The sequence below is a fragment of the Lontra canadensis genome, unplaced genomic scaffold (assembly GCF_010015895.1).
Source record: "Lontra canadensis isolate GAN:19392208 unplaced genomic scaffold, GSC_riverotter_1.0 scaffold10, whole genome shotgun sequence".
Taxonomy (NCBI): domain Eukaryota; kingdom Metazoa; phylum Chordata; class Mammalia; order Carnivora; family Mustelidae; genus Lontra; species Lontra canadensis.
This window is the reverse complement of record NW_022631004.1, coordinates 10161717-10233805: the sequence shown is the minus strand read 5'-3', so window position 1 is coordinate 10233805 and position 72089 is coordinate 10161717. Positions and strand designations below refer to the sequence as shown.

The 72089-nt window shown below is 39.7% G+C and overlaps 1 protein-coding gene and 1 pseudogene across 1 annotated transcript; both read left to right on the top strand.

Annotated features, from left to right (window-relative positions):
• The first annotated feature begins 2172 nt into the window (after positions 1-2172).
• POU4F2 (POU class 4 homeobox 2) lies at positions 2173-4810 on the top strand. Its single transcript, XM_032855911.1, has 2 exons — positions 2173-3273; positions 3715-4810. Exons 1-2 carry the CDS (start codon positions 2989-2991, stop codon positions 4654-4656), a joined length of 1227 nt encoding a protein of 408 aa, XP_032711802.1. The 5' UTR covers positions 2173-2988; the 3' UTR covers positions 4657-4810.
• Positions 4811-19533: 14723 nt separating this feature from the next.
• LOC116866504 lies at positions 19534-56844 on the top strand (annotated as a pseudogene).
• The last annotated feature ends 15245 nt before the right edge of the window (positions 56845-72089 follow it).

Genomic DNA, 72089 nt, shown 5'->3' with positions numbered 1-72089 from the left:
TATGGCCCTTACACAGTACTGACAGAAAACACACCCCAAATATTTAACTTTATTTAATATTTTTATTAGGCTTTAGAGATGCTCAACAGTTTACACTAATTAGACCATCCAAAGCCTTTTGAAGATTAAGCAAATTGGACAACCCTTGTTAATTAGAACATAATTTGAAGTTTGAAATTATATCATTGATGAAGTAGTCTAATTAGTATGACGATGTGTTAATGGACCAGGGAGACACAGCAACAGTGGAGTTTGGCGTGAACCTCTCCAAGGCTTGCACAAAAACCTTCCCTCCTATACCGACATTAATAAAAGATTTCTATAGACTTCAGCCTTTCCACGATGACATACAATTTATAGTACACACAATGCATTAGCCCATCGTGCTGCTCAATTTTTTCACTATTATGAAAACTAATAAATTCGTCAAGCTGAATTAAGCATACAAATCAGATGAGGCATAGCAGATTACACAGTGAAGCGCGGTGTCTCCCGAGCCTAAATGAAATTTCAATCTAATAATTCCTTCCTGGCCCAGTCATAATTTGTTTAGAGATGTTGTTCTACTTCTTTCAAAGCGCTATTCGCACTATAATTAAATGATACTCAAGCTTTTAACTTTGATTTATTTCATTTCTCGAAGCTTGAGACAGTGAGAGCTGTATAATGTCATTTTTTTTATTTCTTTGAAAATTACCGTAGCTGTTGTCGAGGTAGAAATTAAACACCTAAGCATTTACTTGAATCGTCCAGCGCTAGCCACATTCATTCATGTCAACACCCCCTGTCCAGTCTCATGTCTAGACTTCTCCGGTCTCATGCTCGGGAGCAGTACTGGTAGGAATCTCCATCTGCTACTATTTATTTTACTCCACATAGAGGAGGAAAAAGGCAAGTCTGGGGATAGCGCAGGAAAGCGCAGAGGGGTTAAGGACCGTGGACAGAGCTCGCCGTGCGCCCTTTGCCGCCGCCTTCCCAGTATTCTTTGGCGACTCCGGGCACTGTGCTCCCAACTTGAACCAGCCATGCCACTCGGTTGAGGTCATGGGTGAACCACGGCCCCTGCTCTCTGCAACCGCGGGGCTTCCGGGCGCAGACCACTCGAGGGCCCCTCTTCGCCACGCTCCTTTCCACTCTGTTTTGTCCCAGCGCGCGCCAGCGCCTCTCAGGCCTGCCGCCTGCTCTCGCACCTGCTCGCTTTCCCCAGGCACCGTGTGCCTGCACCTGCTCCCAGTCACCCCAGTCCGGGTCAGGCCACCCGCAGACTCCAGTGTCCGGGTCCCAGGGCCTTCTAACCCTCGCCTATACTCTGCTCCTTCCGCGCTCTGGGGAGATGACAGCAGCCCCTAACATCAAGGGAAGTAGAAGATTGGAGCGGGAAGGAGAAGAGGGTGTGTGTGTGTGTGTGTGTGTGTGTGTGTGTGTGTGTAGGAAAGGTTGTCTCCTGCTTTTACAATCGGAACTAAGAGTGTGTCCACGTCTAAGAAGAGTGGTCCACACTGGGACAAAAGTGCGAGCAAGGTGTTGGCTAAAAATAGGCTCTCTGCACTGAGCGGCTGTGGAAATGAAGATAAGTGGGGTTTGTGCCAACCCCCGAGGGCGTGTGTGTGCGTGTGTGTATGTTGGGGGGGGGTGTGTTCAGCAGCACATGCGCTCTGTGATCTCTGGCCCTGCCTCTCCCTCCATCAGTTGCCCCTTCCTCTTTTGATTGTGGCTAATGAAGAATAATAAAATGAGTGGCAGGATTTGCCAATGCAGCCGCCCAAGACCCAATTCACGCTGAACTTGGATACTGGGAAGAGGAGGAGGAATATCCGGAGGAAGAGAAAAGAGGGTGGAGAGGAGTGCGTGTCGGCTGGCGGGGGGGTAAAGTGGGGGGAAGTAGACAGGGTTGGGGAGGGGGGGAGTCGCATGCGCATAGGCGACCCGAGCTGGCTCCGTGGCCGTCCAATCCGCTGAGAGCTGAGAGAAACCGAGTGAGAGAAAGCCCTGCAGCCCTGTCGTTCGACCCCATGTCTCTTCGGCACCAGGCACCCGCTGGGCCGAGGGGGCGCCGCGCTGAGCGCCAACTGAGGCTTGCACCTGGCGGAAGCGCAGAGCAGCGCGGAGGAGCTGGGTCGGTGGCGGTTTCCGCGAACTCTCCTTCCGCGGGGAGTCGGAGATCGGGGTCACCTGCGCTGCGGGGAGGGGCGGGCCAAGTGGGGGTGGAGGCCTGGAACTTAGCGGTAAGCAGGAGGGGGGAAGCAGCCAGGTAAGACGTTCCTACTAGTCTAGGGAAAAATCAACCCACCCAACGCTGGCTTGCCCTCAACTTTATTTAAGAGTTTCTTTCCCGGAGTGGCGGAGACTAGGCGGAAGAAGCAGGAGGGGCTGGAGGCCGGCTTTTAGGGACTGCCCGGCGACTGGAGCGCAGACCTAGACAGTGGGGTGGGGTTGATCGGGGACACTAAAGAAAGTGAGAGCTGCGGGGCGCCGGGAAGGGGCGGAGGCCTCAACAAGCGGGAGGGGGCCGGAAGGGAGGTGGAGGGCGCAGCGGGGAGAGGGAGGCGGGTATCTGGAGAGCTGAACGGACCCGACTCGGGAGGGAGCAAAGAGAGAAGGGGCGACGCCAGAATCCAAGCAGGAGAAACCGGCACTTACTGGCAAGGAGGGCGGAGGCGCGCGGGAGGGAGGGAGAGAGGGCGGGGGTAGGGGCAGGCTCGGGGAGAGGGGAGTATAACTCAGCGGCCGCGAGGCGCAGGGGCAGTTTCGGGCGGCCAGGTCTGCAGCCAGCTCCTAGAGGAGCCCAGCAAACCCTTAATCTGACGGCGGAGCCAGAGGAGGAGCGCATAGTCCTGGCAAGGAGCACAGAGCTGGGAGTGGTGGCGGGAGAGCGCAACTTTGCACTGCCCTTCCCTGCTCCTGCTCTCACCCAGCACTTCTTAAGAGGGTCCTGGCAGACGGGACCTGTGAGTGCGCTACGGAAGAGCTCCCGGGCGGACCGGGAAGATGATGATGATGTCCCTGAACAGCAAGCAGGCGTTCAGCATGCCGCACAGCGGCAGCCTGCACGTGGAACCCAAGTACTCGGCACTGCACAGCGCCTCGCCCGGCTCCTCCGCGCCCGCGGCCCCCTCAGCTAGCTCCCCTAGCAGCTCGAGCAATGCTGGCGGCGGTGGTGGCAGTGGCGGGGGCGGTGGAGGCCGTAGCAGCAGCTCCAGCAGCAGTGGCAGCAGCGGCAGCAGCGGCGGGGGCTCCGAGGCGATGCGGAGAGCGTGTCTTCCAACCCCACCGGTGCGTATTTCTGCATAATCACCGCTTAAAGGCACATTTTGACAGCCCCCTTTATCTGCTTGATGTTTTTTTCATGTCTGCACAGCAAATCACCCCACACCTCCAACCAATTTCCCCCCTCTCTCTCTTATGTATTCAGCGGGTCTTTTCTTTCATATTAATTTTTATGACCTGGGATGTTGCCTGTGCGCGTGTTGTGTTGTGTTGTTTGCAGGCTCACTTTCCTCCTCCTCGTGCACGCTCGGTTTTTCTGTGACTTCCCTCCTCTCCGCCTCACCTGCTACTTTCAGGATTATTATTATTATTGTTATTATTATTATTTCAACGTTTTGGGAATGTTGTAGACGCGGCGGTGTTGTCGAGCGCTGTGCCGGGGCTTCCGGAGAGAGTACGCACAATTCCCTGCTGAGCGTAATGTGTGCCTTTTACTTGCAATTGCAGAGCAATATATTCGGCGGGCTGGATGAGAGTCTGCTGGCCCGAGCCGAGGCTCTGGCGGCCGTGGACATCGTCTCCCAGAGCAAGAGCCACCACCACCACCCGCCCCACCACAGCCCCTTCAAGCCGGACGCCACCTACCACACCATGAACACCATTCCGTGCACGTCGGCTGCCTCTTCTTCGTCGGTGCCCATCTCGCACCCATCTGCGCTGGCGGGCACGCACCATCACCACCATCACCACCACCACCACCACCATCAGCCACATCAGGCGCTTGAGGGCGAGTTGCTGGAGCACCTGAGTCCCGGGCTGGCCCTGGGTGCCATGGCTGGCCCCGACGGCGCCGTAGTGTCCACGCCAACTCACGCGCCGCACATGGCTACCATGAACCCCATGCACCAAGCAGCGCTCAGTATGGCCCACGCGCATGGGCTGCCCTCACACATGGGCTGCATGAGCGACGTGGACGCCGACCCCCGGGACCTGGAAGCATTCGCAGAGCGCTTCAAGCAGCGACGCATCAAGCTGGGGGTGACCCAGGCCGATGTGGGCTCCGCGCTGGCCAACCTCAAGATCCCTGGCGTGGGCTCCCTTAGCCAGAGCACCATCTGCAGGTTCGAGTCCCTCACGTTGTCGCACAACAACATGATCGCGCTCAAACCCATCCTGCAAGCGTGGCTCGAGGAAGCCGAGAAGTCCCACCGCGAGAAGCTCACCAAGCCCGAGCTCTTCAACGGCGCAGAGAAGAAGCGCAAGCGCACCTCTATCGCCGCGCCAGAGAAGCGTTCGCTGGAAGCCTACTTCGCCATCCAGCCGAGGCCCTCCTCGGAGAAGATCGCCGCCATCGCGGAGAAGCTGGACCTTAAGAAAAATGTGGTGCGTGTCTGGTTCTGCAACCAGAGGCAGAAACAGAAAAGAATGAAATATTCTGCGGGCATTTAGGAGACCCTCGGCCTCTCCAGGGACAGCCCCTCCTCATCCCCTCTTTTCCCTCCCTCTCTCTTTCCTGCCTCTGTTCTTTCCACCTTTGGCTACCAGAAACAATTCCAGTAAATGTGAATAAGGAGAAAGCGAGAATTGGAGAGCGAGCGAACGAGCGAACGAGCTAGCAAATGAGCCCAAGCCCGGTGAGAATGTGAAACCATTTCTCAAAGGAGAGAAAAACAAAAGAAGGGATTAGTCAAGTTGTAGCAAAGTTGTCCCTTTTAACCCCACCCCGTCCGGAAAAGGCACCTCGGCTTCTTCCCAAGAAGTCTGGAGCTGGCTGTTTGCAGAAAGGCAGACGAGACAGCCTTTTAAAAGGCCCCCAAAATGATCAAGTAAGATTTGTTTTTATTTCTAAAGACATCACCCTTGTTCAAGTTTAAAAGTACACTTTGCAGCTATTTTTCAGAAATAGAAATCGATTCAGGACTGAAATTTTAAACTAGAGTTGATGCTTAATGTGATAGAGACATCTCTAAAGTATTTTGAATTAAAAAAAGATGGCAGATTTTCTGCATTTACACTGTATATTATATATATATTTTTATTGTGGTTCTTACCCCCTTCTTCCTTCTCTGAAGTGTTAATGCTTAAGAAAGGAGTCGCGCCTGCTGTGTTCACTGATCTTGAAAGCTATTATTAGATTATTGCCGAACAACCCTCTGTAAATTATTAATTTATCTCTCTAGCAACTTAATTTGTGCACATTCTAATTAATTAAACTTCTTTAGTCTAACAAAGGGGGGAAATGTATGGCTAGTGGAGTTAAACAATTTTATGTTTCATGAGTTCACTGAATTTTTATGGCTTTCCTCTTATACTGTGTTCCTTTGGCCCATTTGTATATTCTCACTTTGAATGATGATTGTTTTTTCTTTGTTTTTACTGGTAGTGTTCTGATTTGTGAGTCAACACTCAGTAATGGATGTCTTAATTGTGTAGACCTGATTCACTGTCTAAAGTATTGTTTACTTTGTTACATATTTAATGGGGATTCCCACATTGTCCCCACTACACATGCTCTCTCACTCACCCTTACACACACACACACACACACACACACACACACGCCTCTAATGGAAGAGAAGAAGTGAAGCAGTTGGAAGCATGACTATGATGCATCATTTTCTAGCTTTAGGTGCATTTGCCACTTGGTGTTTGCCCTTCCAGATGCTAAGATTTCACCAAGGTATTTCAATCATCTTGTTTTGAACTGCTTTATTGACTACATTTTAACATTTACAAGAATCCTTCAGTTTTTCCTTTTGGAGGTTTGTTTGTAGAAAAACTAATCTGAACTATAAGAAAGACAGTGCACTGCTTGTAAATTCACATTGTTTGGTAGAATTCTTTTGGAACAAAAAAAAATAGGTACATGGTGACTGGTACCTTATCTATTGTAAATATTCCATTCAAATGATGCACATATAGATATATTCTTACAAATTTTGCTGTATTGCTGTTCTATTTGAGACTCTTTGAAGTCTTGAGTTCTGTATATGAGCTGGTTTCTTGTTTTTTTTGTTAATAGATGGTTTATTTACTATGGTAATGTATTAAGTTATTTTTGGTGTTGTTTGATTGTCTTTCATTGAAAAGATGATTTTAATGTTTTATTGGCAAAGTATGCTGCTTTTTTCATTAAAATATACTATTAAAATTAAATGGCTTTTAAAATGTGATGCTGTTTTCAGTCATTTACATGGAATTATTTTGATAGGGGATTTTTTAAAAGCAGAAACATTTTGATGGCTTATTATAGAGTTGTTATCATAGTGTGATTTGGAATTTTGTAGGGGGTGTTTCTCCAGGAAGGTGTAAAAGAACAGGGTTTATAATAGTCTTCTAATAGCTAGAGCTCATCTCATGGTGTGCTTTGCTTTTCTGTCCAAGATGAGATTGTGATATTTGGCTCTAAATACATCTCTTGGAATCTCTATTCCAGATCTGCAATAATTCTGCAAAGAGAATCTTTGTGAGCAGAGACATTACTTGAGAAAAGGAGGAAAGAAATTCAGTTTAGTCTTCAGCAACACTGGGAGACTGGGTGTGGCAAGAGGCCTATTTCTGGGAGTAGGACACCCTGGTTTAGGCCTAGGGGCTGGCCCACCATAATTCTCAGTTCAGTCACCAGCCCTGGAGAGCAGTGGCCCAACCAGAGCAGGAAGCACCTCAATTACTGGGTTATGAAATAAAGTACATCTCTGTCTCTCTCTCATTCTCTCCCTCCATTTCCATAACTTTTACACAAACTTGTATTTGCAATAGGCAGTGTGGGTTAAGGAAGAAATTCTGGATGGTTAGAAGGAGTAGACTTTTTGCGCCCTTCCTATCACTCAATCAGACACCAAAGTTGGTGGAATCTAATGGTGGTCTGGCACAAAGAAATTTTGTCCTTTGATATACAGACTTTAAAAATTTTAATCCTGGTTTAAAGATATCTTCTCACGCATTTTAATTTTGATCCTGGTTTAAAGGTATCTTCTCACCCATTTTAAGAAACATATTAGGTTTTCAAAGTTTTCTTTCTTTTTTTCCAGGAAAGCTCTGGTTTAGATATTTACATTGTTAACAACAAGAACATCTTACTAATCTATAGATCCAACAAGAGGAAGGAACCAGGGGATCCTCCAGGGGGAAATTCTGCTACTCTGAGCTGTGACCTAATATGGAACTGTTTGGCGACCTTTCTTATTTTGAAGATAAGGTTAGGAAATGTCCCATGAGTCAATGAGAATTGTTAGAGTGGCTCAAGTTAGGATTAAATGTTGTTAGAGAACATTGTGATGTTCAGATGTAACAAAAATAACTGTGAGAGTTAGTGGATAATAAGTGGAGGGACTTCTTTTTCTACAACTTAATTAAAGAAGACACCAGAAGAGACAGAATCTATGTGTCCATGTAGAAATGATGAGATATATTGTATAGATGCTTAAGGAAATATTGAAAGTTGTAGGGATTTGAAAGAATTGTGAATCCAGATATAGTGATATTGGTGGTTTAATTTTATTCTTATATTTTGGAGGTTGGAAGTCCCTTCTTCTACGTTATTATCTATTCTTAGGTTCAGTTTTCTTGAAGAGTCTTTTCAAATAGCCAGCATTTATCTCACTACACTAGGTCCTGGTTTCAGCACCACGGATAGTAACCACATTACTTTGTCCTATTCCAGCACACATTTGACCAAGCAGTGTCAGCCAGCTGGAGAACTTTCTGCTTTCTTACTTTTTCCAGAGTAAATGAATTAAGTGGCTTGAGTGTGTAGCAAGCCAGGTTTTCTGATTTAGGATTAAACTTATCTTCAATAAATAACACCTTTTCCTATGTAACTGTTATCTAAGTCTAGGATATGTGCCTTAATAGAAAGGGGAGTCATAGAAGAAAGACAGGTGTGCTAGTGTTTTTTTCTACAAATACGACATCTTTAAGTGAAGAAAGAAATCCTGTGAAAGAAGTCAAAATTAAGAAATATATTGAACAAAAATAAAATAGGTATACTTTTAGTGTATTTGAAGTACATGGTAACTTTTGTGTATGCATGTTTGTCCAAGATTTACATGAAAAAAAAAGACATAATAACAGCAACTATCCATTCACATCAACAGTTGAGAGTGAAGACCTGTATTTCCCCTCTCACTCACCAAGTATTTTTTGTCTCCCATGTTCCTGCACTTTTAAAACTGTATAAGTTTTAAGTACATCTTCTCTACATTGTTACAAAGGTAAAAAAAGAAGCTCTCTTGCCTACAAGATGGAAATTATATCCATTATTTAAGCCTACTTAAATGTGTTTGTTTTATGGGAAAATCAGAATTTTAAAAAAGAAATATTCTAAAAGTTTTTATTAATGAGAGTCACAGGGACATATCAAAACAAACCAAAGGAATTTGGAGAGAAGAGGATTGATCTTAAAGAAGAAGTTAAAGGTAAGAACAAAATGAATCTGGTATAAATTATTGAGAAATATTTATTTAGTACTGACTTTCAAAATACTGAAATGGATAGATAGCAAATTACTGCTGAAGAGCCTTGTCATATCAATCAAATCCATTGGCATTAATAACTCATTTCCAAACTTTTCTCTTCAAGGTCCACAATAATTACTACTTAATTAGAAAGAGATATTTTATGAATTGACTTAGCAGCACACATGGTCATCCACAATTTGACATTTCAGAACTATACAATTTATTTCTTAAAACTTCTCCAAAGGCAATTGATCCAATCTTTTTGTGCATTGTGATCATTTAAGTCTAAACAAGAATGAATAAATGTCCAACAACAAAGATCATGTAAGGCCTGGTTGATATCTGAGTACTCTCTACATCAATTGTATTCTGATATTATCCAGAAAGAGTGCAGGTTTCTTTGGATATTTGACATTAAATCAATTGGTCAATTCTTCATCAGATTATGTCTCATTGACACATAGCTTGGGGAAAAATAATGGAAATAAGAAAAAGCAAGTGAAATAATTAGGATTTATGTTCAACATAATGTTCTTCAATTTTCTATAAAACATACTTTAAAATAAATAACAAACATAACTAAGTCTTTTCTCTGTCAAGGACAGATTCTGAGGCCTCTCTTTGCCAAGGGACTTGGAATTTGGGTTGTAAAAATGCTTTATTTCAAATTTTAAATGAATTCATTTTGGTCTATCAGGGACACTCTTGAAGACATGGTAGAAAGGACATTAAAAAATTCACTTGATTTTAAAAGGCATATTGTTCAGAAGATGAAGCTCAAAATTTTCCAAGCAAGCCATGACTGCAAGTTTAGAAATAAACATTTTAAATTATTTGGTGAAAACAATTTATACTCCAGGTAAAAGGTGCACATTAAAACTCAAAACTGTACTTCACTGTTCATTTGGTCTTGGAGGGAGGGGCTGCAACACAAGGCTAAGGAAAAAAAAGTTAGATTGGTGTTCTGATAGGACAAAAAAGAAGACAAAGGTTCCCAGATAGTTATGATGATAGAAATGTTCCTGAAGTCTACATTTGTCAGAAGACAGATTTATGGCAATGAGAAAAAAAAAATCACTAAATTTTTCCTGCTTTGCCCCTTTAAAGGAGCCTTTCACAGTACTGAAAGGCTATTATGAGTGAATTAATAAATTACACAGCAAATTATTAAATCCAGATAATTACAAGGAATAAGTAAGTAATCATTAGTTATCTCAGCTAATTACTGTGGGTCAGAGCCAGCCGGAATGTGAAATCCTCCTCGGGAATTGAAATTAACTTTGCACAGTGAGTCTCTCTGCTTGACATCCCCAGTCTGTAGGCACATGGCAGCTCCCTTGTGAGCTAGTCTTTCTATTTAACTTGGAGAGAATAGAAATAAAATTAAGTGGCAATGTGATAATAGGAAGCTGCTCAGAAAGCAAACTGTGGGTTTTATTCTGTACTTTCCAGGCCTGGAGATGAAAAGCTTTATTTACCTCAGTTTCAAAAAAAATTTAAAGCACCCTTGTTGAGATAGACTCCCTGAACACACACACACACACACACACACACACCACACAATCTATAGTCATCTGGTATGACAATCAGATTAACAACACATATAGAAGGCTCAAGAAGAAAAAATGTTTTGAGTTGTGTGTGTGAGAGAGTGAAAGAGATAGAGAGAGGGAGGGAGGGAGAGAGAGGTGGGGGGGTAGCAGTGAGAAATAAAGAAATAAAATGAAAATATTGCTCTTTGCTTTCATCTCACAGAGTAGAAAGGCTGTCGAAAAGTGCAGCCCAGTTTAATAATCTGTTTGTTTTGTTTGGGTAACAATATGCTTTCATCTTGCCACAGGAAGAACCAGCTTAGTGCAAATGTTGTCTCTCGTTGATCTTTCCACCAGATGCTTCAAGAACTGATGTCACCTTTTTTTCTTTTTTCATATAGCATCACTTTCCAAAGCCAGCCTCCACTACTCTCTCCCTCCACTCCCACTAACCCCCCAAGGCCTTCTCGAAGGGCAGAGAAGACAGCCAAGCCTGGTGCCTGTTGGAAGTGGAAAATGTATCTGTGTGATAAAGTGATTGTGTGTATCACAGGGTTGGGAAAGACTGGACACATGAAGAAAACTGCTGTTAATATATTAAAATGAGGGGGGAAATCTAAGAGCTTTTTTTTTTTTTATCAATTGCAATTAGATGGACAGTCTTTCTGCTCATTCCCTGCTCTAGTCTGGGATGATAATAAAAATTTAATGAAGCCTGGGACGAGCAGAAAGATCTGTCTAGGGACCGTGGAATAGAATATTTTAACTGTACATTTATACCAACTGTCTGGCTTCAAAGACGTGACTGCTTTTAATCTCGAATTAGAAAACCACAGATTTGAAATTAAATATTAGATACCCTCGGATCCCCTTCCTTTCTGAAATATTGTCACGACTCTGTTTTCCTCCATTGGCCCATAACACACATATCTTAGGTCTCCAATTACATTTCCGTGAATAATAGATGGCTTTGATAGGGTGCAGTATTCTGGTGCTTTTGTTTTTTTTTTTAATAGAGTTAATGCAATATTAATTGGCCGTAGATGTTATAAGAATGCACAGCCCCCTTTTCAGGAACAAATCGATGAGATAGGGATATGAGAGTCAGCGAAGGCGAAGGCTTTTCCCAGCCTAGGTCATTTATTTGTGGAGGGGACCTTCTTAGAGATTTGGGTAAGTGGAGGCTGCTTTGAGTTCCGAGGCCTTGGCTGCATAGGCTCCGCAACCTGGAGAGAGGACCGCGGGTGAAAGCGGAGGTACAGAAAGGGAACTGTGTGTGAGAGAAGCAGGGGTGGGGAGAGCGATTACCGAGACGCTTTAGTAGCTTTTCAAGGCTAAGGCTTCGCGTGCGCCTGGCCGGCTCTGGCCAGGATCCTCGCACCCACAGCTCTGGCTTACCACCCCTTTGCACCTGCTGGCTTTGGGTTGCATGCCAGCCCCAACTCCCCTCTCCTCCAGTTCCGGGTGCACCTTGGTGAGAAGCTGGTCGCGAATGGGTGAGGGTTAGAGTCCATAGGAGTCGGGGTGGGGGGCAGAGCCGTCCACCCGCGCTGGACACGTTGCTCTGGCCCCCAGTGGCCCCCAGAGCCTGGGGGAGACGGCGGCTTGCCAGGCGCGCAGCCAGGAACCCGCGAGAAAGAGAGGCCCGGCCGCCTCGCCCCCTTGCATTTTACTAATCACGTCTATTTAAATTCTAGCGCGGTCCGCCGCGCTCTCACCGGGAAAGCTCTGGAGAACTGGACCCATCAATTATTCTGAAAAAAATCCCAGACTACGTGAGGCTTCCAGCCTGCGGGAGGGAGGCGGCGGGAGGAGGTGGAGAACTTAGCCCCTGCTCTTCTACCGTTCTCTCCACCTTTCCCAGCGCGGATGACTTGCTGTACGCTTAACTTCAGGGTTCTGGGGCCCAAAGGAGCTAGTGCACCTTCTGAAGGTTTGCGCTTTTGTGGACCGGGAGGGGAGGTGGTTGGCGTAGACTGGGACCTGGCCTAGCTTTCCCTTCGACCAGTGTGTTGAGTCCTCTGCAGCCAGGTCTGATAGATCACCGTTTCCTGGCCTGCTACCCACTCTGCATCACTACTTCCCTCCTCCCTCACTTTTGGCCGGGTCCCTAATGCGGGCCGCCCGGCTGGGGGCTGCTGGGCGTAGAGCCGTCCCGGTTCAGCCTTCCTTTACTCCACAGACCTGCGAGGATGGGACCTTAGGGACATACTAGTTTAGAAACCTTTTAGGAACCTCGATTTAAAGTCCTCTAGCACTCACCCCACCCCCTATTCAGGCTCCAGGATGCCCCGAGGCGGAGCAGCAAGCCGAGCGCGCAGCTGGACGCGCAAGAAGAACGCGTTTGCTCTAAAGTAGGGAGGCGGGTGAGGCTGGCTAGTAATTACTGCCCCCCCCCCCCGACGCCCAGCCTCACCCGCCCCCACCTCCGCACCGGTCTGCAGCCATTACTCCAGCTGTCACTCGGCGGAAAGCGAGCACCCTCCCCCCTTCCCCCGGACTTTGCTGTAGCTAACGGAAACCTGAGCCCCTTCGCACTCCTATGTGTCCGGGTCGTGGTTCCTAAATTTTTGTTTCAATTTTTCATAAATACAATACTTCCTCCTTCCTCTGTCCCCTAACCTTCTCATTTTCTGGATCCTGGGAGCAGATTCAAAGTCTTATTTGTGTATATTGGCGAATGTTTGTTTTTCTTTGATATGGGATAGGGGGTTCCCTTATAGCTTCTGGGTTTCCCTGAACAATCCGAGGCCACAAGAAAATTAGAAGTATGTATCAAATATTTTTGAAAGAAGCCAACTGGCTTCTGGAATTCTTTAAGATGCCAACGTCATCCTGTTAAATCAATGCAGTTTGATTTAAAAACAAAAACAAAAACAAAAAAACAAGTTCCTGATGGGCTTGAAAGTGATTGAGAGGCTTAAACCCACACCCTCTGCAGGAGTGGCTCAGGCCGAAAGGCCTGGGGGCCTCTGAGTTGGTGGGCTCACCAGAGGATAGATGGTTAATACACACAGAGTCAGATAGTCCTATTTCCCCAAAGGGACACCAGGGTTTTGCTAAATGGCAGTCTATCTCTGTGCAATTTGGTTAAATGGGGGTGTAGACTCCCTGACTTTGAGAAAGAGCAGGTCTTGGTTTGGGAAATCATTGGCCTGGTGTATGAGGTGAGGGAGGTGTGTATATAGTAGGGAGCTTGAGGTTAATCCCTTAGGAAAAAACAGTCACCTCGTGCTCCCGATTCAGGAGCAGTCCAGGATCCAGATATGAAAGGGTAAGATTTCCTGGGGAATCCCCCGGCCCTTGCCTAGACTAGCTACCCCTGCTCCAATCCTGGTCTGTCAATTTCCTTGTTTTAAACCCATGGACTTCTATTCATTGCACTGGGGATGGGGTAGGTGGGAGTGAAGTGTCTCTCCCTTTGGTGTACACAGTCCCTCTGAGGCCCAGAGGGCCCAGTGGCTCAGCAAAGGCAAGGTCTACTTTAAAGGTGAGCCAAGACCTGGCCAGAACCAAATCACTTTACAGCATTCAGGATTCATACCCGCACATGCGTACATACATACATACATACATACATACTTCCTAGCCTCTTCAGGCTTGGCCTAAAGCCACAGACCCCAAGAGTGGTAGACATCCTTTACTTCAACTCTGTGTTTTTCATGGAAACTTGTCATCCAGGAAACACACACAGGTAGATGGGTGTTCACAACATCACAACACAGGGATAGACACAGGGACGTTCCCTGGGGACCAGCATGCCTTGATGAAACTTTACAAACTCACTCAAAATCTCTCCCTCTTACGTCTCGCACAGATAAGTGATTAGACTGGAATGTGCTTTAGACTGACCTTCCTCGTTTTTTGTCTTTGTTTTTTTTTGTTTGTTTGTTTTTGTTTTTTGTTTTTTTTAAGTACACCTAACTGGCTTTGACGTTTGTTTGCCACAGGTGTCCTTCCTGCCAGTCCTGCCTACACATAGAGCCCAAATCCGGTGTCTTCTGGCTGTAGCACTTCTGGCTCCAAACCTGAAGCTGTCCGTGACTGCCAGGAAGGACATGGGGACCCGCCTGCCTGCAGCTAGGCTCCGTAGGGGCGAGGGGCCAGAATTAGACGGAGTGCTCCATCTGGAATCAGGTTTCAGTGCTTCAGGTTCTGGGCTCTCCTGGATTTCGTGGTGGCTTCCAGAGAAAGCATCCAGGTTCACCGTTTTGAAGTCCCATTTTGGTACCAATTTGGAGGATCTAGCTAACAACGCGGGATCTGGCTAACTTTCCATCTCAGTACCCGGATGTGACCGCCTCTTTGCCTGAAACCAGAATGAAAACCACTGCTTTCTCCTCTGTCTCCGGAGTCTTCTCCGGTCTTTGGCGTGGAGGTTGAGTGGGGGAAGAGAACGCAGTCCCTGGCTGCTGAACTAGGAGTTCTGATTCCCTCCGAGAGAAAAGTCATTTTTGAGGGCTGTGGCGTTCATATCCTTAAATGGTGTCTCTGGCTTCATGAAAGGGTCCTAAATTTGTTAAGTAAGAATCGGTTGGCAACTTGCACTTTTTTTCATCAACTTTTCACTTTGCAGCCCTGAGAGCTTTTAATTACAGTATTGTCAGAGAGGCCCATTCTTCTATTTCCTAAATCATTTCATTGATTTTTTTTCCCCCTCATGCTGCCTTCCTTTTCAGCAAGACTTATCCCCCCTTCCCCCCGGGGATTCACTCAGAGCTTGAGAAGTGAGCAAGAAAAAAGAAGGAGTGTGAAGGGAGATGGTTAACAGGAAGGAAGGTGGTTAACAGGAGAGTAATCTCTATCCTTCCCCAGGGAGAGGGAGATATGCAAAGAATAACCACATCTGCCCTCTCCCTAGCGGAGACAGGGTAGACACACAAAAGAGCAACGGAAGTTATGATAAAATAGTAAGGCTATAGTGAGGGGGACCAGACCAGTCCCATTTCATCAGGTGTTCTTAATTAGATCCTGGAGAACCCCAAGTACCCAGGTAATTGGTAATTAGTCTTGGTAACACGCGTTTGTTCACTGTAAATAAAATTGCAAAATTTTCCTGAAGGTGACTCAAACTATATACGCTGGGCAGGAGGGAAAAGTGGAAGAATAAGTAAGTCTAGCTCTCTGAGTTGAAATGTGGCAAACCCCACTTCCCATTCTGAAAAGCTCAGCTACTTTTCCTCCTAAAACTGGGTGAAATCAAAATTCTTTGGTTTTGTCACTAATCTTGTTATTTATATAACTCTAAGTTTTATTTTTAAAAAATAGTTTTTATCATCCAGTTTGAGCATCATCACGGAGCATTAATCAGCCAGTGGAAAACAGAGAGAAGCAGGATTTTGCTGTCAGACAAAATGAGAGGTGAGGCTGCTCTTTCTACTTACTCCCACTGTTTCAGAATCCTACACTAGTGGGTAGAAGAAATGTCTAGATGTTTCCTGAATGTCCCTTTAGTACCAGAAGTATGTGTGATTGGGAAAGAGGGTTGGAGAAAGGAGTGGACAGATTTACTGGACGATAGGAATAATCGTATTTATTGTGCCCCAATTTGAAACTACTTCATAACTCAGTAATGATAGTAAGAAGCATCCTTATTCTCCACCATTTAACTCCTGGCCATTGGGCATCAGTTACTCCCAGATAAAATGATTTAATCAGTCTAGGAGAAATCTCTTTAATGCTCAGTCCCTCACCCTTCCATTTCTCCCCTCTCCCTGCCCTCTTCTCATTACACTCATCTTTCAAATGGCTTGGATGAAGAAATCTTAGAAGCTACTCTCACTAGTAGAAACTGCTCTCTTATTGAAGCAGGATTTCTGTATCAACTCTAACGCTGCCCAAGAGCAGCTTATAAAAACGATCCCCCAAATCCATATTTATTTTGAATGGGGAGGGCAGAGAAAACTGTCCTGAGCTGCAGTAATGCTTGACTTTCTTGCAGCAGAAAGGTTGAGCTTTTGTTTGTAACTTATAATAAGCCATTGACAAGCTAGAGTTGTCTCTTTTTCAGGTTTTGCAAACTCACTCTTACACAAACTCTTTCTACTTGTTTAGGAAAGGATGCTAACCCTGAAACTGCAGCCAGATGCAGCTCTACGCAACTGCAGAGTTTCAGATGGCATTTGCCCCAATGGATGCCAAGTAGACGTGATAAAGCAGAAAGTGGATACAGGTAACACCATATTAGAGTAACTCCTCTTCCAGGTTTCCCGTTTAACTGTCACGGCAGGAACAGGTCAGAAGGAATCAGTTTTAAGAATCAATCCCCAAACCCTTTCATACACTCTGATATCTTGACTTAGCACTTATCCCCAATCCCTCTTCCTCCCCAGCACTTTCTTACAGAAGCTGAATTGTGTGCAAAGCTAAAAAGGAGATCTCAAGTGGTTTCACTATGAGAAGCTTCTAAAACTGTGATCAGTAGAGCTTAGATCCTGGAAAGTGTTCTGTGTCTTTGTGGAGGTATGGAGGTGTGTGGTTTGGGAGCATACAAACAGCCCTGGGTCTTACTGAAGCAAAGAGTTGTGTCTGTTCTGGGTGTCTTGGTGGGTGTGGGGTACATACAGGTCTGAGGGAGTTGAGTCTGGACGCCCTTTTATGAACCTCTTTAACCATGTGGAGGAGATGCCAAGGACATTTTTACTCTTTGGTTGAAGAAGCACACAGGACTCTAGAAGGTATCATATTTACTACCTAAACACACTGACTTTTAGATGGAAATGCCATCAGTTGTCTCTGCCCAGTTCTGTTGCAGATCTATTAATCATATCCACAAGGATTGCCAAAATGGCAAGGCTCTCTTCGCTTTTCAGTTTATACAGAACAGAATCATTTACATAAAGTCCTTAAGGCAAATAACTGTTGGGGCTCTAATTTATATCTGATCGAAAATTAGCCGTCATTATGCGCTCCATTAGCAGCATCTTTAATGTGCTTCTAAGCACCATTTGTCAAGCGGCTTGTTAATATCCTTCAAGTCTTTAAAGTTGAGAGCTCATTAAAGAGTGCGCTCTGTTATTGATGTAATTTAGATGAGTTTGGAAGAGCAAGTATACCATGCCTTGAATGGGCAACCTCCAGAAGCCAGGGCAAGGGGCCATGTGGTGACCCACGTTCCCTACGAATGACCTCCCAGAAGCCTTCATGTTTCTCTGAGAGCAGGTCTCATGGACCTGCAGAGGTGTTTTTGAAGGCCCACTCCCTGACCTAGGTGTAAGTCATCCCTTCCTTTGGGAAGGCCTATGTTTATCTTCAGTGTTTCCTTTTTTTCTCATCAATTCATATTTACTGTGGCTCACTGAGCCTTGTGAGAAGGAGCAGGGAGAGTAGAAAAATGGGCCCTAATATAAGGTACTTGATGAGAGAATTTGCCAGTTTACTTTTCTTTTCTGTTTTTTTTCTTCACACCTCCATCCCTTATTTAATGCCTCGTTGTTTACTTCCTGAGGTCTTCCCTTTATTCCACTGAGTGGGGGAAGTAAATATCCATTGAGAAAACCATAGACTGAAAGACAGAGATACTGCCCTTGAACCTATTTTGACTGAGGTACAGTAAACCCGCTTAATTATGTACATATTATTACATTATCTATCAACCACCCCATCAGAAGAGCATAAAGGCCAATAAATTACCTCAGTTATTTATCTAAAAATCCATATATTTTGTCATTTTCTTTCTGGAGGAGATTATGTTAGTGTAACACAATAAAGAAAACCATTAGCACAGCCAGAAAATTGCAACTGAGTGCAACAATAATTCCACTAGCAGGAATAAATAACAGTTTAGAGAGCTGCATTTTGTCCTGGATTTTCTGGTAGGTTCTATCAGCCTTCCTTTGATTCAAGTCCTGAGTGGATCTGTGAATCCTGCTCTGAGGGGTTTAGTACGATTTCCTACATCTGCCTTCCCCCCTTCTAAATCTTACATTAAAAGAAAAACATTCAAACCTATCATGATTTTTGAACCCCACTTCTCTCCTCTAAATTCACTTCCCTCCTGAGACCTTCTGGGGACTCAGATTAATGCAAGATAATGAAAGACATTAGGCATTTTATTCTCTCCTCTAAATTTCCAAGATTCTTTCAGCCCTGGACCAGTGTGCGAAGATGGCTCTACTTCATCAGAGGGAAGAAAAATAAAACCAAGAGTTTAGGAACTGGCTGGGGGTGGGGTTGGTCCAAATGCCTCCAAGTCTTCTTTAAGCCCCTCTCTCCCCTTTACTTCCTTCTTTGGGAATAATCTCATTTTCATCATTTGTTGAACAGCTTCTTCTCGCCGTCCACACCTTAAGAGAGTTTATTACTCGCACATGGAGAAAGAGAAGGGAGAAAGAAAGATATAATAAGATCAATCTAAGGACATATTGAGGTCATATAACAGCACAAATATTCTCGAGTGCTCTGTATAATGTGCAGTGGGGATTTTGGGTAGTTTTATTGTGTGGTAGGATCCTCATCTCCGTTGTTTTTTACAGGATTCCTCCAGGCTAAAGTAATAAAGCGAGTAATTAGAATGCTAAAGACAGATGTAAATAACGGGAATGAGACAGCGGTGACAGATGAGCGGCTGGGTCAGGAAGGAGCCCAGTTGGTGGAAATGACACCGTTCCCTCGCTCCGGATCCCCTCCCCCACCCCATTCCCTTTTTCTCTCTCGGCCTCTGCTCCCTCCTGCCGTGGCCTTAGGCGGCCGACCGGGGACGCACCGGTCAAAATTGCATTGGGGAGGCGCAGCCTGGTTGCGGTCCCCGGAAACCGCTCGGGGACCGGCCCGAGCCTGGAAAGCTACAGGCTCGATCCCTGATCCGCAGCGAGGTGGAGGTCAGTCGGGGACCAGGGCCTTCCCCGGGGCCCGTCCCAGGCCGCGGGGACTTGCGGGTCGCCTCGGTCCCCCCCTCGCGGCCCGCGCCCCCTCTTGCTCCTCCCCCCCGCAGCCACGCCCGTGCCTCTAGCCTGCGCCCCGGCCCCCGCCTCCCGGGCATCACCCGCGCCCGGGCTAAGCGCGGCCCCGCTTCGTCCTCGCACCAGCACCGCTGCCTTCCGGCCTTGGTCGCCTTTTCCCCCAAACCAGGGCGAAGAGGCGCCCGAGGTGCCTTCGCGGCCTACTTGGGCCCAGGAAGCCCAGCAGGCGGATCTTTGGCGCTTCGGCCCTTGGAGCGGCGGCGGCCCGAAACCTGGGAAGCGGCCCAAGCCTGCCCCGTCTGCGCCGGGGCCTTGAGTCCCACGCTGAGGGCATCACGGGCCTTCATTTGACTCCCAGGCCACCTCTCAGGACCCAACCTTTCCTCAAGTAAATGTTACATTACCCCACGGAGGACCCGAGAAATACAACTCTCCATGCCCTTGGACAAACGTGCCATTCCCAGCCCTGACCTACCACCACTGGGCGGGTAAGAGCAAACGCAGTAATCCCCAAGTGAAGGAGCTTCGGTTCCCTCCCAACGATTTAAATAGACTGAGCAGCTTGCTCTCAGTTCCTTGTACGGAAGTGTGAAAGTGTAAATGCTACCTAACCTCTCCCTTTGACATGAGAGGAAGAAGAATCAGGTCTGAGTCGAATCTCTTAAGAGGTCTTTTAATTCTGAAAACCCCATAGACAATTTTCTTGATCTGGCTGCCAGAGGGCCCCTCTTACCCCCGCTTGTATGACAATTTCTTTTTTCTTTTTTCTTTTTTTTAAAGATTTTATTTATTTATCAGACAGAGATCACAAGTAGGCAGAGAGGCAGGCAGAGAGAGAGAAAGGGAGAAGCAGGCTTCCTGCTGATGCGGGGCTCGATCCCAGGACCCTGGAATCAGACCTGAGCAGAAGGCAGAGGCTTTAACCCACTGAGCCACCCAGGCGCCCTGTATGACAATTTCTAGCAGGGCTGCTGGCGTTTGGAATGGGTATGGTGAAGAGTGCATAGAGGTGACCACACACCACCTTTCTGGGGTAGCTTTAGAGGCCCAAATGCCTTCTTTTTAGCATCAGTACTCTTCCCATTACAACACACAGCATCAAACAAATGAAAAACCCCAGAGTGAGCCAGATTAGGTGAGGAGGCAGTACAGGAGGTGCTGGGATAGGTGAGCTGCTACAGGGATGGGTTAGCAGGTGCTTATGAAAGGCAGTGACAGCGACAGCAGCAGAGGAATTTCTCTAGTACTTCCTGGATTGGTAACATCAGCTGTGCCCACCGGCGGAGGAAGAGGACCATTCTTTCAGATTTTCTTTAAAAGAGGCGTGTAAACGAGTGGGGCAAAATGAGAAATACTTACTTATCAATTTTGGTTTTAATTTTTAATACCTACTCAATAAATGTATTTGCATAATTTGTATCGCTACACGTGATAGATGCCTTGCTTAACCTGTTTCAGGTTATTCAGACGGATTATTATTTTGGTTCAAGTTGACATTTTATTTTTTAAACAAGCAGTTCTTCCTGAAAAAAAAAAACAACTGGGGAATGGCTGTGAATATTTAAAAGCTGGTGATGATGAGCGCTATTCTTCTCACACTCTTAGGTCAGATCTATAGGTCAGATTTTTGAGTCTTTTTGTTAAGTCTATTCTTAATAAAAGTTAAGTATTTCAGGTAGGTGTGGCTAAAGAATTCAGTGTCTTTCCTAGATGAAAGTTTATCACCACTGGTGGGTACTGATGAGGGATCGCACTAGAATTCATGGAAAATTGGCAGGTTCCTCTGGATGATAAGTCTGTTTCTATCTCTAGTAACTGGAGGTCTGAACAGTTGTAAAAGGACTGATCTTGGAAAACTGAATTGGGCCTTAAACTGATACCTCTGAAGAAAGGTACTGGATTCATGGGTAAATTTCCTCTGCTTGTGTGTGGCCTCAGCAGCTGAAATGTGGGTCTGTCTGGAATTTTGATGCAGTCATATCTCTGATAGCCATTTTCACTTACGCATGTAAGGGAGCGTCATACGTGTGGACCAAGAGTCATGTTGGTCCTGCCAGTAGTGGTAGAGGATAGTGGTGAGGATAACCCCTCAGACCAGGCTATATTGTAAATATGCGGTATGGATTCCTCATTGCTGAGGTAGCTACGTGACTGGAAATGAGGAGAAGCAGGAGAAGTGCTGGGAAGGAATTAAAGGTCACGTCTGCTTGGGCCACTTTTATAGGAGATGAGAATCGCTTCTTGGTTTCCTCTTATCTGTGTGAAAGACCTTTACTGTGTGCAGAACTCCCTACTGTTACAGAAATTTCAAACATTAGGTTGTAATGCATTAGTTGGGCAAGGGGCTCAGTTTAGGGGGCTGTGAGTAACATAAAGAAGAAATTTTAAAAACAAAATACAATAGAAACATTTGATTTGGACCACATGTTGTGAGAGCAAGTTTTGTTTCATGAAACTTTAGTTTTTATTTTATGTCTGTATGCCTTTGTTGGTCCCCAGTGCAAAATGTATTTCTTATTGTGAGTTTTAATCCAAAACATTAGAAAACTATTGTTGTAGGGCCCACGCTGTGTCCTACCTTAACTGAGAACTCTTTCTGGGTTATGCCAGTCCTTAACGTTTTCCCCATCACCATTTATCTGTGCCACTTACTTGATGCCTCTCTCGTGTGTTTTTGTACCATTCATTTCTCATGTGTACATGTGATTTTTGCCTAATTGAACTGAAACTTCAAAGGTGTATATGTTAGGTTTCTTTGCATACGTCATGGTTTCCAATGTGCTGCTGAGCCCAATCCACGAATGGAGATGGCTAATTCCGTGCTTAGCAGGAACAAGCCAGACCTCAGCTCACATGCCACCTTTTCAGGGATGCATTTCTTCTTCTTTTTTTAAACAAGAAATTTATTTAAACAAGATGCTTGACTTGAAGGGAACACTATCTAGGAATCATTTGTTTTATTTTTTAAAAAACATTTAAAGATTTTGTTTATTTATTTGGCACAGAGAGACAGTGCACAAACAGGGGCAGTGACAGAGGGAAAGGGAGAGGCAGGTTCCACACTGAGCAGGGAGCCCGATGTGGGGCTCCATCCCAAGACCCTGGGATCATGACCTGAGCTGAAGGCAGACGCTTAATCCACTGAGCCACCCAGGCACCTCGAATCGTTTCTTTTAGAGGAATTTAGGGGATGCATTTCTTAACCTGTTCTCCACCTCTACTCAAGCCTAGATCATTTCCCCCTGATACTAGCTCCCAGCACTACGGGATGCCTTCCTAAGACTTACTGGGGTTTGAATATAAATATTTGCGTGACTAGGTGATTTGTGTCCTCCACTAGAGTATAAATTTCACTGAAATGGGCCACATCTGTTGATTTTACATGTACCTAACACTGTATTTGACCAGTGGTGGACACTTAATCAATATTTGTTGACTGACTAACAGGTTAAACGACTTAAAGAATGACCAGCTGTTCTGGCAGAAGCCATAGCCCTTTCTTGTTATCAGAAAGACATTTTCCTAGGGTGCCTGGGTGGCTCAGTGGATTAAGCCTCTGTCTTCAGCTCAGGTATGGTCTCAGGGTCCTGGGATTGAACCCCGCAGTGGGCTTTCTGCTCAGGAGGGAGCCTGCTTCTCCCTCTCTCTCTGCCTGCCTCTCTGCCTGCTTGTGATCTTTCTCTGTCAAATAAATAAATAAAATCTTAAAAAAAAGAAAGACATTTTGCTAATGAACATAAGATGAGATAGGAAGAGTCAGATCTACCAATTTGAGAAAGATAAAATTTTGCATGGGGTTGTCTTTTTTTTTTTTTTTTTAAGATTTATCCATTTGTTTGAAAGAGAGAGTGCACTCACATGTGCATGTCCTGAGCAATTGGCAGGGTGGGGGAGTCAGCAGAGCGAGAAGCAGATTTCCTGCTGGGGAACCCGATTCGGGGCTTGATCTCAGGACCCTGGGATCAGGACCTGAGCCGAAGGCAGATGCTTAACTGACTGAGCCACCCAGGCCCCCCGCATTATTATTTTTTTCCAATTACGCTGGCAGCATACTATCTGGGTTTACTTGCACCTGGTTATAGAAATGGGTTCGTGTAAGAAGCAGTTATGTGAATGTCCTCTCTGCCATCTCTGAATAACTGATCTGGAGAAAATGGATTCTCCTGTGTGCAGCTCAGTTTGTGACCTACATAAGAATCCTCTTTCAGAACTTGTAAACTGTTTCTCCTTCTTCATAAGCCAGTCGTCTTTTTATTAGAAGATAAATGAGGGCCCTACCCCTGGGACTTCCTTTTTTGCCCTGGCTGATAGTGCAAGTTTAAGATGTGGATTAAAATACCATAGGATTGGTGCGCCTGAGTGGCTCAGTGGTTTAAAGCCTCTGCCTTCAGCTCTGGTCATGATCCCAGGGTCCTGGGATGGAGCCCCTCATCGGGCTCTCTGCTCAGCAGGGAGCCTGCTTCCCTTCCTCTCTCTCTGCCTGCCTCTCTGCCTGCTTGGGATCTCTGTCTGTCAAATGAATAAATAAAATCTTTTTAAAAAAATACCATAGGATTGCACTCATTTGTGGAATTGAAGAAACAAAACAAACAATTATGGGGAGAAAAATAAAGTGGCAAACCAAGAAACAGACTCTGAACTACAGAGAACAAACTGATGGTTACCACAGGGGAGGTGGGAGGGGGGATGGGTTAAATAGGTGATGGGGATTCAAGAGGGCACTTGGCATGAGCACCGGGTAATGCATGAAAGTGCTGAATCACTGAATTTTACACCTGAAACTAGTATTACACTGTATGTCAACTAACTGGACTTTAAATAAAGACTAAAAATACAATCAGTTCTTTTCTCTATACAGAATATTTATCTTCTTGTTCTCTAGGCTCTTATAACTTGTATTTTTTTGTTATTTATTTATTTGTTTGCTTGTTTATTTGATTTTGTGCTTTCTGGTGTTATTATACCCATATCAGCATACTATAAAAAAATGGCATACTTTGGCTTTGATCTGGGTGCAAATTCTAAACAAATTTAGATTTTAATACTTCCTAGCTATGTGATCTTAGAAAAGTAATCTTACTGTGTCTTACTATTCTCATCCCTAAAATGAGACCAGTACTGTTTTCGTCATTGTTTTAATTATTATCTGAGTTACCGACACAGTGTTTAGCACATTTTAGGTGCTCAGAACATACTAGTTCTCTTTCTTTCCTTTTATGGTGTGTAACTTCAAATCCAATCCATTTTAGAAGGTGTTAAATAGGACCCATGATAACAAAAGGGTTTGATGTGTCCCAAGTTATATTATCTGGGTTTGCTTGTTTTGTTTTGAAAATGGAGGAAAATAATCTTGTCTTTCTTAGTTAGTTTATCTACAAAGTTCAAAAGATAATAGTCATTATCACACTGGAGAATTACTTGTTAATAATATTAATGTATGGATTATTTGAAGGTTCCCATGTATGTGTCAAGGATGATCCTGAAGAGACTCAGAAGAGAGAGTGTGATGTGCTGAGAATATCATTTCTAGTTTCAATTATCAGGTTTTTTTTTTTAAATTAATGACATGTGCGGATTTTTCTTTTAACTCGTATTTTAGGTGTAAGCTTATATTTCTTGAGGAAATTGAAGATATAATACTTCCCATTCTCTTCTGTCCTGAGTGGTGATAGTGCGCCTAGGGAAATGAGGAATAGATACTGCCTTGGCACCAGGGGCACATGCTGAGGGGTAGGTAGTGGCTGCACAGCCAAATAGGACTGGTCAGATAGGCGCACGATGTCTCACAGAACCAGGTATCAGAAACAGGCTGGATGGCTAGGATCTAGGGGTTGGTCACTGGGAATGAGAACCCAGTTTCGAATGTTCCAGATAGGCTGGGATTCAGCATTTAGAAAATGAAGAGTGTTCAAAATACTCTAGTTTCCTTTATACTTAGTGTGGGCTTTGTATAGGACTCTGAGGGGGAGGCATATTCTGGGGGTAATGGCAGTATTAGGGAACTCCGTTGCTGTGTTCATGGTTTGAATGAGGTATGAGACCTTGTTTCCCCATGATACCATGAGTTCTTTTCTTTTTCTTTTTCTTTTTTTTTTTACACCAGGTGTCCTGAAATCACTATACTAATTTGTAAATGCAACACTTAAATCATTAGTTTAACAAACTATTCTTGAGTTTCAGGTATTTTGAAAGATGCTGAGAATAAAAGACTTGATTTATCCCTGCAAAACTGACAGACTTTGGGGGAGAAAGGCCCCAGAAAAATGTGATGAGTAAACGTTGAGAGTTGGGACACCCAGTTAAGGACAGATGGTGATGGTAGAGAAGGTGAAGTGACAATTTATATTTCCTGAGACAATGGTTTACACCAACGCACTCCTCCCTTCCCCCTGCAAGGCATGCCCTGAACTGACACAGACAGAATGAAGAATTTCTTTTCTTTGGAGCCTTTTTTGGCTTTGGAAAACCACGATTATTTCTTAAAGTCCAGTGGAGAAATGAGATAACTGTCATAGATGTTCAAGAAAAGATCGCACTTTGCCTTTGAACTCTGTGCATTTGCTTTCCAGTCAAGGTACTTTTTGATTTGTTTGAGAATTTTAGGTTTATGCATGTTTACTGTAAACATTTCTTAGCTCAATGAAAACAGTACTCTATCCATTATCTCTTTATTGAGAGTAGATTCTCTTTTGGTTTCTAGAAAATAAGATATTAGAGCTAGAAGAAGAAAATTTTTCCTTTCCTTATTTTACAAGGATGGTATCCTTTTATTTTTAGAATCAACACATTTTTGAGAAGTTTAGTTGGTTGCAAACGGGGCAAAATTTCTCTCTTACCCCTTTTGTGGAACTGTATGATGGTATTTTCTGCACTAATGCTTCAAGGGTATTTCGCATTTATTATTTGCAAAATGCATCAATTTAATGCTTTGGGAAAATGTATTTGGGAGTGAAACAGCCACCCCATGCTTTAATGATTGTGGATGGGAACAGTGATCATTTTGCAAGTGGAGACGCTTGTAGTGGTAAAAAGCTGAGAGAATGATAACATGTCAATAAGCCTCAGCTATCTATTTAAAAGTCTTATTTGCTTTTAATATACAATAATCTGGCTGCTGTGTAACAATCCAGGCCCCACACTTCCCAGCAGCTGGGGAGCTGGCTTTGGCCGTGCATTGCCCTGCAGGACTTGGCTAGGAGCCAGGCCACAATAAAAGGCAGTGTGGAAGTCAGGTGAGAAGAATTAGTTAAGCTTTTAATTAACTCACCCTTTCCTGTTGTAAGAGATGTGTAGAGACTCAGATCTTCAGTTATACCTCAAATGCCCAAGCTAAGGTACTCATTGACGGAAGCCATAAAACCATTTCCTAAGCTTCAGGTATGAGAGTACAGAGGTCTAGCAAGGTCTATAGCGAGACCCACTCAGCAGACCCAGGAGTCTGCAGGAGTTTGCAAGGAGGTAGAGAGGCATGGGGCACCATAAAGAGCTAGGAGTTCTACTCCAGCCACTGCTGCCAGCCTTCTCAGGGTGCAAGGCATCTGTGTTATGAAAGTAATAAGACATTTCAACACATTCCACATACACATCTGTATGTAGTTAACCCAGATATAACTGGATGCATTCCATTTACTTATATCTGTGGACTATTGCCCTTGCGGTCGGGGGGGGTCCTTTGTCTGGGCACGTGCTAAACCTTTTATTTTTATTTTATTTTATTTTATTTTTTAAAAGAATTTATTTATCTATTTGACAGAGAGAGAGAGAGAGAGAAAGCACAAGCAGGGGGAGCAGACAAGGGAGAGGGAGAAGCAGGTTCCCCACTGAGCAGGGAGTTGGATGCAGGGCTCCAAGTGGGGCTTGGTGCAGGGCTCCATTCCAGGACCCCGAGATCATGACCCCAGCCAAAAGCAGACACTTAACAGACTGAGCCACCCAGGCACCCCGCCTCCCTGTTATAAACCTTTTAAATCTCCTAATTCTTATGGATCACAGTTCTGCGTCATCATACACTTCTGTGGCCACTGTCTCTGAAGTCAGCTTCTAAATATTTAATGATGAGAACATTTACTGTTAACACATAAGAAGAAGTCCTGAGTGAGGACACTCTAAAGCTGGTTAATCTCGTGTGAAAGCAAACTATTATCCACTGCAGGAACGGGAGGAAGTGGCCTATCACTGAGTGCAGTATCAAGCATGATCTACAGAGCAGAACTGGTCATTGGAGTCTCAGACTCTTGGATAAACGCAGACCAGCCAGTGGTGTAGGTAGCCAAGGTGGAGGAGTCAAGGACATGGTTGGCAGATAAGGCAGCTGCTTGTGACTTATGCTGGGAGTTTGGGGACAGAGCTGAGCATGTGTACTCAAGAAAACCTGATATTAATTTGTGGTCTGGGGAATTTAGTAGACATTACGTATAGATATAAAAATGACAAGAGTTGACTTACCAGCTGTTATTTTTCAAATACAAATGATAGTTCTTAAACTGCACTTTAGTAATTCGGATTTAAAATGTCTGTTCCCACAATATCTAAAGGTAAACAGTTTCTTTCTTTCCTTTCTTCGCTACATCTTTCTTTAGTGTCCCTCTCCATGCATTCTGTTCCTCTCACTCAATCTCCCTCTCAAAACTCTTTCTTTTTTCCTTAGCATAGATTTTACCTAAAACTGATTCTACATTACAGTGGTTATTTAAATTTTAATCTTATAGCTATATTTTAATAGCTAAAAATTGTCCGTGAAAATGTTAAATGAATGTTTGTTTGTTTGTTTGTTTTTTGCTTTTAATACTAACATTTTGATCTTATAGTTGGGCTTAAAGGCTTAGTATATGTGAAAAGCACATTGGTAAACGGAAGAGTTTTAAATTCATCCTGTGAGAAGCACTCAAGGGAAAGAGAGTTAGCAAGCAATAACAGAAAATCGTGGATTTATTGTGCCCTATGTTTTGAAGCCCAGTAACTAAGGCTTTGTAAAAAGGCTTCCATAGAGTACTGACCTGTTATAGCCAGAATAAGTTTGAGGAACAGTTTAGTCCAAACATCCCGTATTATAGGAACAAAGAGACGAAGTGACTTATCTGCCGTCACATGGCAAGCTGGCATTGTAGCTTGTGCTCCACATCAGGTAGAAGGATTGTACACGATGTGCCTTTTCACCAGATGAAGACCTTGCAAGAAATAAGGGTATCATAAAAGCAAAGAACTTATCATAAATATTAGCCACTGTATTTGCACCTCTGTCAGACTTAGTTTCAAAGCAGTTTTTCATTTTGCTGACTGTGAGGCTGCACTCACAGGGACCATGGCAAGGAACTAGCCTGTTGTCTTTCAGCGTAAGTAGATGGGGCAGCTGTCACCTGGGCCTCTCTCTCTGAAGCTGTCACTTCCCTGTTGCACTTCTCAGACAGGGAAGTCTGGGCCTATTGACCTCTTGGCTAGGAGATAATTCTTAATGACCTTCCTCTACCTCCTGAGAAGAAACTTGGAAGAGTGATGTGAATCACAGTGCAAATGGGTTATGTTGAGGTTGGGCAAGAAGAGGGATAGAGGTGGTTTGGGTGTGGGGTAGGTGAAGTCAGTATTCATGGCTCAGGGTCAAGGGATAGGAAGGCCTGAACCATGGGGTAGGGCCGGGGAGATAGCTTCTAGACCTTGCTTCTGTTTCATTCTGTACAAGTTAGTCATCCTTAAAGAAATAGCTGACCTGCTCTGCATGCTGCATTTTGTCTCTGATTGGTACAGATTTTAGAAAATTAGGGAAGCAAATATTCCTTCCTCTTACAATTGCCTAGCGTGTACCTCATTCGGTATATTCCTTTTCAGTTTGTTCACTTACCTGGAGCGGGTAAAGGATGTCGGATCTCTATAGTATGCCATAATATTTTAAAATAAATGACTGATGGGGTGCCTGGGTGGCTCAGTGGGTTAAAGCCTCTGCCTTCGGCTCAGGTTATGATCCCAGGATCCTGGGATCGAGCCCCGCATCGGGCTCTCTGCTCTGCAGGAAGCCTGCTTTCCCCTCTCGCTCTGCCTGCCTCTCTGCCTACTTGTGATCTCTGTCTGTCAAATAAATAAATAAAATCTTAAAAAATAATTTAAAATAAATGACTGATTTTGAGAAACATTTTGTAAATTTGGGAAAATGAGAAGTTCAAAGAATACCCATCTTATATTTAAATGCTTGAGTTTTATCATTTATTAAACCTTGAAGTTAATGATTTTTCATCATTAGAATTATATGTGTTTGTGATAGGAACCATGGTAATAATGAAACACTTAAAATATGATATAATAATATACCTAAAGGATAAAAGACCACTCATTGCCTCACTATACAAAGTCTATTAACATTCTGGAGTTGTTTCGTTCTTCTATCTTTTCTACCTACTTATTTTTCCAGAATTGTACATATAGATTTGTATTTTGCTTTTTCACAGAGGTCAGGAGTCCTGGTAGCCGGCAGGCTCCAGGCCGCAGGCAGTGCTCTTAAGTACGGCAACATCAGACTCTAATGTGAAGTTATAATTTACCTATTTGTCTTCCTTTTATTGGGCACGTAGAAGACTGAGTGTAATATTTGGTATGTAGATGATGTTCCAGTATACGTCTTGATACATACGACCTTTGGGCTTGAATTCTTTCCTTAGCATGGATAGGAGTCATGAAGTTACAGAGTCTTGATATATGTTGTCAGGTTACTTCCCCCCAATTTAGCAGTTTACACTTAGGACGTCTGAAGTCCTGTACATCAAGTATCCCTTGATTCCTCCTGCAGTAAGAGTACCTTCTTTGTTTTGATTTGCCCCACCCAATGATGTGATTGTGGGAACAGGGGGTGTTACCAAGCAGCAGCATATCTTCTCAGGTCTTAAGAATCCTGATCTAATCAGAACACGTGACTCAAGTTAGGCCAATTAGACTTCTCCTTGAGTTTTTAGATACTAAAGATGGAGGTGTTCTGTCGCCTGGTGATATAACTTGGAACTTTCTTCTACCAGGATTCCTGATGTAGGGCAGAATTCTGTGACTGGAGAGAAGGGCAATACAGAGGGAAGCTGAGAGGAGACCCTGTGGGTTGGGTGGGGGTATGGAAGGACATAAAGGGAGGGTGAGAGGAAGAGGAATGAAGAAAGGGTAGAGGGAAAAGAGGAAAGAAGTAGGAGAACAGAGGTGAGAGGAGACAGTTGAGTTCTTCAATTCATTTATTCCTGGCATCAAAGGCATCCATGTCTTTTCCAGTTACCTGAGCCAATAAATCCTTTTTTGTGGTTGAAGAGGGTTTCTGTCACTTGTTTCTTTTCTTTTCTTTTTTTTTTTTTAAGATTTTATTTATTTATTTGACAAAGAGAGATCACAAGTAGGCAGAGAGGCAAGCAGAGAGAGAGAGAGAGAGAGAGAGGAGGAAGCAGGCTCCCTGCCAACCAGAGAGCCCGATGCAGGACTCAATCCCAGGACCCCGAGATCATGACTTGAGCCGAAGGCAGAGGCTTAACCCACTGAGGAACCTAGGCGCCTCTGTCGCTTGTTTCTGAAAGAGTTATAATATATATTCCCACTTTTCCTATACTTTCAGTTTATTTATTTATTTATTTATTTTTTAAAAGATTTTTCTTTTTTAAGTAATCTCTACAGGCAACGAATTCACAACCCCAAGATCAAGAGCTGCACGCTCTAATGACTGAGCCAGTCAGGCGCCCCTCTATAGTTTCAGTTTAAATTAAAAATCTATAGTATGAATTTCCTACTCTACCCTACACTGATACCAAGTGTTAATCATAATTAGCATCAGTATTAATTACAATGCACATCCAAGCTGAAACTAAAAATCCTAAGTTGGCTAGCATTTGAATCAAGATTAGTGACAAGAGTAAATACTTTTTAAATTGATAAATGAGGTGTTGAATGAGTATTAAAAGTTCATGGGACATTTATTCTTCACCTTAAATTTAATATGATAGGTTTGTAACTTTTTCTTTTCTCTCCATCCTTTTTTAATTCTTAGGTAGAAAAATTCCAGGAAAAGATTAATGTTTTGCTATTATTGAACTCTTGATTTTTTCCACAAAAAGAAAATCTTATATTTATTTCCTTCAAGAGCATCCAATATATTTCTTAGTTTTTTCTAATGTTTGGATTGTATCTAGGACTATACTTGAAGGTACATTATGTCCATTCCAAGGTATCTTGAGATGCTGCCAAAGTGAGCTGATTGATATGTGCCATTGATTTGAGCAATTCCTAAAAGTTTTCCACCATAAAGTAGATATGAGAAAGTCTCTAGAGCATAAGAGGGGGAGGGACTTGGTAAAATAGTTGGATTCTCCAAGCCTTTTAAGTGCTAATTTGCTAATACTCCAAAGGGAACTGCAAAAGGCCCAACATTTTTATTTTTATTTTATTTTTTAAAAGATTTTATTTACTTATTTGAAGGAGAGCAAGAGAGCACAGGCACAGGGGGAGTGGCAGAGCCAGAGGGAGGGGGAGAAGCAGGCTCTCGGCCGAATGTGGGGCTCGATACCAGGACCCTGGGATCATGACCTGAGCGAGGAGAAGGCAGCTGCTTAACTAACTGAGCCACCCAGACTTCCCAAAAGGCTGCACCTTTTTAAACCATGAGACACCTTTTTCATTTAACATTTCATTGGCTATGTGTTTGGTTTTGGAAATATAGCAGTAAGCAAGATGAACAGTTTCTTTGTTTTCACAGAATTTGTATTACTTGAAGTCATTTGCTCTGCTGGGATGTACATACAAATGAGCACCCATAGAACATCTATCTATCTGTATATTTGAAAGCTATATAGTAAGCTTTTAACAAATTGTTCAAAATCTCCAAATGTGTCCCATGCGCTTACCTTGACTGATACATCAGCAAAATGACCTGGAAGACCACGTTTTCATTTAGAAATCTTTGGATTCCTTGGTGTTTTGGGATGGTGAAGGGAGAGCACGTTCCTGGCTCTCTGCTCCTGGGCCTCTTCCAAACCCAAAAGAAGTTTTGCTTGCATGATTATGAACACCACAGTGCTTTCCTCCGAAGTCTACCCCCCGTCAGTAAGGAAACCCAGAGCACCGAGGGTGGTGGGGGCAGGTAGAGTAGGGGTTCCCCATATCTTGTTCTAAGGGTAATACCACTTACTACATCACCTGTGCACATCCTTGTTCTGAGGGATGCCTTTGGGGGAAACTGACTGAGTTCACCATTTTGAAAACAGTGACAACCTTGAGAAGATGGTACCATAGGGTTTTGATTTAACTGTAGTTAGTGTTTGTGACAAGAGGCAGATTAGAACTTAAAAGAGTTACTGGAAAAAATTGGAATTATGGGACGCCTGGGTGGCTCAGTTGGTTAAGCGGCTGCCTTCAGCTCAGGTCATGATCCCAGAGTCCTGGGATCGAGTCCCACATCGGGCTCCTTGCTCAGCAGGGAGCCTGCTTCTTGCTCTGCCTCTGCCTGCCTCTCTATCTGCCTGTGCTCACTCTCACGCTCTCTCTCTCTCTCTCTCTCTCTGACAAAAAAATAAATAAAATCTTTAAAAAAAATTGGAATTATATTGACTGAATCTGTCTCTATTCCAGAAGCCAGATTTTAACTACAACATATTTTTTCTTAAACCTGGCAGTAATTTATAAAAGACTTCTGAACACCAAGGACCTACCCAGAGCACAAGCATTTGGTTCTGTAAGAGGTTGAGGGCTACCATTTATTCCTTACTCAGTGTTTGAGAATAAGCAGCATGCCTGGTTGGCTCTTTCGGTTAAGCATCTGACTCTTGATTTTGTCTGGCTCTGGTCTTGACTCAGGATTGTGAGATCGAGCTTTGTGTGGGGCTCCATGCTAGGTGTGGAGTCTCTTTAAGATTCTGTCTCCCTCTCCTTCCATCCTTTCCTACACCACCACCCACCCACCCACACCACCAGTCTGTCTCTCCCTCTCAAAAAAGAAAAAAAAAAGGAAAAAAAAGAAATGAAGAAGCACATATTGTTAGTAAGTTGAAATAGTAACAAGCAAGTAGCAAGGAAAGGAGAAAATACAAAAAGTTGACAGAAAAGCTATAAAAGCATGGTCATTAGTGGCCACATTGTATATAGAAACAAACAGCCTTATGCCCCTCAATCCTTGCTCCACGGGACTATGGTAATTCCATGAGCTTCCATAGATATAAAGCAAAATTATTTTTGTTTTACTCTTTATTTAGAAAAAAGATAATGTGGTACACAGAAGTTGTTTGCATGGTTAAAATGAAAAAAATGTTTTGAGATAATGGTTCCTTGTTATTAATAATATTCACTTTTGTTTCATACCTACTAAGGAAACTGACTTATTTATAGTTGCTGAAAACTTCCAGATTAACGGCATTCACGAGCATGAGAATTACCACATTTAAATACTTAAAATTCTGCACAGCATGGCTTATTTTTCATTTTTAAAAAAGATTTATTTATTTATTTTAGGAAGAGAGACAGAGAGGGAGATTAGTAGACTCCCCGCTGAGCGTGGAGCCCAATGCTGGACTCGAGGTTCCATCTCAGGACCCTTAGACCATGACCGAAATCAAGAATTGGATGCAAGATTTCTTCGCTTATCTGACTGAGCCACTCAGGCACCTCAACTTCTTTTTTTCTTTTAAAGGAGGCTGTCCTTCGGCATTCTCCTCCCCACACTGCATGGAGTCCTAGGAAGTCTTTCAAAGAAAGGGTATACTAGGGTTGTACTGAAGGGTATGCTAAGAATCCTGGGTGGGAGAATCATTCCTGCCCACGGATTAACCAGCTTTTTGGGGCTTGAACAGTGTTTGCTAAAGAATATTGACATGCTGGATCGTTGCTGATTGCACCTGACTCAAAGTTCCCTTTGTTTTGCCTAGAATATGTTGCAGATGTTTTCTGGAAGCGTTTTGTGATCAGAGTCGGACAAAATGTTTATTTGCCGGTAGATTTAGTGGATGAGAGGGAAGAACAATGAACATGCAGGCATTATGTATGTGCCATGAATTTAAGTCATTGATAGACATCAGCTATGACAATACTGTGCCACAGACTTCTTCATTTTCAGCAGCTGAGGTTCAGAGACATGAATTATACTTGATTGCACAATATCTCCTCACAGAAATTGTAAGGAGAATGGCATGCCCTAACAGGGTTTATTTACACGGAACACCCTAGTTCACTGTTTCCCCTCTGGCTTTTCTTAAACAAGCAATTTATTCTCAACAGTTTTAAATTTAAAATCAATATTTCTAATAAAATAGTTTTACACTTTTCATCTTTATGTATGGACATGTATTGGAAGAGAATCCAAATGAGTTTAAGCAATAAAGACAAGGCTATCAATAAAAAATTCTAGGGAAGTCTATGAAAAGGAAATATTTGTTTATCTCTCAATGCAAAAATATATATGGATGGACACATTGTGTGAGTTTTATCCATTAATTAGCTGTGAAATAGTAAAATTGGTTTCAGGGAAATTAAATGAATTAATTTTTGTAAAACAAAATTTTAAAACTCTACTAAAGTATGCATTTTGAAGTCTAGCGTTCCCTCGTGTCTCTATTTTCCCTGTTACTCTAACCCACTTTCATTAGGTTTTTGTGTATCCTTCTACAGGGTTTGGACAAATGTATAATGACAGGCATCCACCTTTCAGTACTGTATAGAGTATTTTCACTGCCTTAAAATTCTCTGTGCTCTGCCCAGTCATCCTTCCCCTTCCCCCAAGCCCTGATCTGTTTCCTGTCTCCATAGTTTTGCCTCTTACAGAACTCCATATTGTTGGAATCATAGAGTATGTCTTCTTTTCAGTTTGGCTTCTTTCACATGGTGATACGCATTTAAGATTCCTCCATGTCTTTTCATGGCTTAATCATTCATTTTAGTGCTGAAGAATATTCTGTTTTCTGGATGTACTAAATTAATGGAGAATAATTAAAGTACTATCTCAATGTAAGCACTTAGAGCAACTTAGGAATCCTTACAAATTCCTGGATCCCAAGCTAAATTTTCTGAACTTGTTCTACTAAAGCATTCCAACCATGAAGAGTACTCAGTACTAACTTTAAAAGAGCAAGTTGCTTAAATTATTTTCAAACTACCAAATGAATTTTTTAAAAATGTGACTTCCTCCTTGTTTCTAAAGTGTTGCCGATTATACATAAAGCTGCTATGAACAGATTTTTGTGAGGACATACTTTTTTTTTTCAAAGATTTTATTTATTTATTTAACAGACAGAGACCACAAGTAGGCAGAGAGAGAGAGAGAGAGGAGGAAGCAGGCTCCCCGCTGAGCAGAGAGCCTGATGAGGGGCTCCATCCCAGGACCCTGGGATCATGGCCTGAACTGAAGGCAGAGGCTTATCCCTCTGAGCCACCCAGGTGCCCCAGGACATAAGTTTTTAACACCTTTGGGTAAATACCAAGGATCATGATTGCCAGACTGTATGGTAAAGGTATGTTCAATTCTTTAGAAACTGCCGAACTGTCTTCCACAATGGTTGTCCACCCTGCCATCAGTGGATGAGAGGAGCTCCACATACTTGGCAGCATTTGGTTTTGTCAGTGTTTGGATTTTGTCAGTGTTTCAGATTCTAATAGGTGTGCAGTGGTGTCTCGTGTTAATTTGCAGTTCCTTCACGGCACACACTGTAAAGCATCTTTTTGTATCCTATTTTGCCATCTGTATATCTTTTCTGGTGAGGTGTCTGTTTGGGGCTTTGGCCCATTATTTAATGGGGTTGTCTGTTTTCTTACTGAGTTTTAAGAATTCTCTGTATATTTTGCCTCACAGTCCTTTAACACGTGTCTTTTGCAAACATTTTCTCCCAGTCTGACTTCTTTTTCTCTTGACATTCTCTTTTGCAGAGCTCAAGTTTTTAATTTTAATGAAGTCCTGTTATCAGTTCTTTCTTTCATGGATCATACCTTGGTGTTGTATCTAAAAACTTATCACTATATCCAAGGTCATATAGGTTTTCTCCTATGTTATGTTCTGGGAGTTTTATAGTTTATAGTTTTATATTTAGGTCTGCAATCCATTCTGAGTTGGTTTCTGTGAAGGGTTTGAGGTCTGAGTCCAGATTATTCTTTTTGCATGTGAATGTTCAGTTATTCCACACTATTTGTTGGAAGACTACTTTTGCTCCATTTTATTGTCTTTGCTTCTTTGTCAGAGATCATTTTACTATGTTATGTGAGTCTATTTCTGGGCTCTCTATTCTATTTTATTGTTCTATTTGCCTTTTTTTTTTCTTTTTTTTGCCGATACCAAACTTTCTTGACCATTGTAGTTTTATAGTGAATCTTAAAGTCATGTGGTGTCAGTCCTCCAAATTTAAAGAAACTATCATTTGTCAAATTTTGATATGTTATCAAAGAAGAAAAGCCACAATTATCTGAAGACTGTTAAATATCCCATCTTTCCCCCCATCTGTGTGGGATTATATTTTCTTCATATACTTCCAAACAATAAATTGCTAACAGATTGAATTCAGAAGCAGTTATGGGAATCCAGCTGTGTTCTATTAAGCCTATTATTAAGGTCTATTAAAGATACTTGCAAAATACAATACACTTCTCGGGGCACCTGGGTGGCTCAGTGGATTAAGCCTCTGCCTTCAGCTCAGGTCATGATCTCAGGGTCCTAGGATCTAGCCCTGCATCAGGCTTTCTGCTCAGCAGGGAGCCTGCTTTCCCCACCCCATCTCTCTGCCTGCCTCTCAGCCTACTTGTGATCTCTGTCTGTCAAATAAATAAATAAATAAATCCTTTAAAAATGTAAAAAAAAATGCAAAACATGCTCACTAAATTTTTTATTTTGGAAAATAGTTATTTTCATAAAAACACGCCATTTGTGTTAACATGTAGTAGAATTTTTATATTACTTTAGAATAAATACGTATTTAAAAATTTTGCTTCAATTTTGCATATGGTTAAGTATCGATATGTATCACCCAATAACTTTTTTAGATTCTGAAGCCCCCTGAAACCAAAATGTTTGAGAGCCCTATTCTTTGTACTTGTTAGTATCGGGCAATTTGAAAGAGTGAGGTCTGGAGGGTCAAGGCCAATTATGCATTAGGTTTTTGTTGTTGTTATATGCATGATCTATTCTGAGTCAATCACGTTTTCATTACCACAAGTAGAAGTTTGTTTGCTTTAGAATAGTCCATCAACTGAGCTAAACTATTGTGAACATTGTTCAGTCCTCTCCTTTCTATTTTTACCATTTTGTTCCTAACTAGATGATTCCTATTCATATCACTGTCTTTTATGTCTTAAATAACCCTGTTTTTGTTCTTTTATTCATAATTCACAATGAAACCCACTTTTTCCAAGTCTGTTTCTTTTTTTCTTAAAGATTTTATTTATTTATTTGAGAGAGACTGAGAGTGAGAAGAGGGAGAGGGAGAAGCAGACTCCCGGCTGAGCAGAGAACCTGGCACCAGGCTCCATCCCAGAACTCCCAAGATCATGACCTGAGCTGAAGGGCTATGCTTAACTGACTGAGCCACCCAGGTGTCCCTATTTTTGTTTTTTTAAAGTATTTATTTATTTATTTTTAAAGATTTTATTTATTTATATGCCAGACAGAACACAACTAGGCAGAGGCAGACAGAGGGAGAGGGGGGAAAGCAGGCTCCCTGCTGAGCAGAGAACTCAACGCGGGGCTTGATCCCAAGACCCTAAGATCATGACCTGAGCTGAAGGCAGAGGCTTAACCCACTGAGTCACCCAGGTGCCCTTAGAGCCTTATTTTTAAGTAATCTTTACACCTACAGTGGGGCTCAAACTCATGATCAGTAGATCAAGAGTCACATGCTCCATTGACGAAGACAACCAGGCCCACCTCCTCCCACCTTTTTTAAGTGAAATTGACATTTTGGGGTTTTTTAATTTGCTTCTTTCTTTAAGAATTTTTTATTGTTTAAGGAAAGTTCAAGTCCATTCTGAGGCATTGTTATGACCATGTGGGGGGTGTATGTTGGGAACGGGATATGGCTATGTGTGGTTGCCTAGGGGCTTCTGTTGGTAGTGGGGTATAGATGAGAATAAGTCATCGTTATCAGTGAAAACAAGACAAACGACAGCATGATGCACTGAGCATCTTTATGTCCCATCTTTGCTTTTTTGTATCTGGGCAAACTTAAAGGCTAAAGGTAAAGAATTTGTGTATAAATTTATGTGGATTTGGGATAAGTTACTGTCTAGGAAATAGATGTTTTTCATAATTCCTTTTAGAGATGCACCCATGGTTTGGTGTTAGCCTAAATATTTGGCCAAAATTTTTGTCTTTGGTTTAGAAGACAAATGCCTACTTCAATTGTCATCCTATATGTTTGGAGAATCAGCAATGTGGTCCTATAGGTTCCTATCACATTGAATCTGCATAGCAATGCCAACAACAGGAACAAAGCATATAATTTAGATTTATTGCTTCTATCTGAATATTATCTTCAAAGTAGATATACCTTCTACATGTGGTTTGGAATGAGAAATACATCTATTGATTTAAGATGTTGACAGCCTACCAACCAATTGAAATATAAATGTAAATGTTATTGCAAGAGTAAATTAGGGCAATACTTAATGATGATTGTGCCAATTGCTAACTTTACATACAAAAATAATCAGAAGATTTTAAATAATAAATTTATAAGGAAGTAGATTTAAAGTAAAGATTAATATTTAGGGAGCACATATTAACTAGATAACATTAGGAAGAATATTATATCCTCTTAGAGTCAGTAAATATTTATAAAATTTAAATAATCTAAGAAAAAATTATAGGTGCCTGGTGGCTCAGTCAGTTAAACATCTGCCTTCCTTCAGGCTCCCTGCTGAGCAGAGAGCCTGCTTCTTCCACTCCTCCCTCTGCAACGCCCCCATGCTCTCTCTCTCTCAAATAAATAGATAAAATCTTCAAAAAAACAATAAAGAATGGAAATCATATTATGAAGATTAGAATTAGTCTTTGGAGTTGTATCAGTAGTCAAATATTAATTAAAATTTTTTTCAAATTATTATTACATATACTTAAAAACAACCCCATGTCTATTTATTTTTTAAGAGGGGAAGGAGGGACAGAAGGAGAGAGAGAGAATTCCAAGCATGCCCTACACACCAGTCGTGGAGCTGATAACAGGGCTTCTTCTCACCTTGAGATCATGACCTGAGCAGCAGAAACCAAGAATTGAATGCTTAACTGAGTGAGCTGCACAGGTACCCAACAGATTATTTTTATTTTATAGTTTGTGTGGTTTTTGTTGTTTTATTTGATTTTGTTTGTTTTTGCTTTTGTTTTTTTTGTTTTTTTTTTTGGGTAACTTAGGTCCATTAAGCCTGAGCCTTTCAGGAAAAAGTTCACTTTGAAAATTCTTCACAACTTGAGGAATGGATAAAAAGCAAAATGTTGTTTACTTTGTTATAATTTCACAAGGTGGGAAAACAACATAAATCATGTACAACACCTGTGGTAAATCACTTTTGATCTAGGCATAACAAAAAATATACAGAATAAAGGAAGACAGTGTTAAGGAAAAATGAGAAACTCCTAAAATATTATGTTCTTCTGCCAACCTCAGTTGCAAGGATGCATCTATTTTGTATCACACCTGAGTTGAATGGTGAGCACAGGAGAATCTATCAGTTGACAGTACAGATAAAATGTTCTTCTTTTACTGTGTCAAATTTTTAAGAATTTACTACTGGTTTTAATGATTAAATTATAGTAAAAATTACTTTCAGGTAAAATTCCAAGATTCTGACATCTGAAAAGTTCATTTATGACTATGAACTCAGGTTTGGGTTTTAGTTTTAGCTGAATATTGATTTTAACACTTGTTTATTTTGCATTACCCATAATTTGGCACACCTCTCCATCTAATGCTCTAAGCATTACTCCTGAGTATGACATAGTACATAAAAAAAGGAAGAGCTCACAATACTGCTAATAAGGTTGCTATTTTCCTCTGTGGGTTTTTTTGTTGTTGATGCTGTTTGTTTTGTTTCTTTCTTTTCTGTGACATGTCTATCAAACTTTTGCCCATTTTGGGGGTGATTATATTTTTTCTTACAGTTTTGTAAGAATTCTTCATAAATTTTTTTTATTCTTGTTTTATTATTCATTTTGTAAAATTTTCTCCACTCTCTTTTGGTGTCTTTTGATAGAAAGTTAAAATTTAATTTATCAAACTTATCAGTATCTTTTTAAAAAAGTTAACATATAGTGTATTATTTGCCCCAAGGGTACGGGTCTGTGAATCGTCAGGCTTATACATTTCACAGCACTCACCAATCACATACCCTCCCCAATGTCCATAACCCAACCACCCTCTCCCTACCCTCTTCTCTCCAGCAACCCTCAGTTTGTTTTATGAGATTAAGAGTCTCTTATGGTTTGCCTCCATCCACACCCCATCTTGTTTCATTTTTTCCTTCCCTACACCCCAAATCCTCCACCCTACCTCTCCAATTCCTCATATCAGGGATATCATATAATTGCCTTTCTCTGATTGACTTATTTTGCTCAGCATAATGCCCTCTAGTTCTATCCATGTTGTTGCAAATGGCAAGATTTCATTTCTTTTGATGGCTGCATAATATTCCATTGTATATATATATACCACTTCTTCTTTATCCATTCATCTGTAGATGGACATCTAGATTCTTCCCATAGTTTGGTTATTGTGGACATTGCTGCTATAAACATTCAGGTGCATGTGTCCGTTCAGATCACTACGTTTATATCTTTAGGGTAAATACCCAGTAGTGCGATTTCTGGGTCACAGGGTAGCTCTATTTTCAACTTTTTGAGGAACCTCCATGCTGTTTTCCAGAGTGGTTGCACCAGCTTGCATTCCCACCAACAGTGGGAATTCCCACTAACAATTTCCCTTTCTCTGCATCCTCACCAGTATCTGTTGTTTCCTGACATGTTAATTTTAGCCATTCTGACTGGTGTGAGCTGGTATCTCATTGTGGTTTTGATTTGTATTTCCCTGATGCTGAGTGATGTGGAGCACTTTTTCATGTGTCTGTTGGCCATCTGGATGTCTTCTTTGCAGAAATGTCTGTTCATGTCCTCTGCCCATTTCTTGAATGGATTATTTGTTGTTTGGGTGTTGAGTTTGGTAAGTTCTTTATAGATTTTGGATACTAGCCCTTTATCTGATATGTCATTTGCAAATATCTTCTCCCATTCTGTCAGTTGTCTTTTGGTTTTATTGACTGTTTCCTTTGCTATGCAAAAGCTTTTATCTTCCTGATGTCCCAATAGTTCATTTTTGCCCTTTCTTCCCTTGCCTTTGGTGATGTTTCTAGGAAGAAATTGCTGCAGCTGAGGTCGAAGAGGTTGCTGCCTGTGTTCTCCTCAAGGATTTTGATGGATTCCTGTCTCACATTGAGGTCTTTCACCCATTTTTAGTCTATTTTTGTATGTGGTATAAGGAAATGGTCCAGTTTCATTCTTCTGCATGTGGCTGTCCAATTTTCCCACCATTTGTAGAAGAGACTGTCTTTTTTCCATTAGGCATTCTTTCCTGCTTTGTTAAAGATTAGTTAAACATAGAGCTGAGGGTCTATTTCTGGGCTCTCTATTCTGTTTCATTGGTCTATGTGTCTGTTTTTGTGCCAGTACATACGGTCTTGATTACAGCTTTGTAATAGAGCTTGAAGTCTGGAATTGTGATGCCACCAACTTTAGCTTTCTTTTTCAACATTCCTATGGCTATTCAGGGTCTTTTTTGGTTCCATATACATTTTAGGATCATTTGTTCCATTTCTTTAAAAAAATTGATGGTATTTTGATAGGAATTGCATTAAACGTGTAGATTGCTTAAGGTAGCATAGACGTTTTCACAATATTTGTTCTTCTAATTCATGAGCATGGAATGTTTTTCCATTCTTTATGTCTTCCTCAATTTCTTTCATGAGTACTTTATAGTTTTCTGAGTACAGATTCTTTGCCTCTTTGGTTAGGTTTATTCCCAGGTATTGTAAATGGGACTGACTCCTTAATTTTCCTTTCTTCTGTCTTGCTGTTGGTGTATAGAAATGCAACTGATTTCTGTGCATTGATTTTATATCCTGACATTACTGAATTCTTATATGAGTTCTAGCAGTTTTGGAGTGGAGTCTTTTGGGTTTTCCACATAAAGTATCCTATCATCTGCAAAGAGTGATAGTTTGACTTCTTCTTTGCTGATTTGGATGCCTTTTATTTCTTTTTGTTGTCTGATTGCTGAGGCTAGGACTTCTAGTACTATGTTGAATAATAGTGATGATAGTGGACATCCCTGCCGTGTTCCTGATCTTAGTGGGAAAACTCTTAGTTTTTCCTCATTAAGAGTGATATTCGCTGTGGGTTTTTCATAGATGGCTTTGATGATATTGAGGTATGTACCCTCCATCCCTACACCTTGAAGAATTTTGATCAAGAATGGATGCTGTATTTTGTTAAATGCTTTTTCTGCATCTACTGAGAGTATCATATGGTTCTTGTTCTTTCTTTTATTAATGTATTGTATCACATTGATTGATTTGCAGCTGTTAAGCCAACCTTGCATCCCAGGACTAAATCCCACTTGGTTGTGGTGAGTAATACTTTTAATGTACTGTTGAATCCTGTTGGCTAGTACTTTGATGAGAATTTTCGCATCTGTGTTCATCAGAAATATTAGTCTGTAATTCTCTTTTTTGATGGGGTCTTTGTCTGGTTTTGGGATCAAGGTAATGCTGGCCTCATAAAATGAGTTTGGAAGTTTTCCTTCAATTTCTATTTTTTGGAACAGTTTCTGGAGAATAGGTATTAATTCTTCTTTAAATGTTTGGTAGAATTCCCCTGGAAGCCGTCTGGCCCTGGGCTCTTCTTGTTTGTTGGGAGATTTTTTGATTACTTCCTCAGTTTCCTTATTGATCATAGATCTCTTCAGGTTTTCTATTTCTTCCTGGTTCAGTTTTGATAGTTGATACATCTCTAGGAATGCATCCATTTCTTACAGATTATCTAATTTGCTGGCATATAGTTGCTCATAATATGTTCTTATAATTGTTCGTATTTCTTTGGTTTTGGTTGTGATCTCTCCTCGTTCATTCATGGTTTTATTTATTTGGGTCATTTCTCTTTTCTTTTTGATAAGTCTGGCCAGGGGTTTATCAATCTTATTGTTTCAAAGAACCAGCTCCTAGTTTTGTTGATTTGTTCTGTTCTTTTGGTTCCTATTTCATTGTCTTCTGCTCTGATCTTTATTATTTCTCTTCTCTTATTGGGTTTAGGCTTTATTTGTTGTTCTTTCTCCAGCTCTTTTAGGTGTAGGGTTAGGTTGTGTACTTGAGACCTTTCTCGTTTCTTGAGAAAGGCTTGTATCTCTCTATATATTTTCCTCTCAGGACCACCTTTGCTGTGTTCCACACATTTGGAACCATTGTGTTTTCATTTTCATTTGTTTCCATGAATTTTTTCAATTCTTCTTTAATTTCCTGGTTGACCCATTCATTCTCTAGTAGGATGCTCTTTAGCCTCTATGTATTTGAGTTCTTTCCAAGTTTTCTCTTGTGATTGAGTTCTAGCTTCAGGTCATTGTGGTCTGAAAATATGCAGGGAATGATCCTTATCTTTTGGTACTGGTTGAGACCTGATTTGTGAGCCAGGATATGATCTATTCTGGAGAATGTTCCATGTGTACTAGAGAAGAATGTCTATTCTGTTGCTTTAGGATGGAATGTTCTGAATATATCTGTGATGTCCATCTGGTCCAGTGTGCCATTTAAGGCCTTTATTTCCTTGTTGATCTTTTGCTTGGATGATCTGTCCATTTCAGTGAAGGGGGGTGTTGAAGTCCCCTACTATTATTGTATTATTGTCAATGTGTTTCTTTGATTTTGTTATTAATTGGTTTATATAGTTGGCTGCTCCGATGTTGGGGGTATAGATATTTACAATTGTTAGAAATTCTTGTTGGGCAGACCTTTTAAGTATGACATTGTGTCCTTTCTCATCTCTTATGATAGTCTTTGGCTTAAAATCTAATTTATCTGATATAAGGATTGCCACCCCAGCTTTCTTTTGATGTCCATTAGCATGGTAAATTGTTTTCCATCCTCTCACTTTAAATCTGGAGGTGTCTTTGGGTCTAAAATGAGTTTCTTGAAGACAGCATATTGATGGGTCTTGTTTTTTTTGTCCATTCAGATACTCTGTGTCTTTTGATTGGGACATTTAGCCCATTTACATAGGGTTACTATTGAAAGATATGAATTTAGTGCCATTGTACTGCCTGTAAGGTGACTGTTACTGTTCCTTTCTGGTCTACTACTTTTAGGTTCTCTCTTTGTTTAGAGGACCCCTTTCAATATTTCCTGTAAGGCTGTTTTGGTGTTTGCAAGTTCTTTTAATTTTTGTTTGTGCTGGAAGCTTTTTAATTCTCTTTCTATTTTCAGTGATAACCTAACTGGATATAGTATTCCTGGCTGCATATTTTTCTCATGTAGTGCTCTGAATATATCATGCCAGTTCTTTCTGGCCTGCCAGGTCTCTGTGGATAAGTGTGCTGCCAATCTAATATTTCTACCATTGTATGTTACAGACTTCTTGCCCTGAACTTCTTTCAGGATTTTCTCTTTGTCACTAAGACTTGTGAGTTTTACTATTAGACGATGGGGTGTGGACCTATTTTTATTGATTTTGAGTGTGGTTCTCTGTGCCTCCTGGATTTTGATGCTTGTTCCCTTTGCCATATTAGGGAAATTATCAACTATAATTTGTTCCAAAATACCTTCTCCCCCCCCCCCCCCGCTTTCTTCTTCTTCTGGAATCCCAATTATTCTATTGTTTCATCTCATGGTATCACTTATCTCTTGAATTCTCCCATCATGGTCCAGTAGTTGTCTCTCTTTCTTCTCAGCTTCATTATTCTCCTTCCTTTGGTCTTCTATATCACTAATTCTTTCTTCTGCCTCATTTATCCTAGCAATAAGAGCCTCCATTTTTTCCCAGATATTTGCTGCTACTTTATTTATTTATCATTTTATTTTTTTTTAGTGTTCCAAAATTCATTGTTTATGCACCAAACCTAGTGCTCCATGCAATACATGCCCTCCATAGTATTCACCCCCAGGCTCACCCAATCCCTCACTGTTCTCCCCTCCAAAAGCCCCAGTTTGTTTCTCAGAGTCCACAGTCTCTCATCTCCTCCTCCGATTTCTCCCAACTTAATTCTCCTCTCCATCTCCCAATGTCCTCCATGTTATTCCTTTTGCTCCACAAGTAAGTGAAACCATATGATAATTGACTCTCTCAGCTTAACTTATTTCACTCATCATAATCTCCTCCAATCCCGCCCATGTTGATACAAAAGTTGGGTATTCATCCTTTCTAATGGAGGCATAGTACTCCATTGTATATATAGACCATATCTTCTTTATCATTCATCTGTTGAAGGGCATTTTGGCTCTTCCCACAGTTTGGCAACTGTGGCCATTGCTGCTATGAACATTGGGGTACAGATGGCCCTTCTTTTCACTACATCAGTATCTTTGGAGTAAATACCCAGTAGTGCAATTGCAGGGTCATAGGGTATCTCTATTTTTAACTTTTTGAGGAATCTCCACCCTGTTTTCCAAAGTGGCTGCACCAACTTGCATTCCCACCAGAAGTGTAAGAGGGTTCCCCTTTCTCCACATCCTCTCCAACACTTGTTGTTTACTGTCTTGTTAATTTTGGCCATTCTAACTGGTGTGAGGTGGTATCTCAGTGTGGTTTTGATTTGAATTTCCCTGATTGCTATTGATGATGAACATTTTTCATGTGTCTGTTAGCCATTTGTATGTCTTCTTTAGAGAAGTTTCTGTTCATGTCTTCTGCCCAATTTTTGATGTTATCATCTGTTTTGTGCATGTTGTGTTTGGGAGTTCTTTATAGATTTTGGATATCAACTCTTTGTAGTGTCACTTGCAAATATCTTCTCCCATTCTGTGGATCATCTCTTTGTTTGTTTTGTTTTGTTGACTGTTTCCTTTGCTTTCCAGAAGCTTTTTATCTTGAGGAAGTCCCAAAATTTAATTTTCAATCTTTATTTTCAATGCCATCCCAATCAAAATCCCACCAGGAATTTTCAAAGAGATGTAACAAACAATCCTAAAATTTGTAGGAACCAAATTGATAAGGAAATGTTGAAAAAGGAAAACAAAACTGGGGGCAGTTTTGTGCCTGATTTAACCTTTACTACAAAGCTGTGATTACCAAGACAGCATGGTACTGGCACAAAAACAGACACATAGACCAGTGGAACAGAGTAGAGAGCCCATATATGGACCCTCAGCTCCATGGTCAAATAATTTTTGACAAAGCAGGAAAAAATATAGAGTGGAAAAAGACAGTCTCTTCAATAAATGGTGTTGGGAAAATTGGACAGTGATGTGTCCAATACACATACACCATACACAAAGATAAACTCGAAATGGATAAAAGACCTCAACGTGTGACAGGATTCTATCAAAATCTTAGAGCAGAACATAAATAGTAACCTCTCCAACATTGGCCACAGCAACTTCTTTCAAAGTATGTCTCCAATGGCAAATGAAGAGCCTCATTTTTTTATTGCACCTCATTAATAGCTTTTTTGATTTCAATTTGGTTAGATTTTTGTTCTTTTATTTCTCCAGAGAGGGGTCTCTAATATCTTCCATGTCTTTTGTGAGCCCAGCTAGCACCTTGAGCATCATCATTCTGAACTCTAGTTCTGACATATTACCAATGTCTGTATTGATTAGGTCCCTTGCTGTTGGTACTGCCTCTTGTTCTTTTTTTTTTTTTTTTTTTTTGTGGTGAATTTTTCCACCTTCTCATTTTATCCAGATAATATATGAATGAGAAAATAAAATACTAAAAAGGTGGCAAAGACCCCAGAAAAATGTATGCTAATCAAATCAGAAGAGACTCAAAACTGGGGGGGGGGGTTGTAGAGGAAAGGGGGAAAAAAGAAATAAAAATAAAAAACTGAAAAATAACTATAACTATAACTATACACACACACACACACACACACACACACACACACACACACACATATATATTTTAGACTGGTGAATAGAACAGAGGCACCCTCTTGGTTGTGGGTGTATTCTGGTCTCTTAGAAAAACTACCTCCCAAAATCTTAAAGAAAGAAGAACTTATATGTATACACAAAAATAAGGGTAAACACAATGAAGTGATGGAATATGATTTTAAGGATGAAAATTTTTTAAAAATCTGAAAAAGAAATTGATAGGATAAGTTGGTTGGAAAAAGAAAAAAAAAGAGGAGAGAATGTGCTCAGGCTGGAGACTAGAACAAAGCCATGTGCTAGATTTAGGGTATATTTTGATCTATTAAAAGAAATTGTATCCCAAAATTTTAAAGAAAAGAAAAACCTATATGTATATAAAAAATAGGGTTAAATACAATGATGGAATAAAATATAACAATGATGTTTTAAAAAGTCTTTTTCAAAGAAAGATATTGTTAAGATGAACTAGTTTAAAAATGTTGAAAGAGGAAAGAGGAAAAATTAAAAAACAGAATGAGAAAAAACATAAAATTAAAAAAAATTAACTATGCAAGACTAAAGGATCATGCTGGAAAAGCCATGAATGCTAGGCATTGCTTTCCCCTAGCTCTGGAGTTCCACTGTTCTCCTTGATCGATGAGCTTGGTTTTGGCTGGATGTTCTTGCTGATCTTTTGGGGGAGGGGCCTGTTGCAGTGATTCTAAAATGTCTTTGCCTGAGGCAGAATCGCACTGCCCTTGCCAGCGGCCAGGGTAAGCAATCTGCTCGCGTTCACTCTCAGAAGCTTTTGTTCCCTGAATGCTTTCCGTAGAGCTCTGGAGGATAGGAATGAAAATGGTGGCCTCCCAATCTCTGGCTCAGAGGTGCCGAGAGCTTGGGGCCCCTCTCCTCAGTGCGCCTTAGAGAAAAGCTGCCAATCACTCTTGTCTCTCTGGTCCCTGGCTGTGCTCTGTCCTCACCAAACCTGTGACCGAGCGTTTCTGTCTCTGGCTCATGGCCCTGTTTGGAGTCTCCAAACCCAGCAGATTCCTGCCCCGTGCTCCTACACTGCTCTGACATTTGTGGGGTCCCTGCACAAAGAGCTGTGGCCTGAGTGTGCCACAGATCATGGTTTAAGGTAACCCCGAGGTGAGAGCTCACTCCTCGGCTCTGTCTCTGTAGTCAGTTTCCCAACTCCGATACCTGGGGGCTTTGCCACATTCACCCATCCCCAGCCTTTCTGTGACCCCTTGGGACCTGAGACCACAGTGTCACCATGAGGACTGCACCCCCGCTTAGTCTCTGGAGTGATGTCCTTCAGTGGAGCACACTTCTCAAAGTTCTGATTTTGAGCTCTGTTGCTCCACTGCTTGCTGGGAGCAGGCCCCTCCCCCCGTGGTCTATCTTCCTGTCACTTCAGATTCACTTTCCTTCCAGAAAGTGGTCAATTTTCTGTTTCTAGAATTGCTGCTCTTCTCTTCTCTATCCTGTTGAGTTTGTAGGTGTTCGGAATGATTTGATAACTATGTAGCTGAACTCCTGGGACCTGAGGTCATTTCAGTCTGTTACTCCTCAGCATCTTGGCCCCAGAACCCTATCGGTGTCTTTTTTTTTTTTTTTAAAGTTATTTCCTAGCATGAGGTCATATAAATATTTTGCCATATTTTCTCTAAAAATTGTGAAGTTTTACCCATCACATTTAAATCTTATCAATTTAGAATTAATTTTTATGTGTATATTTCATATTAGTTTGAATAACCAATTCTTCCAGTACTATTCATCAAATATAGCTTTAGCTATTTTTAGTGCTATTTGCAGCATATATCAAGGTTCCATTTGTGTGAAATTCTGTTTGGAGACTATTCTATTCCATAGGTCAATTTATCCCTTCACAAATGCAACATTTAAAAATTCCAATAGGTTTATAATAAATCTCGATTTTTATGTGCAAAAAGTGTTTTCCTTGCTTTTCTCCTTCTAGGTCTTCAGCAATGTCTTGACTATTTGTTATGTTTTGCTTTTTCATACAAAATTTAAAACTAGGTTGCAGTTTATTTGAAAATTCTGCTGTGGTTTTTGTTTTTTGAAGTATACTTTACATATAGGAAAACACAGATCTAAATGTACAATTCAGTGAGTTTTGAAAAGTGTATAACTTCATGTAACACGTAGCCAATCAAGATAGAGACTATTTCTGTCATCTCAAAAAGATCCCTTGTGACCTCTGTCTCTTCATTTTTACCTGCGAGAAGCAACCAGTGTTCTGGTTCCTATCATCAGAAGTTAGTTCTGTGTGCTCTTGAATTTTAAATAAGTAAATCCATTTGGTGTGTACTCTTTTGTGCCTGGCTTTTATTTTTCCTTAAGATTTTATTTATTTGTCAGTTTGAGAGACAGAAAGAGAGGGAACACATGAGTAGGGGGAGCAGCAGGCAAATGGAGAAGCAGGCTTTCCCCTGAACAAGAAGCCCAATCCAGGATTCAATCCCAGGACCCTGGGATCATGACCTGAGCCAAAGGCAGACGTTCAACCAACTGAGTCACCCAGCAGTCTTTGTGTCTGGCTTTTTTTGCTCAATATGTTTTTGAAATTTATTCATGCTTTCTGTATATCTTCAGATAATTACTTTTTATTGTTGAGTAATATTTCACAGTGTGGGTATTCCACAATTTGTTGACCTGTTGTACTATTGATAATCATTTGGGCTGTTTTCATTTCCTGGATATTATGAATAAAGCTGCTATAAATATTTGCATACAAGTCATTTAGACTTCTCTTGGGAACTACCTAAAAGTGGAATTGAAGTGTAATATAGTAAGAATACGTTTAAATTGATAAGAAACTGTCAAATTATTTTTCAAAGTGGTGCATTCCCATTAGCAATGCATGAGAGTTCTGGTTTCTTCACATCCCTTTCCAATGTTTAAGGGTGTCAAGTTTTTAAATGTTAACAATTTTGGTAAGCACCAAGTAATTTCTTATTTAAAAAACAATTGCATTATTCTGATGACTAGTAAGATTGAAAAGCTTTCCATGTGCTTATTGTCCATTCAGAAATGTTATTTTGTGAAGTGTCTGCTCAAGTCTTTTGCTTGTTTGATAAATTGGAATGTGTATCTTGTTATTACTAAGTTGTATGAATTCTTCTATATTCTGCATGTAAGACCTGTGTCATATATTTGTATTGTGGATAATTTTTCCCAAACTGTGGTTTGAATTTATTTTCAGAATAGTGTTTATTAGCAATTGAGGGAGGGCTCCTTTTTTTTTTTACGATTTTATTTATTTATTTGTGAGAAAAAGAGAGTGCAAGCAGTGGGAGCAGCAGGCAGAGGGAGAGGGAGAAGCAGCCTCCCTGCTGAGCAAGTAGCCCAATGCAGGACTCCATACCAAGACCCTGGGATCATGAAGTGAGTGGAAGGCAGATGTTTAACCACCTGAGCCATCCAGGTGTCCCTAGCACTTTATTTTTAAAAATTATATTATTATTATTATTATTTTATTTTATTATTTTTATATTTTTTAGAGAGAGAGAGCATGTGCCTACATGAATGGGGGATGGAGAGGGGCAGAGGCAGAGAAAGAGACTCCCAGGCAGACTCCACACTGAGTGCAGAGCCTGACTCAGGCCTAGATCCCATGACCCTGAGATCATGACCTGAGCTGAAATCAAGAGTCAGATGCTTAACTGACTGAGCTACCCAGATGACCTTATCCTCCAGCAGCTTAAAAATGTCATTTGTCTTCTGGCCCATTATTTCTGATGCAAAGTCTTCCTTTGTTTGTGTTGTATGTTATGTATCCTTTTTCCCATGAGTACTTTTAGATTTACTGTTTAACTTTCAGTGTCAGCAGTTTGACTTTTTGTACCCAGTTTTCCCCTCTTTGAATTAATTTTGTTTGGAGTTTACTAGGCTTGTTGGATCTCTAAATTAATGTTTTCCAACACATTTGGAAAATTTTGGCCATTACTTTTAAAAAAAGAAATATATAGGGGCGCCTGAGTGGCTCAGTGGGTTAAAGCCTCTGCCTTCAGCTCGGGTCATGATCCCAGGGTTCTGGGATCGAGCCCTGCACCAGGCTCTCTGCTCAGCGGGGAGCCTGCTTCCCCCTCTTTCTGCCTGCCTCTCTGCCTACTTGTGATCTCTGTCTGTCAAATAAATAAAACCTTTTAAAAAAAAGATAGCTGGTTGAAAATATGGATAAACTATAAAAAAACTACATATATATATATATATATATATATATATATATATATATATATATCTCCTCTCCGCCTAGGACTCTAGTGGCACTACATATGTTAGATCATTTTATATTATTCTATAGGTAACTGTCCATTAATTTTTTTCAATCATTTTTTTTTTCTCTGTTCTGTTGGGTAATTCCCTTTGATTTGCTTTCAAGATCACTATAACTTTCTTCTGTGGACTCCAATATACTGCTAAGCATATCCAGTAGTTTATAAATCTGTATCAGCATAACTTTCAGTTCTAGGACCTCCCTTCAGATCTCTTTTTGCTCTGCTGATATTGCTCATATGTTTACTTATTATCATCATCTTTCCTTTAAGCCCATGAGCAAATCTGTAATATCTACTTTAAAGTCCTTATTGGCTAATACTAACATCTGGATCATCTCGGTCTGTGTCTCTTGCTTGCGGTTTTCTTGGTTATGGGTCATGGTTTCTTAATTTTTCATGTCTAATAATTAACTATTTTATGCTAGACAATGGTTTGATACATTCCAGGGAGACTGGATTTTTTCTTCTTTTGAAAGCTCTTGAGTGATATGCTGTAAAGCATAATAAATTACTGGCAGATCGCTTTTTTCACGTAATTCTGCTGTGACTTTTTTTCATTATATTGTACTTATTTGCAAAAATCATAAAAATTTCTCATATATACATCTATACACACATACCTATTTTCCTGAAGTTGCAACATTCATACCACTTGAAACACATTACTAATCATTAAATTATTACCTTCTATTTATTACTAATTTCTTTGTAAGTATATTTTATTTCTCTAATTACATTGTGAGTCTCAGGGATGGATCTTTATTTTATATTTATTTGTAGTCTTGGCATTTGACACACAGCTGGCATTCAATAAAAGTTATTGTTCTTAATGACAAGAAGAGTGTCTTGCTGTGATCCTTTGGACTTTGGTCCACTGTTTCTTCCATAGCTAGTCTTACTTGACTTTTATAGGTAGCAAATATTAAGTTTATTCATTCATTAACTCATATATTCATTCATTTATTCATTCAACAAATATTTACTAAGAACCTACCACATGCCAGTTCCTGTCCTGGTGCTGTGATCACAACAGTGATAAGATGAACAATGTTCATGCCCTCAGAGAACTTATGAATTAGTGGATGTTTAGCTAAGCTACTCTATGGTATTGCCGCCTTGGCATCCATTTAATTTGGCCAACCAGCCTAGACAACCCTTCCTGTAAACACATGCCCTCGTTCAAGAGTTATAGGTAATTGTAAGATCCTGGTATAGCTTCCCCAGTAGCCCTTAAAGTAAACAGTCTTCCCCAGCAGCCAGGGCCTTACCCTTGCATGCCCTTTATATCAGACAGCCATGGGGCTTATAAAGCCTCTTTAGTTTGAATTGACTAGACTTAGTCTGGGAATCCCCAAATATTCCACCCATACCCCCTAATAAAGGCACAAGCCCCAGGTCCTACCTCCTTCTGACCATACTCTGCCTCAGCTTCCCCCCATGTGGTGCCTCAAGAAATGCTGTGTATTTCCTTTAGGAACTGTCACTAATAAACTTCTCTATTTTAATTTCTCTTGTGGTGTTTTATTGCTCACCATCTGGCACCTTGTACTCTAAGGAAATTTAATTTAACAAAGGCATAACAGTGGGAGAAACAAATAATGGGGAAATAAGTAACTGTATAAGATAAAATAAGTACTTTTTAAAAAATGTATTTATTTATTTATTTGAGACCGAGAGAGAGCACAAATGGGGAGTGAGAGGGAGAAGCAGGCTCCCACTGAGCAAGGAGAAAGGTGTGGGACTAGATCCTGGGACCCTGAGATCATGGCCTGAGCCACTAAGGTGCCCAGATAAAATTAGTATTGTATGAAGGAAAAATAAGGCAGGGGAAAGGGATAAAGAATAAAAGAGGTAGTTATTGTGGTGATAATGATGCATGTGTGTTTTTAAAAATAGGATCTTGAGGAAAGACCTGTCTGAATAAGTGATATTTGGAACATAGACCTCAAGCAAAGCAGTTAAGAGACTGTCTATACACAAAATAAGGCGCTGATTATTCGATGTGATTTCAGAGGCATTGGAAAGGCTGCATTCTCCACTAAGCTTCTGAAATCCAGCTGTCTGAACTTTGCATCTTTATCTTAAGGCTTTATTGCCTTAAAATGCAAATCCCTTTGGAAGAGTGTCTATTTAAACTTTTACCTGTCAAATATTTCTGTGTGCATGAATTTCAGGATTTTGATGAAGAAGTGAAAATAATAGTACAAGAACATAAGGAGTCAGTGTGGTATAGTTGTTAAGAGCATGAATTGCCTGGATGTCAAATCCTGGCTCTGTTACTTAGTAGCTGTGTGTGCGGCCTTCATCAGTTACTTAATATCCTAATGCCTCAGTTACTTCAGTTGTAAAATGGGGATAATAATATCTGTCCTAGTATCCATGTTATGATGATCGTATGCTATAGCATTTTCAATTTTCATGGATCTTCCTCCTGGGAGGATTACCCATTTCTGCTCCTTTGTCAGACCTGGCCAAGTCACTTTTTTTTTTTTTTGGTCTTTGAAATGTGACCTTAAGTGATGTATATAAGTTATAAGCAAAAACTTTAAGATCCATCATATATTTTCACCATTCTTTCTCTCCTCTCTGCCATGAGAATGGTGATGTCTCAGATAGGGGTTTCTTCAACCTGCATCCTGGAATAAAGGGGGCAGGAAGCAGAGCCACAAAGTCAACATGCAGTGAGATATACATATTGTTATAAGCCACTGAGATTTTGGGGTCATTTAATCGTGCTGCATCTTTTAACTCTCATCTTATTGATATAAATGAGTTATTTCTAATGTGCTTACAACAGTATCTAGCACATAGTGTGTATTAAATAAATAAATGTAACCTTGAAGGAATATAGCTGTTGAAGAGAAACCATTATAAAATCACAAGGGTGGGGCTCCAAAACCAAACTTCTTGACTACTTCTTGATTCTGCCATAATTTTGTGCTAAAGATATAAAAATCCGGTGATGCACCATTTCTTTGCACTCTGAACCAGATATTAGAATTAAGATGTTGGAGTTGGACATTAGAAATAAGATGTTGGAGTGCTAATGTTCTGCATTATGCTTGTTTCCAAAGTGTTTCTTACGGGGTCTTTTTTCCTCACTGTTATATATACTTCTTAAGAGCAGAGATAATATGGAGATAATATGGTTTATTAAAAATTATGTACACAGTGTGTATCACAGTCTTCTCACAAAACCATCTCCTTAATGTTTTTCAAACAACTGGATTACCATAAGAAAAAATGAATTTGTTAATCTGATGGTTTGGAAAAAAAAAAAAAAAAGGAGTTTCTACTCATCTGTATATGTTGTAGGACTGACTATGATTTTCCTAATCCCATTCTATTTGCTTTGTTAGCTAAGTTATTGTACTAAATTCTAAACCATTATATTTCTCCTTATACTTTTGCTTGGAAATTTAATTATTGCTAAGCTTTTTGACTTAATTTGTTTCTGGTGAATTAACTGGGTAAAGGAAGACTAAAGACTATTCTTTTTTCTTATTTATGTCTATCAAACGTGTCACAGGCTTAAGAATATATTAGAAGTCAATCATAGAAATAGTACTTTTTTAAAAGGGGAAGTTGATCTAAAATGAATAAATTGTGATTAAAAAATGATTTTTAATTTTTAATTGCTCAAGATTTGAGCAATTTCTTCCTTAAATCATTGAACAATATTAAAAATGTCTATGCTGTTAAAAATACTCTGCTGAAATTCTAAAAATGGAAGAACAATTGGAGTATACATTCATAATAAATATTTAGTGTATGGAAGGAACTTTATTGCAAATTGTAATAATTTATATTATATATTATGCTTTATAAAAAGATATTCTTTCCAACCATATAAATATAAAAGGATATCCTTTATAAAAGTGTTAAAAATAGTCTCTTAATTAAGTAGTTATTTAATTACAACCAAAGGTACTTAGTCATTGAGGCTAATAAGAAAGAATTTAAATCATTAGGGAATAAAATATCAAGAAAAAAATTAGAAAACGTAGAGCATGTGTTTGAAAAAAACTTTTGCTTGGGGACTGGAAGGTATGAATTTTTATTTTAAATCTTACTTCTTAAAAGTTATTATGTGGATAAGTTTGGAAAATGTAACATATACTTGTGTTCTCACCACTTACCTTTATAAGATCTTTCTATTATTCTGTGTTAACTTCATTCACTTCATTTTTCAAGAAATACAACATTACAGATATAATTGCTATCTCCGTTTCCCTCTCTGATTCTGTTTTCCTCCTTCCCTCCCCGAGGAAGCACAACCCTGACACCACCGGCTCACTCAGGTAGAGGGAGACTGGGGCTGGGGCTATTGCAGCCAAACTATCAATGTCCCACAATCCAGTCGGCCAACTACCAAACTGAAATCTTTCCCTCGCAAGTGGCTCAGATTGTCATGAATGTTTCAGACAGCTTGAAATCTCCTGAAGAAAAAAAAATCCTATGTCTTAACTCTTCCATTTCAACAGATCCTAGAGAAGATAATAGAGACCCAAATGTTGATGGGTGAGCACTGATGAGAGAAGCCACCTTTTCATTTGCTGAGGCCACATTCACAGCAAGTGACTTCTGCACTGTTATCTTCAATGCAGAGAAAGCCCAAGTGAAGCTTCCAGAGAAGAAAGATAATGCAGCTGGTGTGGCTCTGCCAGTAATTTGAACATTACCTGGAGGATGAACCAACAGGTGTGAACCGACTGGTTTAGCCAGAATTAAGCCAGGGCAGTGGAAGTAGGGGTGGACGTAGCTTCACCACGGACTTCCTTCGTTACTTTGGACGAAGCTATTAAGATAACTAACAGGCATGTAAATGCCACAGAACATGCCATCATTCCCCAGACTGAAATTACCCTTGCTCATATTATCACAGAGCTGGATGAGAGAGAGTGAGAAGGGTTCTACAGGCTAAGGACAATTCAGGAGAAGAAAAAGACTCAAGGAAAAACTGGAGAAGGACTTGGAGCAATGGAGGGCGGCTGGGGAAGTGATAGAGCCTGCTAATCTTTGGCTGAAGAGAAGGACGAGGATCTTCTGTTTGAACAATCTTTCCTGCTCTGGCTCTTTCAGGAGCCCTCAAATGGCACCATTTCAATTCACAGCATGTAGGTCCTGTATGTGTGGCTATTTATTTTTTGGTCTAAGAATTCCATGGGTTGTAAAAATTCCTTGGATGTTCGGTTATGGGAATACCTTTGCAGAATCATAATTCAGCCACCATTTATTATCTGAGATTGGTAGGCTGTGCCCCAGAGCTTGTAGGGTTTACTCATGTATTTTTAATCATGTGTTTTTGTACAAAATTATGTTTTTGGAGATTTGTCCATGTTGATACTCACAATCCTAGTTCATTCATTAACTGCTGTATATGATTTCCACTGTACGAATGCCACAATATATCTATTCTCATAATAACCAATATTTCCGATTTTTCATTACTATAAACAAAGATGCAATAAAAATTGTTTTATGCATATGCACGAGCTTCTTTAGAGTATGTGCTCTGCGATTCATAGAGCACAAGTGTCTTCAACTTTACTAGATAGTGGTCACTTGCTCTCTAAAGTGTTTGTTCTACTTCTCTGCATTCTCACCAATACTTGGGGTTATGGGAATTTAGTATTTTTTTGCCAAATTGAATGCATAGAAAATGTATCTTGTTATTTTATTACATATTCTCCTGAGTAACTGTAAGATTGATTATAGTCTCATATTTTTTCTAGACTCTGGAGTTCTGAACATATGAACTGTCTATTCTTTGGACATTTTTATATTGTTTCCTTTTCTATTTATTTATGTACTTTATTACATTCTGAATATTAATATTTTATTGATTATATGAATTACAAATTATTTTTATACTTATTAATGCCATGTGTTTAGAGCGTGAGGAGGGATGTGTATCAAAATGTGAACTTTTACCCTGATGAGAAATTCTCTTTTCTTTTTAAGATTATTTATTTATTTATTTATTTGAGAGAAAGAGACAGAGTGAGAGAGCATGAGAAGGGAGGTCAGAGGGAGAAGCAGACTCCCCATGGAGCTGGGAGCCTAATGCAGGGCTCAATCCCAGGACTCCGGGATCACGACCTGAGCCAAAGGCAGAGGCTTAACTCACTGAGCCACCACCCAGGTGCCCCTGATGAGAAATTCTCTTATCACTTGTAAAATGCTTGAATTTACTATGGGTCAAGTATTTTTATTTAAGCATTTTACAAATATTAACTCATTTTAATCTTGATGACACCCATGAAACAGGTGCTATCAGTATCCTATATTCTTTTTTATCGTTACTTTCACTAACAGCAGCTTTATTGAGATATAATTCACATACCATAAAACATACCCTTTTAAAAAATGTACAATTCACTGGTTTTAGTATATTCAGAGAGATGTGCAATCATTACTGTGAAGCGATCTCAGAACAAAGAAACCCCATGTTGATTAGGAGCCACTAACTCTGTATTTCCACTTAAGTCCCCAGTCCCAGGCAACCACTAGTGTACTTCCTGCTTCTGTATTTTTGCCTGTTCTGGGAATTTCCTATTAACAGACTCATACAATATGTGGTATTTTGTGTCTGGCTACTTGCTTTTCTTTTTTTTTTTTTTTTTAAGATTTTATTTATTTACCCAACAGACAGAAATTACAAGTAGGCAGAGAGGCAGGCAGAGAGAGAGGAGGAAGCAGGTTCCCCGCTGAGCAGAGGGCCTGATGCGGGGCTCGATCCCAGAACCCTGGGATCATGACCTGAGCAGAAGGCAGAGGCTTAACCCACTGAGCCACCCAGGCGCCCCCTGGCTACTTTCACCGAGCATAATGTTTTCGAAGTTCATCCATATTGTAAAATGATCAGCATCTCATTTGTTGTTATTGCTGAATAATATCCATCGCGTGACATACCACATTTTGTTTACCCAATCATCAGTTTATGCACATTTGGGTTGTTGCTCTTTTCAGAGATTACAAATTGTGCTACTACAAGTGTTCGTGTACAAGTTTTTGTTTGGACATTTATTTTCAATTCTTCTGGAGTGAAATCTCTGGGTCATAAATCAACTGTAAGTTCAATTTTTTGAGGAACTGCCAAACTCCACCAGAAATGTACGAGTGTTCCAGTTTTTCCGCATTCTTTCAACATTTGTCCATCCTTTTTGAATATAGCCATACAAATGGGGGTAAAGTGGTTCTCACTGTGGTTTTGACTTGCATTTATTAATGAATGATATTGAACATCATTATACATATTATTGGCTATTTGTATATCTTCTTTGGACAAATATCTATTCAAATCATTTGCCCATTTTTAACTGGGTTGTCTTTTTGTTGTTGAGTTGCAAGTTATTTACATGTCAATTATCTTTATGCTAAAGAGAAGGAAACCAGGTAAAGGAAGGTTAAGTAACTTGTCTAAAGCCACGCAGCTAGGATATGAAAGCAACTAGTCTGTCTCTGGACGGAGTCCATGCTATTAACTTTTATGCTGTTCTGTCTCATAGCATTGTTCACCCCATCTGTGTGAAATCTGTAGTGAAGTTATAATATTACCTATAAGAAATAGGGTCAGATTAAAATTTAGGACTTGGGTTTTGGAAATACATCATGATGAAAGGTAATAATGTTGGTGTCTTAAAATTTATTGCTCAAGAAATATTTTTATAATAGCAAAGGAAATAAAAACATTTGCTTATATTCTATCACATAAGTTCTTGACCTATATTAACATAACCTATAATCAAACTCAAATTTTGATTCTCAGAAAACTGATACAAATTCTTAATCTCTTTGGAAGTAGGATTAGCACCTTATATTTAGGACTAGCACCTAAACATTAAATATGTTTAATAAACATATTTAAAAATGTTTTACATATTTAACATATTGCTTAGCATATAAGATGCTCAATAAATCAGTTTAAATATCTGAAGGCTATCGAATGTACTGGATTTATGTAAAATTAATTTTGTATATAGATATGTTAAACATTATCCTAAGCCAACAAATATTTCAGTTTATATTCTGAACTGACATATTATATATGAACATTATATTTCCTCAAAGACAACTTCAAAAAATTAGTTGGTTCGAAGTATACTCAAAATTGACTTGCAAATTTGTCAACAATATACACTTTGAAAATCTATTGATATCAACATCTACTGAAAATTAGAGAAAAAAATTCAACTTACTGAGTCATTAAACTGTCTGCCAAACTGAACTAACTGTAGTTCAGGTTTTTTTTCTTTAAAGATTTTATTTATTTATTTGACAGAAATACGGCGAGAGAGGGAAAGCAAGTAGGGGGAATGGGAGAGGGAAAAGCAAGCTTCTTGCTGAGCAGGGAGGCCGATGTGGGTCTCAATCTCAGGATCCCAGGATCACGACCTGAGCTTAAGGCAGATGCTTAACAACTGAGCCACCCAGGCACCCCTGCATTTCATTTTTTTTTAAATTTTTTTTAAGATTTTATTTATTTATTTGACAGACAGAGATTACAAGTAGGCAGAGAGGCAGGCAGAGAGAGAGGAGGAAGCATGCTCCCTGATGAGCAGAGAGCCCGATGTGGGGCTCGATCCCAGGACTCTGAGATCATGACCTGAGCCGAAGGCAGAGGCTTTAACCCACTGAGCCACCCAGGCGCCCCTGCATTTCATTTTTTAACATTTAATATAATTTTGTATATTCAACATTTGCAGTATATAAAAGTCCACATAAGACATGGCAGCGCTTTCAGAATTAAGGGCATTATGAATTCATTATACCTATCTGCTACTTAGAAATTTGTTAAGATTTTTGCCTTGAAGTCCTAGTGGCTACCATATTCCATGGCAGAGTAATTAGTGGGGAAATGTTGGGCTCATAGTAACTGTTGCTGACTTGGTTTTGCTGTTTCCATTCATGAGTAGGTGACTTGCTGCAACGTTAGATATTTCAGATTTGTATTTCTCTTAGGGAAAGAGAATGTTTTTCTCCAATTGTTCCTTAATAAAGAATTCTGGGTTCTAAATTTTAGTCTTAAATATGTGCATTCAGTAATGCATGTACTTTTTGATGAATCATGAATATGTAATTATAATTTCTTCTTCTTGATGTTAGTGTGCTTCATGTTAACATAATTGATTTTTCCTATACTCATGCTTACTGTCCCTAAATTTTGAATTGACTATGTTCCATCCTGGCCTTTCTTTTTAAATTACCATCCATATTCTTGGATGACTTTAGATTGTTATCTCTACCCTAGCCTCCTCTTTGAGTTCTGCACTTTCATGTCTGCCTCTGACTTCTGCTGTAGGAGGTCTAACAAGCATCTCATAATTGTCTCTAAAATAAAGTTCTTGATTTCACTTTCAAACACTGATCTTCCTCTGGCCTTAGTAAATGTACTACCAGTCATCACTTGGCTCAAGGAAAAACTCTAGGATCCATTTTGGTTTTTCCCCTTTTTCTCACCATCTCAACCAATCTCATCAGCAAATTTTGCAGATCGTACCTTCAAAATATGTTTTAAACCATTTGCTTTTGTGCATCTTCATTGACACCATCATATTCTTAGCGACGCTCATCTATCCCTTGCCTGGATTACTGCAGTGATCTTAACAAGTCTCACAAGTACCACCTTTGCCCTCTTACAGTCTCTTCCCTGCTCAATAGCCAAAGTTGTCTTTTAACGCTTTCAAAAACACATCTCTTCCACGGTTAAAAGTTTTGAATGGCTTCCCATTGGTATTTATAATGAAATCTGAATTATTTACCCTGGTCTAAGGATATTTATATAATCTGGTACGTGCCTATTTTGCTTTAACTTCCTCGGTGCCACTGTCTCCCACTCATTCTAGTGCAATCACGCCATTCTCATTTGTATCCACAAACATGCCAGCCCTTTCTTGTCTCAGAGCCTTTGCATTGCTCTTCTCTCTGCTTCTTTTGGCTTCCCCTTCTGCTATATTCTTCTCATCCTGCAGGTCTCACTTCAAATGTTACTTCCTCTTTTATTTCCTTTAAGTTTTTGTAACAATATGTCTTGCTGATCTACTCACTTGTTAGGACATCGTTTGTGTTCTCCATCTTGAACATTGGCCCCATGGAGGTAGCCTCGCTGTCTTGTCCACTGTAACCTACAGTCTCCTCAGTGCTTGTTGCTTCAATAATGACTGTTCAGGACATGCAGTTTAAAAGCTAGAATAAACCTACAGCTCCTGGACAATTAGCAAAGGCGAATAATTGCAGTGAGAACCTTGATCTTAAATGAATCACGTCACCCTAAAAAGAAATTAGTTTTCTGTCACGTTTTAAGTGGACAAAATGAAGACTTAATTTCTTATAACTCTAGAGGCTTCCTTCTCCCTTCCTCCTTCTTTTAACCTGGATTGAACTTAAGTACATTGTTGAGTGGTCTATTTAAAATGAGAAGCTCTTATAGCTGGAAAAAATGAAAAATATCTTGTAGTTCATTTTAGTGACTAAGAAATAGAGGCTCAAAAATAAGGGATTTTTTTCCCTTAAAGTCATAGGAAGAAAGGTACAAAACTTGTTTTGTCTTTATCATATATTCTTTTTATTATGCCAATAATACATGTTCATTGGAAAATACAGAAAATTCTAAAAATTAAATTTATATCACCTGAAATTCTATCTTTTGGAAATAACAATTATTAATGTTTCATGGTATGTCTTTCAGGAATTGCTTCTATGCATATTCAGTAATGTAAATAAACTATGCAAATTTCAGGAATTGTTCTTATGTATATTCACTAGAGTAAGTGAGCCAATACCAACTTCCATGCATGTATGTATATCTCTGTATCTATCAAATCTATCATGAATGTATCTGTATATCTATTGATTCTAAGTAAACATGTCTTCTTTCCTCACTTAATAGTACTATAACCTTCTTTTCTGCCATTAAATATACAGCCAAATCCAATGGTGGTATTAAAAATATTTAAAGATTGATATTTCATGGGCACCAAGCAATGAAAGGACAGACTGTAGCCCGGAGGTTTATTGCTATGGCAGGCATCAGTCCTTTAATTGCTAGAGACGGCGGGGCTGTGGTTGTCCTAGAGGAGGGGCTGGGAGAGTGTCCAGGCCCTGGATAGAACAACCCAGGGTCATACTATGGAACCACAGCCAAAGGCTAAGGAAACTTTTCAGTATTTTAATGCCTAGTTTGTATTTTGGGGCAGGAAAGCCAAATTTAATTCTACAGTCATCATTTTTATTGTATTTTGTTCCATGGTGTGGTAGGATAGAATTATGCTTCTCGCTCACCCAGACCCCCCTACTGCCCCCCCACACTGTCTCACCCTAATCCCAGGAATTTGTGACTAATGAGGAGGTACTATTCCATGATTTTATTACGTTATATGGCACAGTTCACCTAAACTTAGGGAAATTATTTACATGGGTGAGCCTAATCTAATCACCCAAGTCTTTAAAATCAGAGAACTTTTCCTGGTTGTCACAGAAGGAAAATTAGAGTGTCTTGAAGCCTGAGAAGGACTCCACGCACTACTGCTCCCTCTAAAAATGAGGCAGCTCTAGGAAGGAATGCAGCTTGTTCTCAACTGCTGAGGGTGGCCCTGGGCTGACAGCCAGCAAGGAAACAGAGACCTCAGTCCTATAGCTGCAAATTCTGCCAACAACCTAACTGAAGGTGGAAGAAGCTTCTATCCCAGACCTGTCAGATAAACAGCCCCGCTCTGTAGGTACCTTGATTTGGCCTTCTGAGGCCCAAAGCAGAAAATCCAGCCAAATCAGCCTAGACTTTTGACCTGCAGAACTGTGAGGTTAATAAATGAGCATTGTTTTAAGCTGCTATATTTGAGTAATTTATTACAGCAGCAATAGAAAACTAATATATCTAGTATGAAGGTACTATAAATTATTGGACCCATTATTTATTGTTGGGAATTTAGGTTGAATATATGTATTATTTGTTTGTTCTTATGCTAGTATGAGAAAGAAATTTCAATAATAGCATCATACCTTCATCATTTCTCACTTGTCTGATTATTTCTTGAGATAAATTCTTAGAAATGAAATTTCAGGTTCAACGAGCTTTTAAAAGTTTTTGGTACCCATTGTCAAATCACAGAGGTTTTGTTTTTGTTTTTGTTTTTGTTTTTACAACTTACATTTCTACTTCCTGTTTACTCACTGTTGTAATACTAGTTATTTTTATTCTTTTAAAATTTTGATTATATAATGGGCAAAATATTAGTCTCACATTTTTGTTTTAATTTGTACTTTTTTGAACACCTGTGGAAGCAAAACATCTTTAAAAGTTTCAGGATTATAAAATGGTGATAAACTTATTGTTCTCTGATGCCACATTTACTTAGCCTGGTAAATTCTAGATTGTCCAAGTGAATAATTGTGAGAATAGTGAGAATATTTAAAAGAAATTTTGAGTTAATTCATATATATATATATATATATATATGCTCAAAATCCCAAAATTTGGAGACAATAACCTCATACAATCAATTACAGTTTCACAAAGTTTATAGGTATGATTCTACAAAGAACTGTTATTTCAGATAGAGGTAGAGAAGTTAGATACAAAAGCAAGATGTTTGGAAAGCAGAACAGTTTTTGGTGGAGTAGTAATTAAACCTGCAGTGGTGGAGGTTTCTTTCTTTGATTTTTAGTCAATTTAGATCAACTTTTTAAAATATAAAAATCCCATAATAATTACATGGTCACACTACTCTCCATAAAATAGTTTATAATTTTTATGGTATGTGCGTGTGGATGGAGGCAAGATAAATATGTCAGTGATAATGTAATGTAATACCTTTCTTTAAAGATATCTGGGCAAAGTAACTTTGGAAAGAAGGCATTAAAATTATTCGCCTTAGTGGAAGTCATGTTCATTTCTTTTTCTAAAGACTCCATATATTTTAGCTTTAAATGTGGCTCTTGTGAAACAAACATGACTCTGTCTTCTACATTTCCATATATGCCATCATCCCTGTGTAATTATGCTTATTATTCCTTGTAGGGAAAAGGAAGGCCCTAAAGGGAAGAAGGGAGAGGAGGGATAAAGGGTCCTTTAAAAATTAGATCAATAGGTATCTACCAGGATATTTTCAGGATTATCTAAAATATTGGAGCACAAAGATATTTATTTATTATAACTTGGGATGCATTTTTTAAAACAACTATTGGGGAATCTTACTAAGGAGTATAAAAAACAGGGGTGCCTGTGTGGCTCAGTTGGTTAAACGTTAAGACTCTTGATTTCCACTCAGGTCACGATATCAAGGTCATGAGGTCGACCCCCACAGGGAGCTTGGCACCCAGCAGGAAATCTGCTTGAGATTCTCTCTCCCTCTCTCTCTGCCCCTCTGCTGCTGCTCTCTCTCTAAAATAAAAAAACAAATAAATATTTAAAAAACAAACAAAAAGCCAAACCAAATCAAAACAAAAAACTAGAGAAGCTGTGATATCGTTAACAAATTTTTAAAGGAGATGCTAAAAACCAAAGTAATTATAGCATATTATGCAATGTTGTATTTTAGGCATGTTATTTTGATTTAAATAGGTTGTTAGAGACCATCGTAAATACTTACACATTCTCGGTGAGTGATCCTTGTTGCACTGTTTATGGAAGAGCTTTTTATAAAGAACGAGCACTTGATGTAATTGGGTTGGCATTTGTCATCATGAAATTTGCTTTTGTTTTCATGTATGTTTTCAGTTTCACAAATAAAACTGATTCAAATTGAAATTTATATATTTTTTAAAATGTTATTTATTTATTTGAAAAAGAGTGAACGAGAGAGAGAGAGAGAGCATGCACAAACCAGGGGAGGGGGTGGGAAAAGCCGACTCCATGCTGAGCAGGATTCAATCCCAGGACCCTGAGATCATGACCTGAGCTGAAGGCTGATGCTTAACTGACTGAGTCACCCAGGCGCCCCCCAAATTGAAATTTAAAGAGAAACCACCAGAGAAATCTTATAATTAGATCCATAATAAGGGATAGCAGGGTGACTGTCATTTGATTGTATATTCTGGTTTCAGTTGACCTTCCCAAGAGGTGTATGTTTGATCTAATTTTCCTGAAGTGTTTGCAGAGATGTGGGCATTTTGATTTAAAAATATTCTCACAGGGGCACCTGGGTGGCTCAGTGGGTTAAGCCTCTGCCTTTGGCTCAGGTCAGGATCCCAGGGTCCTGGGATTGAGCCCCACATCGGGCTCTGCTCAGCAGGGAGCCTGCTTCCTCCTCTCTCTCTCTGCCTGCCTCTCTGACTACTTGCGATCTCAGTCTGTCATTTGAGAAAGAGAGAATGAACAGGGCAAGGAGAAGCAAAGGGAGAGGGAGAAACAGACTCCCCGCTGAGCTGGGAGCCCTAGTTGGGTTAAATCCCAGGGCCCTGGGATGATGATCTGAGCCTAAGGCAGACGCTTAACCAACTGGGCCATCCAGCCACCTGTAGACATCCTTCTTAAGTAGAGTCATATGAGATAGGATATTTTTAATGAAAATGTTTAAGGAAACACTTTATACCATGGTAGAAGAATCTTCTTTGTCTTTAATATTTTTTATTGTTAAAATGCATACCCACAGCACATACAGTCTTACATGTGAAAAAAAATTAACTAATACAGAAGTATAAAAAATAAAATCATTCCTAGTTTCCCATTCCCTAGAGAGAATTGAGTTCACATTTGGGTTTAGATTATTTAATACTTTTTTCTACACTCATATATATAGACATATCTACAAGTACAAACAATTATATTTAAATAACAGTGTGATTAGGTTGAATTTACTCTATAGCCACATGTCCCTTTTTGTTTTTATTTAAGTCAGATTTATTGTATTATAATTGATGCAGCAAAATTCATCTTCATGTATATAGCTCAATAAACTTTGAGTAGTGTATATAGTGGTACAATCAAGATAGAGAACATTTCTATAGCCCCCCCCAAAATCTCTCATGTCCTTCTATAGTTACTTCCCTTCCTCTATCCCCTGCTCTTGGCAGCCATCAATTTGACTTCTGTTCTACAGTTTTGGCTTTTCTAGAATATTATATAAATGTAATTTTTGTGATTGGCTTCTTTCACTTAGCATAATATTTTTGAAATTCATCTTGTTATATTTATTAATAGTTGCTTTTATTTTATTGCTGAGTTGTATTTCATTCTATATAATATACCACAATTTTTTTAATCTATTCACCAGTAGATGCATATTTGTTTATATCCACTTTTTGGCCATTTTGAATATAATTGATATAAATATTCACACACAAGTCTATGTGTAGACATTTTTTTTTTCATTTCTTTTGGGTAAATAACTAAGAGTGGTTTGCTGGGTCCTATGGTGTGTGTTTAAATTTATAATGAACTACTAAACTTAGTTTTCCAAAACAGCTGTACAATTTTGCATTTCCATTAGTGATTTTGAGAGTTCTAGATGCTCCATATCTTTTCAATGCTTGGAAATGTCAGACTTCTAAGTTGTAGCCATTTTCTAAGGCACATAGTGTGATATTGTGGTTTTCATTTGCATTTCTCTAATAAATGGTGTTAAGGACCTTTTCATGTCTTATTTGCTATGTGTCTTCTTTGGTGAAATATCTTTTCAAATCTTTTCTCAATGACTTACTTTACATTCTTTGACTTATTGAGGTATGAGTCTTTATATATTTGCATATAAGAGTCATATATACACAAGTCCTTATCAGATAGGTTTTTGCAAATATTTTCTTCTAGCTTGTGATCTTTTTATTTTCCTTTTTAAAGAACTTTTTAAATTTTTTCCAATTTTATTGACATATCATTGACATATAACATTGTATCACAATGATTTGATTCATATATATGTACATATACATATATATTATAAAATGATTACTGCAGTAAGTTAAGTCATCATCCATCACCTCACAGTTACAAATTTGTTTTATCCCTTGTGATGAGAACTTTTAAGATCTATGCTGTTAGAAGTTTTCAAATATATGACATAGCATTGGTAACTGTAGTCACCATGTTTTACATTTTATCCTCAGAAATTATTTTATTATTGTATTTATTTATATTTTATTTTTAAATAATTTTTAAATACCCAACATGGGGCTTGAACTCACAACCCCAAGGTCAAGAGTTGCATGCTCCACTGACTGAACCAGCAAGGTGCCCCTTATTTATTTTATAACTAGACATTTGTATCTTTTGACCACCTTTACCCATTTTGAACATTACCCACTCTCTGCCTCTGGCAACTACTAATATATTCTCTGTATCTATGAGTTTTTATTTTTTGTTTTTTTGATTCCACATGTAAGTGAGATCATATAGTGTTTGTCTGATTTATTTTACTTACCATAACGCCCTTAAGGTCCAACAATATTGTTGCAAATGGCAGAATTTCTTTCTTTTTGATGGCTGAATAAAATTCTATTTTGTCTGTGTGCATGGAATGAACATGTTATATATATATATATATATATATATATATATATATGCTTATATATCAAATTTCTTTATACATTTATCCATCAATGGAAACTTAGGTTGTTTCGATGTCTTAGCTATCATAAATAATGCTGCAATGAACATGGAGGTGCATATACCTTTTTGAGATAGCAATTTTTTTTCTTTTCTCCACATCCTTACCAACACTTGTTATCTCTTGTTTTTTGGTAATAGCTATTCTAACAGGTGTGAGGTGATATCTCAATGTGGTTTTGATTTGCATTTCTCTGATGGTTAGTGATGTTGAGCATCTTTTCATGTACCTATTGGACATCTGTATGTCTTCTTTGGAAAAATGTCTGTTCAGTTCCTCTACTCCTTTTTAAATTGAATTGTTTTTGCTATGAGGTATTATATTTTAGATATTAATCCCTTATTAAATAAATGATATGTAAATATTTTCCTCTCATTTAAGTTGTCTTATCATTTTGTTAATGCTTTCCTTTACAGCACAAAAGCTTTTTAGTTTAAGATAGTCCCACTTGTTTATTTTGCTTTTGTTGCCTTTGCTTTTGGTGTCAAATACAAAACCACCATCAAGACTGATGTCAGAGAACTTACCATCTATGTTTTCCTCTAGGAGTATTATGTTTTCAGGTCTTACATTCTTTAATCAATTTGGAGTTTATTTTTGTGGTTGGTGTAAAACAGTGGTCCAGTTTCATTCTTTTGCATGTGACTGTCCAGTTTTCTCAAACCTCTTATTGAAAAGACCATCTTAAGAAAAGGAAGAGAGAAAGAAAGAAGAAAGAAAGATAGACAGAAAGAAAGAAAGACAAGACTATCCTTTCCCTGTTGTATATTCTTGGCTCCTTTGTTGTAAATTAATTGATCATATATGCATGGTTTTGTTTCTGAGCTCTGTTATGTTTTATTGATCTGTTTTTATGCCACTACCATGCTACTTTACTACAATTTTGTAATATACTTTGAAATCAGAAAGTACGATGCTTCCAGCTTTGTTCTTCTTTTTCAAGAATACTTTAGCTTCAGAGAATTTTGTGGTTCTATAGAAATTTTAGGATAGTTTATCTATTTCTGTGAAAAATGCCATTGGACTTTTGATAGGGACTGCACTAAATCTGTAGATTGCTTTGGGTAAAAGGATATTTTAACAATATTAATTCTTTCAATCCATGAGCATAGAATTATCTACCCATTATCTGTGTCTTCTTCAGTTTTTTTTTATCAATCTCTTATAATTTTCAGTGTACATGTCTTTCACCTCCTTACTTAAATTCATTCCTAGGTATTTTGTTCTTTTAGATGCCATGGAAATACTGTCTTAATTTCTCTTTCTGGTAATTATTAGTTTATAAACACATAACTGACTTTTGTATATTGATACCCTACCCTGCAACTTTATTGAATTTATTATTAGTCCTGAGAGTTATTTAGTAGACTCTTTTGGGCTTTCTATATATAGAATCATGTATTTTGCAATAGAAAATAGAAACTACAAATAAAAACTGTTACTCTTTCCTCTCTAATGCCTTTTCTTTCTTTTACTTGACTAATTGCTGTGGGCTAGGACTACGTTGAATAAAAGTGGTAAGAGTGGGCATCCTGTCTTATTCCTCATCTTAGAGGAAAAGGTTTCAGTTTTTCAGTATGATGCTTACTATGGGCTGGTCATATATAGCCTTTGTTATGTTGTGGTATGTTCCATCTACACTCACTTTGTTGAGTATTTTTATTATATATGGATGTTAAATTTTCTCAAGTGCTTTTTCTGCATCTATTAAGATGATCATAGGATTTTTACCCTTCATTTTGTTAACATGATGTAACACAGTAATAGATTTTCATTTTTTGAATCATCTTTGCATTCCTGGAATAAATCCTGCTTGATCATGGTATATGATCTTTTTAATATGTTGTGTTCAGTTTGCTAATACATTGTTGAGGATTTTTACATTTATGTTCATCAGGGGTATTGCTCTGTAATTTTCTTCTCTTCTAGTGTTTTTAACATTCAGTGTAGTGCTGGCCTTGTAAAAGGAGTTTTGTGATGTTCCCCCATTGTATTTTTTGGAAGAGTTTGAGAAGGATCTATCCTAATTCTTTTAAAAATATTTGGTAGAAGTGTTCATCAACTGATGAATGAATAAATGTGATATATGTATATAATGGAATATTAGCCTTAAAAAATGAAGTCTTGCCATTTGCAATGACATGGATAGAGCTAGAGTGTATTACGCTAAGCAAAATAAATTAGTCAGAGAAAGACAAATACCATAGGATTTCATTTATATGTAGAATTTAGGAAACAAAACAGATGAATATATGGGAAGGGTAAAAAAGGAGAGAAGGAAGCAAACCGTAAGAAACTCTTCTTTAAAAATTTTTTAAATTTATTTAAGAGAGAGAGAGAATGAGCAGTGGAGAGGGGCAGAGAGAGAGAGAGAGAGAGAGAGGGAAGCAGACTCCCTGTTGAGAAAGAAGCCTGAAGCAGAGCTCAATCCCAGGACCTAGATCATGATCTGAGCTAAAGGCAGATGGTTACCCAACTGAGCCACCCAGGGGCCCATAAAACTCTTAATGATAAAGACCAAATGGACGGTTGATGGAGGGAGGAGGGTGGGGTAGGTTTAGATAGGTGATTGGCATCAGGAAGGCACTTGTTATGATGAACAACTGTGTTGCATGTAAGTGATAAATCACTAAATTCTACTCCTGAAATCAGTATTACACTGTATGTCAACTAACTAGAACTTAAATAAAAATTTGGTGAGAAAATAAATAAATAAATAAATTAATTAATATGAAAAAAATAAAAATATTTGGTAGAAATTAACAGTGAAGACATCAGTCCTGGGCTTTTGTTTGTTGAGAGGTTTTTGATTACTGATTCAATCTCCTTACTAGTAATTGGTCTATTCAGGTTTTCTATTTCATGATTCAGTATTGGTAGGTTTTATGTTTCTAGGAATTTTTTTTCTAGATCGTCCAGGTTGTTAGTGTATAACTGCTTATAGCAGTCTCATAACCCTTTGTATTTCTGTGTTTTCAGTTGTAACATCTACTCTTTCAATTCTGGGTTTGGTTTTTTTTAAAGATTTTATTTATTTGACGGACAGAGGTCACAAGGAGGTAGAGAGGCAGGCAGAGAGAGAGGGGGAAGCAGGCTCCCTGCGGAGCAGAGAGCCCGATGTGGGGCTCGATCCCAGGACTCTGGGATCATGACCTGAGCTGAAGGCAGAGGCTTAACCCACTGAGCCACCCAGGCGCCCCTCAATTCTGGTTTTGTTTACTTAAATCCTATTCCTTTTTTTTCTTGGTGAGTCCAGCTAAAGTTTTGTCTATTTTATTTTTTCAAAAGACCCCAGCTCTTATTTTCATTGATCTTTTCTATTGTCTTTTTAGTCTCTATTTCATTTATTTCTGTTCTGATTTTGGTTTTTTCCTTCCTTCTACTAACTTTGGGCTGCATTTGTTGTTTTTTTAGTTCCTTGAGGTATGAAGTTAGGTTGTTTGAGATCTTTTTTTTTCCCCTCTTAATGTAAGCATTTATCACTTTGAGCTTCCCTCTTAGAACTGCTTTTGCTGCATCCCTTAAGTTTTTGGTGTGCTGTGTTTCTATTTTCATTTGTCTCAAGGTATTTTTAAAATTTCTTTGATTTCTTTGTTGACCAATTGGTTGTTCAGTAGCAGGTTGTTTACTCTCCTCATATTTGTGATTTTTCCAGCTTTCTTATAATTGATTTCAGGTTTTATACGATTGTGGGTAGAAAAGATGCTTAATATGTTTTCCACCTTAAATTTTTAAACATGTGTTTTGTGGCCTAACATATGATATATCCCAGAGAATGTTCCATGTGTAACTCTGTTTCCTTTGGATGAAATGTTCTGGATATGTCTGTTCATCTGGTCTAATGTGTCATTTAAGGCCAATGTTTCCTTATTGATTTTCTGTCTTGATGATCTATCTATTGATGAAAGTGGGGCTATTAAAGTTCCCTAGTATTATTGTATTGCTGTCTATTTCTCCCTTTAGGTCTGTTAATATTTTCTTTCTATATTTAGGTGTTCCTATGTTGGGTGCATAAATATTTACAAATGTTATGCCCTCTTGTTGGATTGCTCCCTTTATTATCACATAATGTGTTTCTTTGTCTCCTGTTACAGTCTTTGACTTAGAGTCTATTTTGTCTTATATAAAT

Excerpts from the sequence above, each read along its gene's own strand:
- POU4F2 (XM_032855911.1), top strand. The coding sequence starts at position 2,989 with ATGATGATGATGTCCCTGAACAGCAAGCAGGCGTTCAGCATGCCGCAC. Across the intron at positions 3,274-3,714 it reads CGTGTCTTCCAACCCCACCG|AGCAATATATTCGGCGGGCT; the intron begins GTGCGTATTTCT and ends TTGCAATTGCAG.